Raw genomic sequence first — 72,089 nt, 5'->3', positions numbered from 1 at the left:
ATAATATTTAGTCCCCAGAGAGGGAAACATTATTTTATGTTTAGAAAGTGAAATCTGATCATTTCATCATTGTCCCAGTTTGAGACACTTTGAGGCTCCACCTCAGGGTGAGGCTGCCATCCTGATCCTTGGCGTATGGCTCAAGATTCTTTCTGATTGGTCCCTTCAGCCTTTTCAGAAATCATTCGTCGACATAGATCCGCAGATCTTTGCCTAGTCTTGATTAACCCCACCTAGCTTTCTGAATGGCCTGTGTTCCCATCTACCGGCCCCAGTAAGGCTTCACACACTTCCTTTCAAATACCTCTTCTTACCTTTTCTGATGTATTCCACTTACTGTTTAGGCCCTTACCTTCAGATTCCACTCCAGAAAAAATTATTCTTACTGGTTTCATATGCAGTAAGACACGCATTTGAATTTCCTGGTTCCTTGTCTGCCTTATCTAAACTCAAATTAGTGACAGTATCCTTTTCCTGGGTGGTACTTGGTGGAAACTGCTTTGTAGATACATGGTTGATTGAATGAGTGATCCACAGGGCAGCTTTCTCCTACACAAAGCCTTTTGCAGCTTGAAGACAATGGAAGCTTTTGTTTTAGTTTCTCCTGGAACAGAGTCTTCAGACCTACAGCCCCTCTTACAGGTTGGGGTCCAAATCACTGAGGCAGCAGTTTCCCAACAGTGACCCATTCAAACCTCTGACTTCCAATGATCAGAAGCACAAATCAGCTTGCCCTGTGAGAAGCCTGGAGGATCAACAAGTAGACCATGGGAAAAGCAGAAGGATAGTCATTAGATCTCTGCACTAAGCAAGGAAACTCGTACAGGTATGATTTTCATTGTCTCTCTGGGTAATCCTCCCTCACATTTTCTCATGATTGCCTACAATAAGATTCCTTAATTGGTCTCGGGGTTTAGACTATGATCTCCTGAATGTATAATTATCTCCATTATTCCAAACAAAGGAGACACGTGCCAGTTGGGAAAAAAAAATAAAAATAAAATCTAACCTCAAGCAGAAAAATGAGTTTAACACCCTTCTCCATTCCCAGATTTTTCTCCTTTCTGTTTGTCTAAAACCCTCCATCATATGTAATGGATCCATACTTGTGTCTGTACAAGACCACATAGTAAATGTCACAGTCCTCACAATCGGCTGCAATAGCAGCTGAAATAGCCACAGGAACTCGTGACTATTTCAATGACACTGTATTGATGGACATGGAAATGCAAAATTCTATAGAAGTGTTTCACGAAGTGTTCGACTCCTTTTTCCTTTCACATGTGTGAAATCTTTGTTAGTCCACATGAATGTTAGTTCCTGGCTATGCTTTTGCAATCCCTGGGCTTCACCAGGATTCTCAAACTGGAATCTACAAAAGTACAAGGGAGACGGGGAGCAGCAAAACCTAGGAATGCATTCTGCTCTACTGATCTGATCGGCCTTTTTGACACTAATCTGTAATTTGCTTTGAATTTCAAATGCAATTAAATGTGGGTATATGATTTCTTTTTATTTATGAAAGGAGTTTGAGAAGATTATGGGAGTCTTTTGAAATTGATTAACTTCAAGTTCTTCACATTTATGTTTTATGGAGCCCTGGAGCTTGCTGCAGGTGATCCTCAGTTTCCAGGGGACTCTGCACCATCACGGACCCAATAGCATTTATAAATTTCAAGTATTCATGGCCGTGACAGAGAGCTGAGGCGTGAATAATAAAAAAAGAGTGGATTAAAAAAATCATTTATACCATATTCAGCTTCAAAATACATCATGCCTATTATTTTCCTCTGAAGATTTACCTCCCTAATCCCTTTTACTGATATGAAAATGAGTTTGCATTACCTGAATTCACAGTGGATTATAACAGAATTGGGAGGCAGAAGAGAAATGTGTAAGAAATGTAATGCAAGTCACTGCCCAAGTTGAAACTTTCTTCTTGATGCCTCTTAACTTTTACAGCCACTGAGTTTTCCCTCATTCACCATTTCCATCTTTAAATATTCCCATGGTGCAATCATGTTGTGCTGCCGATTCTGAGCATTCATCCTGAGCTTGACCTTCCTGAGACTTCCTGAGTCTTGAGACTTCCTGGTGTTTCTTAAGTGGCCTTTAATCAGATGCTAGGAACAAAAAGGAATTCTTGTGACTTTTATTATCTCAGCTCACCTGGACTGAAGATATGTCAGGCTGGAATAATGAGTCACGTGATTTCACATGCTCAGATTCATAAGTAACAATGAAATTAACAGGTTTGTGCATCCATCTGCAGAGTCAGCTCAGTGTATCTCCACAGGATCCTATAATGGAAGCCCCAAACTGACTTAAACTTTGGCAGTATTCAGATTCTGGACTATAAATGCTTGTTAACTTTTCCTTCCTGGCAAGGAATCCAAGCTGACCTATTCTTTGGAAAGCTTAAGACTCTTAAATATTGGCTCATTTGTTCGTCACCTTCCAGCTTCCTGGAACCTTGAGCTGTTCTCCCCAGCATCTTGACCTCAAGATGACTTACTACCACACGCAGTCAAACCTTAAAAAGGAAGAAATATTCAACTTCTGAATTTACAAATAGACTTTTGGGAGACAGTGACAAAAATTAAAAACCTCAAAGGAATATTCTTTAGGACGTCTACAAGCCTCAGGTTTTTTGTTGTTGTTGGTGGTGGTGGTCCTGTTTTTGTTGTTGTTATTATTTGTTTGTTTTCAGTGTCAGCAGCCCAAATTCTCACATTAACTGATTTTGGCATAAGAGAAACAGACATAGTTTTTCATTGAAGAGTTGAAGAGTATTCATATTGACCATGACTTAGATAAAAGTATGGAGTTAAGGAAGAAGAGGGCATCAGATTGGGAGAAGCTGACCAAAACTAGTGAAAAAGTGAGTTCCCATTCAGTGTTAGCAAGACAAAAATAGTGACTAAGTATTAAACTTCCCCAGAATGATTGTAGAAATCTGGATGAGCTGGAACCAACTTCCTGAATGGATTCTGGCAGGGTCCTAGGACAGTGCACAAGGGCCGGGGCTGCATTGTGTCTGGGCAAAGGGCCAAAGTGTTGTCTAGGAAGACATTGCAGCTGTAGAGCAGCATGGGAGGTATCCAGGCAGTGTTCATGAAACTCCTTGAACAGCTTGTAGAACACAATCTTATGACCTTGAAGAAGTCTTATTGTCAGAAAAAACAGCAACGAAGCAGAAAGTGAAGCAGAACATGCAGAAAGCCGTGAGCAGGGTTTCAAGCAGTAAAAAAATATTAGTGTTATGTGCCAGAACACCATCTTAACCTCTTATAATACGGTGAGAGGAAAAAAAAAATAGTTACAAAATCTTGGCCCTCACAAAGTGGTTGGTTGCTGGAAAGGGAGAGAGGAATGAAAAATAAGCATAGTAAAGGATTGAAAGAGGAGTTGGTAAATGCTATGGAAGAAAAAAAAAAGGTTGAAAAAAATACTACTGAAAGAAGCAGCCAATTTTGAACATGATAATCAGCAATGGTCTTATTGAACAAAGATTAGTAAAACTAGAAAAACGTGCAGATTCCCAGAGCAATTTTTGTAAGGTCGTGAGGCAGGGGTATGACTTACAACAGAAGAAACAGGGATGCTGGCATAGCTACCATGTGCTGGATCAGGGTGACAATGAGGTCAGAGAGGTCATACGTGCCCATTTCCTTTAGAGTCATGTATGTCAGTGCCGTCATTGGCTCTTGTCACTGTGAGAGGGGAAAACTTTCTCTGTTTAATAGTAAGGGGGCGGGCGAGGTTTAAAAATGGTGGAATCACGATAGATGCTCTGAGTAAAACAGCCTGCAAGGATCAAAGGGGTAGCAGAAATGACAGTGGAGAAGCAATGGCAAGAATTCAGATAAAATATGAAAGTGGATTAGAACTATGTATTCCAGTGCAAATTAATATAAGGGGTTAGGCTATGGGTGTTTTGGAAGATAGAAGTGATATTATTTTGTGAGAATACATGTGTGTTGTTATAAGTGAAAGTCAAAGATAACCTGTCAATTTTTGCCTAGATCAGGTAGAACTGAGCTGTCACAGAATTGGAAACATTGATAAGGGAGAGGGTTTGGAGTTTTAAGACAGCCGGGATTTGTACATTAAAGGTAAGATGTGCAGGAGGTGCGGCTATTGTGAGGGTGGAAGGCAGTAGGTAGAGCACATGGATATTGATATTGGAAGGCAGAAAAACAAACAACTTGGCTATTACTAGCTTGTGTCAATACAGCTGAGGTCTACAGATACTTCCTGTGATGTAACATAATCCTCTTTGAGCTTAGCTGCATCCTTGTAAAGTCAGAAGGGAAATCATTAATTGGCAGTATTAAAATTTTAAGTGACCAGGCCTGGCAAGATGACCTGGTAGCTAAATCCTCATCTTGCCTACCCTGAGATCTCATATGGAAACAGGTTCATGTCTGCTGTTCGACTTTCCATCCAGCTCCTTGCTTTTGTACTGGAAAAAGCAGTAAAAGATGGTCCAAAGCCTTAGAACCCTGCAACCTCATGGGAGGCCAGTAAGAAGCTCCTGGCTCCTGGCTTTGGATCTGCTCAGCTCTAGCTGTTGATGTCACTTGGGGAGTGAACAAGTGGATGAAAATTTTTTCTGTATCTCCTTCTTTCTGTAAATCTACAGAGAAAGAAAGAAAGAAAAAGAGAGAGAGAGAGAGAGAAAGAAAAAGAAAGAAAGAAAGAAAAGAAAGAAAGAAAAAGAGAAGGAAGGAAGGAAGGAAGGAAGGAAGGAAAAGAAAGAAAGAAAGAAAGAAAGAAAGAAAGAAAGAAAGAAAGAAAGAAAGAAAGAAAGAAAGAAAGAAAGGAAGGAAGAAAAGGAAAGAAAGGAAGGAAACGAAAGAAGGAAAGGGAGGGAGTGAGGAAAGAAGGAAGCAAGGAAGGTAGGTTAAAATGAGCAAGGTCCTGAATTCTGAAAGTTAAATTTTGTATGTCAATAGACAGAATAGTGGCTTAAACAAAGATATCTAAATATGTAATCAGTTTCTTTGTGGTTCTCTTTTAAATAGTGAAGCACTGTTATTTGCTACACTTTTTTCTTGAGAGATATAGAGACAGAGAAGTATATTACAAGAAGAGTTGGCCAGAGATAGCTAGAGTTCCATGTACTTATTTGATCTGTGGACACCCACACTGATTCTAGGCCAAGCTGACTTTTAAAACTGGTAGACTGTAATTCACTCCAGGTCTCCCACGTGGGTTACAGGAACTCAATCCCTTGAGTCATTAGCACTGCCTCCCCGGGTAAGCACTGGCAGAAAGAGTCTGGAGTTGGAGAAAGGGAATGGGCTCAAGCATTGCAGGATAGGATGTGGGTTTCTTAGTCTTCAACAATCTGTGAGTTGAACGAACTCACACCCCAGGCCACCAGAAGATTTGAAAGAAAGTCAGTATAATGAGTGCATGAGCCTAAGGAAACAAAGTGAAAGGCACATTTGAAAGCAGAAAGCAAAATATGAGACCAAGGAAACAGACATGCTATCCCTGATAACTGATCTGAGTAATACATAATGATCTGATTCCTATTATGTTTTGCCAGAATACATCTGGATGACAGCTCTCATATCCAGGGACCAGACTTTTGAGTGACACTGACAATCACAAGAGACTTCAGAGGAGCACAGCTCCAATGACTTCTCATGGGAGAGCAGTTTGGAGAACTCTCATGGGATTATCTTTGCCATTTTCATATATCAAAAGGCTTAGCATGCAGATGAGATTTATTCACAGGCTATGAAACATAGACTCAGACTAGTAGTATGGAAGCTCAGAAGCAATGATTACCAAATGTGAAATAGCCAGCACTGTCCGAAGATGCAGTAAGAGGCGTCTCACAATGTGTCGGCCCTCTGCTATAGTAGATTTCAAGCAGGAATTCCATACTCATTTTCAGGGACTGTGTTATTGTGGGTGTCATCAGGCTGCTACCCAGACCTCGCACAGTGTTCTAGGGAGACAAATGCTATCTCTGAAGGATCAGCAGAAAGTAGGGGGAAAAACTGGATGAAAAACATGAGATTGCTTTATGTACATTTGCCAGAAAAGTCATAATTGGCCACATAATCTAGCATAGAATTTATCGGCCAACTGAATAGAAAGATTTTATGTTTATTTTAAACACAAGACTAAATGCCTAAATAACTGATAATTTGGCAGGTAGAGGCAGTTTCAAAAGAGAATTCTTGTCACACATGCACAAGAAAAGGGAAAGAATGGGGGGAAAAAAAGAATCCTAAAGGAGGTTTTAAAGGATCAGCAGTTGAGATTGAAAAAGAGTCCACAAAACCTTGGTTAACTGTGGGGTGTCATTTTTCAAACAGCTTCTAATCGCACTGCCTAGCCTGTCTGGAAAGGCCAGAATATTAGTGTTCTTAGCAGCAAAGCAGTTAAGTGATTATTGTCTTATGCAAATACATCTTGATTTCAGCTGAGATCAACACTGCCAAATTATAGTCTCTTGTCCTTGAGTTGGTCTCAGACACATTTTGACAAACAAAAAGGCTACTGTCATGCCACTAATGCCAATGTAGAACACGGAAGCAGGACCTTCACTCAGTTGCATATCATCTTCCTTTGAAATTTGAAATTTAGTATTTGGACAGTATGTTTTCTTACCATAAATTTAGCAACCCATACCAGTTTGTTCCGTAAACACGTTTTTAGTACATACCATTAGATACTATGTTAGTGACCGCGGAATTATAAGTGCATTAGGGCAACGCCCTGCCTTTTCTGGAGCTCTTGGTGGAAGGGACAATCTAGGGGAATGGCACATAGGATGTTAGATGTCACACCCAGAAACAGAAGTGTGAGAGGATTCAGTAGTTTTAGATTTTAGAGGGGTGATCAGCCCAAGTTTTGAGATAGCTAGGTGTTAGATGGAGAAAATATAAAGATGAAGAACAGTGTCTGGCACAAAGTAACAGTTGTGTTAAGGTCTGGGAACATGCAATAGAACAGAAGACTAGTATTTCAGACTGGTTGGGGGAAAAGACAGGTGAATGTAGATCAGGGGTGAGGCCATTGCAGCGAGGGTAGTGCCAGATTAATTGTAAAGGAACTTGACCGTCGATCAAGGAATTACAACTACATTCTCAAGGTCATGCAAGGCATTCAAAGACTGTAAGTCTGGCTTCAACGTTAAGAGTAGTGGGAAATGAGAATTAAAACAACACAGAAGTTGGTGTAACCAGGAAGAAAAAACACTGAAATGCAAGGTCAGATATAATCTAAACTGTATTTAAATTCCAATGTCTTACTCTCTCCCCTCTGGATTTAGTATTTTTTGTTTTGTTTTATTTTGTTTTGTTTGTTTAAGTTGACATGGTGGAGAAGCAATTAAAAGTTCTGAAAAATATGACTCATGACCACCACCTCAATCAAGATCCTCCCAAAAAGTTCTCTTGTGCTGCTTTGTAGATAATCCATAATATTTGCAGACCCAGATTTATGTTACAAAGCATTTTTTTCTTCTCTTCTAGGATTTCATAGCATATGTAGTCTTCTTGTTTGTTTGTTTGTTTTTCATTTGGTATATGTTTTTGAGAATTAGTCACATTACTGTGTACTCCAATTCTTTTTTATTTCCTTTATAGTAAAGTGGTGATCTATCATATAATTATATCAAAAATACTTGATTCATTGAACTACTGATGCAAGGTAATCTCTTTTTCATGCTACTCCCAATGAAAGTTTCAACTTCCAGAGTGCTATCAGTATTGGAAAGTCAGAGTGCTTATGGAAACTTTGCGAAAGATACAGTCAAGAATCGGTATTGATTTCCAGTGCTCATCATCTTACACATGAACCACCTATGTTCTCATATATTTCTGTTCCAACTACTTTGAATTTAGCTAGAATTGGGATCATTACTGTATTCTCCTGATCAAATTCTGCTTGTTCTTTAAGATGCAGATGAAATGGCATTAATTTCATAAAACCTTTCTTGAGAGCCACTGTCAGAATTATTTTTAATTGATTCATTAAGGGTATATATACATATTATATATATATATTATGTGTATATATATATATATATAGAGAGAGAGAGAGAGAGAACTTCCATGCACAAATTCATTCCCCAAATTTCAAGAACATAAGTGGAAATCCACCTTGTTGAGCCACCACTGCTGTCTCCCAGGGTCTGCATTAGCAGGAAGTTGGCGTCAGGAGTAGGAGCTGGGTGTTGGACCTGGCAATTCTGGAATGGACTCATGTGCGACATCCTGCATCTTCAATAATAAGTCCATTGCCCACACCCAGAATTAATTTGCTTTTTTTTTCTGCATTCCATCACCCTTAAGTATTACTTTTATCTGTGAACAAGTTGATTTTTTAAAATTAATTTTATTGCATTATGTGACACAGTGTTATGGGCACTGGGATTCCCACCAATCCCTCCCCGAACCTTCTCCCCATGGTGGATTTCTCCACCTTGCTGCATTACCACAGTTCAAATTCAGTTGAGGTTCTTTCATTGGAAGTATTTACCAAGTACAATGTCCAGCATCTTATTATCCTAGTGAGTTCAGCGATTTCTTGGTGAGACCATCTCTGGTCTGAAGCTAAAGCCGACAAAGTATCGTCTCAATCAATTAAAAGCCCCAACATAACATGAACAACAATTTATAGCATTATGGCAGTAATTGACATGGTATTGATTAACCAATATAAAAGCAACCGAAATGCCCATCAACAGAAGACTAGATAAGAAAGCTATGGTTCATATACTCCATGGAATACTACTCAGCTATTAAAAAAAATGAAATGCAGTTTTTTTGTGGCCAAATGGGCCCAACTGGAACCCATTATGCTAAGACAAATGAGTCAATCCCAAAAGGTTAAATACCACATGTTTGCCTTAATTTGAAATGAAAAGATGTCAATCTGGAAAATAGTACCTGTATATTGTAATATTATTGCAATCTCTGACCGCCTGTCAGCAAAATCATGCTTCAACACTATAAACAGCTAAATACTAAAACAAGTTGATTTTCAAAAACATTGTTATTTAGTTGGATTTGACTTCTTGTTTATTTATTCTCCCCACTACTTTTTAGAGGGTTAAGATTATTTTATTTTCAACTTTTGTACCTTAAAGTGGCTTGTGGTCATTGCCCTCTGAGTGACAGAACAAGTATTTTTGGTCATTGTCCAGAAATAGGGATACTATGACCTACCAGAGTGCTATTGGCTAAATGCTTCTGAGGAGGAGTAAGGAATAAAATAGGTAATTTTATTAAGCAATCATCAGTCTTCAGATAAAGTTTCTTGAATCCACCTTTCTCTTTCCTTCACACGAAAGAAGAGGCAAGCTGGACTGTGTAGTGCAAGTCAAACTGGGGTGCTGGAATCTAGTCAGAAATAATAGAGCTTAATCATTCCCTCTTTGGACTCCCCACAGTGCAGGGCCGTCCTCATAGCAAGTACAGAAGGATTTGTTCTCAACAGCAATTTTAGCCCACTGTATTAAAGGATATAACCTCCAAGATTCTTCCTAATTCTGAACTATCTGCCAAGGAGACTCAGAAAACCCAGCAGGTTGGAAAGCCACATTATTTTATGGATCCAAATACAGGGTTTGCCATTTCTCTGAATATTTGCACAGAATGTAAGAGAAGTTAATTGAATTGTTGAAGAGATTACAACTGCTTTTGGGGACTTTTAAAACCGGATTCCTCCAAATCATGTGTAGCTTAATGAAAGTTAACAAGTTTTGCTTTTTATTTTAGAATTCAACTCTTCTTTCATAACACAGATAACATCAGATGCCAGGTGAAATAGACTAATTTCTGAGTCAAGGGGTTAGGGCAATAAAAGAAGGCATCATTTCTGGTTTTTCTGGCACCTAAGACCTTGCTGGAACAGGCTATATCTCAGAGTATTAAATGAACTGCAAGCTACTCAGGAAGCTCTATTTTGTTTATTTCAAGGTGACAGACTGAGACTGGACTTCTTCTTCTTCTTTTTTTTTCTAAGCTGAGCGGTTGATTGGAGAGGGGTTCAGTAGTGTGGGGAGATGGAAGGTGGAAGCTGAGGGGGTGGTTATTTCAGGCCTTGATTCTAAGCCTTCAGAGTCTCAGCTCTGGACAGACCATCCTGTTGTGAAACACAGCAGCAGTTGTTGTGGTCTGAAGATAAACAACATTCCAGTAGTTCCCCTAAAGGCAACCTCTGGGCCTGCTGCTCATTCCCCTGGCTGTCCAGTGACCCAGGAGGCCAGCAGAAGTGCACAACCTACTGGGGCACACAAAGCAACAGCTTTGAAGTTTCTGTGCCCTTAGATTTGCTTATGAGACCAGGGAGAGATCTTGGTAGTTTTGCCTGGTTGCGAGACTGATGACACACCAGCATCTTTTGTGTAGCTTTGGAAGCCCAAGCTGTGCACATTGCAGGTTGGAAAGAACAAATCCTTTTTGCCTCTGCGTGAAAGCTTCTCTCTTTATTAAACTTTGAAATTGAAATAGGACTCACTGAGGTTATGTAAGGGCAAGTTTGGAAACAAGCTGAAATCACATAGTAAAATCAAAATGGGCTTACCATGAACAGGTTCTACTCAGCATTGCTGTATGCAAATGGTGCTAGCATTTTAAATGAATTTCTTGGTTCCTATGTATGGAGGTGCAGCCTTAAGCAGCGCAAAACCACAGCAAACAATAGCTTAGACTTGCCTTTTACATTATGACTCAGAGTATGAGTGATGATTCATAGACTGCAAATGCAAGTTCTAGTCCCAAACAGGGATCTACCTGCTAGCACCATCATAGCCAACAAATTCATGGAATAGGATCTCTCGTTGTGTATTACTTACTACTGTTAATCAGTTGTGCCCATATTCATTGTGTAATTATTCTTCACAATAAACTGCATGACATACAATGGGGATATTATTGACTTCATTTCCATTATAAGAAGATGTAAAACAGCCCTTAGTGATTGCTTCTTCCTTTACTGTCTACAACAAGAAAAAAGATATTTCTATTTTTGTTCTTGGTATGATTAGAACTTTACTTAGATTAAAAATGTTGCCACATGAAGTAGCTTGAAATATATTCAGAATAAATTATTGGATATGATCATTTCAATAAACCATTAAATTCATAAAAAGAGAAAGATGAAGCAGATTGCCTTTAATCACTAATAAGTAAATAAAGTTATAGCTTGTATAACTTGGACTTGCAGTGTTCAAGTTTTGATGCAGCACCCAAGAATAGCAGATTGCTTATGACAGAAAACAATGACAGAAAAGATGTATGTAGTTATCAAGCTCAGTAAGCTTAGAGTCCGTAATAAAAATCAATTTAAGAAAGCAAAATCTATAAAATTATGAGACTACTTTTGTTTAATTGAAAAGTCAGGTATACAGAGAGGAGGAGAGAGAGGAAGATCCTCCGTCCAACAATCCGCTCCCCAAGTGACTGCAATGGCTGGCGCTGTGTTGATCCAAAGCCACGAGCCAGGAACCTCCTCCAGGTCCAGGTTTCAGGGTCCCAAGGCCTCAGGCCATCCCCGACCACCCTCCCAGGCCACAGCAGGGAGCTGGATGGGAAATGGAGCTGCCAAGATCAGAACCGGTGCCTGTGTGGGTTCTTGGCGTGCTCAAACAGGGACTCAACCTGTAGACCACCACACCAGGCCCGAGACTACTTATATTATGCAGAATGAAGTTTGAGGAGAAGGTTAAAAAAATAAGCATAATTGTAGTAAAAAAGTCTTATATGTGCGATATCATGTTCTTTTGAAATCTATTTAATATAATTGATATAAACTTCCACAAATTCTGTAATGTGCTTAATTGGAGATGGAGGAAATGATTATAAGTTTGTTTATTTTATTGACATAGGCAAGGGAACAAAGGATTAATGCTGGAAAAAAGCTGGAAAAAGGAAAAAGCTTTACCCAAACTCATGCAAGCAGAAAAGGGACATTACTAATCATCTACTGCACTTTTAACTTCAGACTAGTTAAATTAGTTAAGTTAATGCTTTCACTGCTTATGCACTTAAATCTTAGTATTATATACTGATATGCAAATTAGCATGTGTTATATATACATAAACACATATAATACAGAGTTGTGCTGGCAAATAAATATGGGCATACTGATAAAAGTAAAAGCATAGAAAACAGAAATTTTAAAGCATGAGTTAGATAATTGTAAAATATTTTTTTTAAATTCAAGGAAGTAGCAGGTATTTATCCCAGGTGTAAAATGTGCATGACCATAACAGAGTACCCAGATTCTCTTTAACTCCAGTTTATTGCCAATGCTGATCCTCAGAAGCAGGAGTGACGGCCCAAGGAATTCAGTTTTTATTGCGCACATGGGAGTCCTGGATGTGTCCTGGTCCTAGCTTTGATTCCTGCCCAGTCCCAGTCCCAGTGTGGACATTTGTGGCATGAGCCAGTGGATGGAAACTCTCTCCATCTCTGCATCTCAAGTAAACAAGGAATAAAAAAAAAAATCAATGAACGTTTTCTAATGAAACTGACATTTGAATAGTTCAAGTCTTGTGTTGGCTTCTTTACATCTTTTTGACTTCTTTACCATTTTTAAAAAATTTAAAATGTCTTAAAAGAGTTATATAATATTTACAGAGTTAGGAATACTGTGTTATTTTTGAATGCATGTGTGCTCTACGAATGTCCATTCAGAATAGATACTTATCTCTTTAAAACTTCATAGCTCTTATGGTGAAGTCCCCAAAATTCTGTGTGCTTAGTGTTCGTAGAGAAAAATGCAGTATATTATCTGTAATCATCTTACTGGTCTACAGAAACCTAGACCTCCTTACTCCTATCCAGCTAAAGCATAGTACTCATTAACCAGTCTTTCCTCACTCCTTCCTCTCTTTCTCCCTCTCTAATCTCTGCCAACCACCATTAACCGTTATACTTTAGTTTTAGGAGATCACATTTTCCCCTCCCCGCTGGGAGGTCCACATGTAAGAGAGCTCATGAGCTCATGCTAAATTTGTCTCCTGTGCGTGGCTTATTTCACTTACCCAATGACCCCATGTTCCACTGATGTTGTGAATGACTGCTGAGTAGTATTCTGCTGTGTATATGTACCACATTGCCTTCCTACATTCATCAGTGGATGCCACTTAGATTATTTTTATTTCTTGGCCATTTTAAATAGTGCTGCAATAAGCATGGGAGTGCAGTTGTCTCTGAGTGACTGATTTCATTTTCTCTAGATATATTCCTAGTAAGGGATTTCAGGATCACATAATAGTTCTGTTTTCAGTGGTTTTTTAAAAAGAGTTATTTTATTTTTATTGCAAAGTCAGACATACAGAGAGGAGGAGAGACAGAGAGGAAGATCTTCTATCTGTTGATTCACACCCCAAGTGGTTGTAATGGCCAGGGCTGAGCCAATCCAAAGCCAAGAGCCAGGAGTTCTTCCAGGTCTCCCACACAGTATAGAGTTCCAAGACTTTTGACACATCCTCAACTGCTTTCCCAGGCCACAAGCAGGAGGCTGGATGGGAAGCGGGGCCACTGGTATTAGAACCGGCGCCCATATGGGATCCCAGGGCATGCAAGAGCAGGACTTTAGCCACTAGGCTACAGCGCCGTGCCCTGTTTTCAGTTTTTAAAAGAACTTTAACAACGCCTTCTATGAAAGATGTTTTGACTTACATTCTCACCAGCCTTCTGAAAAGCTTCCCTTTTCTCCACATACCTGCCAACTCTTGCTATCTTTTGTCTTTTTGATAATTGCTTTTCTTACTGGAAAGAGGTGATACTTCACTGTAATTTCGATTTGCATTTCCCTGTTGAGTGTTGTTGGGTATTTCCCCGTTTGGTGGTGATTTCTGTTTAAATGCTGTGTCTGTTCCTGTGCTTGGAGGTAAGAAACAGAATGACAGAGGGCCATTATTATTGCACAGCGTATGAAACCTCTGCATGCAACACTGTCATCAAACTTAGGAACTGGTGTGTCCTAGCTGTTCCATTTTCAATCCCGCTCCCCTGCCAATGGCTTAAAAAAGCAACAGGAGATGGCCCAAAATACTTTCACCCCTGCCACACAGATGGGAGATGTGGATGAAGCTCCTGGATCCTGCTTTCAGCTTGGCCCAGCTTTTGCCATAATGGATACCCTGGAAATAACTAGCAAAAGGAAGACCTCTCTCTCTCTCTCTTTTTCTCTCTCCTTATCCTATCTCTCTGTAACTCTGCCTTTCAAATAATGAAATGAATCTTAAGAAAAAGGAGGTACAACATCTGTAAAGTGTATTCATAAAAGATGAGATTTCTCTTTAAGGAAAAACCTAATGTCAATTAAGAATTAGATATTGTTTTTTATTGTACTTTGAAACATACTTTACAATATGAGTGGAATCAGTAGACCCATGGAGCACACTTGGTCTACAGAGTCTGCTGGAACCTCTTCTGGTGAAAATAGCTGAAAGGAGGATGTTGCACTTGACGGTGGAGAACAAGAAGGGAATTCAGGCAGGGCCGCTTGAACTGAGGGTTTCAGGCTAAAGGGAAAGCAGAGGATCCCTGGCTACTACCCCTTTAAAACTGCACATGCTGTTCCATTTACAGATGGCAAAGCAGGAATGCAAGGAAGTAAGGATGCCTGCCGGCTGCCGGGAAGAGCAGCTGCCTTCTTATTTTCAATGTTTGTGCTCCTCATCATCCCCAACCTTGTTGGCAAGAATAACTAGGGCCTTAACTACCTGTTGGATCCACAGGAGTTTCAGCATTCGGGCAGAAACCATGACCAATAAACTGCCATGATTCAAGAACTGTCCCTTTCCCATCTGTCCCAGGGCAAGCTGGCAACAGAGGGTGGGGGTGGAGGGGTCCATCCATAGCCTTATAGGAAACACTTGGAATTAGAGTCTTGTGACCCAGCTATGTGATCCCTCAGTTGGTAGCTGTGGTCTGTCCCTGTGTGTAACTCAAAACACAACGTGTGAGGACTCAGAAATTTAATTCCTGTATTTTCTACCTGTGTGATCCAAAACCAGTTTCTTAAGTCTCACCTGTTTTTTCACCTCTCACATGGGATTTGCAAAATTCCTACACTGAAATGCTCTCGTATTTTTATGAGGATTAAGTTGGAGGCTATTAACATTTAAAAACCCTGAAATGAAGGTTCTGTTATAATGGTTCTTATCTGTTTCAGTGGACTGTTTTGAAGCTTCAACTAGGCAGTGCTACAGTGGCTGCTGCACAGAAAGCAAGGGACACATTTTACTAACATTATTCATATTGATAAACTGACTGCAGTGACCACCAAAATCTGAAATAATAAAGTCTCTTTGGAAGTACATGCTGAAATTGGACTTGTGGGTCTATAGCTCTATTGAGCTAATCCCTAATTACCTGTGGAGATTTCATGATAACCAAGGTTTATTATGTAGTCGTTTATAGAGTGGGCAGTAGAAGTAAAAACAATCTAAAGACCTTTTTGGCTTCCCAATATTTCCTTCACTCTTTCCTCCAAATTTGGCTGGGTAAGATGAGCCTTTAGGGGGAAAATGTATCAGGAAAAGGAACAAAGAAAGGTGAAAAGATCACTTCAATGGGCATCTTGTCTCAGAACTGCTCCTATTACACAGTATGAACTGTATGTTCCTTTTCTAATAATCCTGGCTTCCCTTTGATGAAACAGGAAGGGTAAGCCTGGACTTCCTCAGCGAACTAGGATCAAATGAGAGTTTCAGTGAGCATCTGACATGTGTTCTGGCATAAAATTGCTACTAAATAAATAATCCTTATCACTTTCTTTTACATCAGTGCTTTCTAAAGAAGCAAAGTAACTGCATTGTATAATTTTGCAATTGTGTCCTTTGACCTGTTGGGACTCAACATAGACATGCTGAGATATTAACATGAGGGCAGAGGCTAGTGGGGAAAATCTCCAGCAATCCAAATGGCTTTCTGGACTTGGAAATTCTTTCCTAGTCTACCTCTAAAACAATTCTTACTGAACTAACTTTGAAGTCCCCTTCAGTTGCAGTCACAATGAACAGGTAGCTCCTTTACAAGGGCATTATCTGTTAAAACTGAAAAGGGATCTTAAAGAATTATCTCTAACCAAGCTCTTTATTACATCTATATGTATATACACACACATGTATATACACATATAAAAAAGCTTGATCTGAGACAGAATGATGATCAGGGACCAGTGGACAAAATCAGACTGGAAGCTAGACGTATTAACTCCTAACCCTTCTATCAGTAATGTCTAAAAATAATGTCAAAGGAAAGAGAGAATGAATTCGTCTTATTCTAAACCTTCCAGGAGTCCTTTTGCATGTTTGGGATCGAGAACTTTTGCTTTATGTGCAGGGTACTGAACTTGTAACAAGACAAATTTCCTAACTCTGTTCCAGACCCTGAGGTGCTCAATTCAGTAACTTGATGGTATTGAAAATGTTTTGCATATTTAAATGACAGGCTGTGCAAAGGCTCTATTAAATGGCCTTGAGAATGAAGTTGTTGTCCTGTTCTGGATCAGTCTTTGTTTGAGATGTGTTTTGTAGGTTCTAATGTCAATGTGTAGTTCTCAGGTTTTGTTGTATAGGTTTTACTGCTCAATTGCTTCAGCTATTGGAGATACAAACTATATAGTTCCCTTTTCTCTGTATGAAGTCTTATACTTGGTAACGTAGGAGCCTGGGTCCTGTAGAACCCTGATGGTCCACATTGTGAGGTTGATGGAGGCCTATTGACTAGGGTTGATTGCCATGGAACCATGGAGAATCCCGAGCAAGCTTAGCAGCATGCTGCATTTATACCAGAGGATCTCAATCCTGAAGATACATCGGACTCTCCCAGAATGTTAATTAAATCACAGAACGCAGGTGATAACTTCAAGTTTCTGGTTCAACAGATCCTAATAGGCAGAAAAATTACACTTCTATTAACTTCCCTATTGATGTGGCTTGTCTGGGGGATTGCGCAGCGTAATGTGTTGATGCACACAGCTGCTATCCAGCACTTGGAATGGACTATGAAGAAATCTGGAAGGACACTCTGTAAAGAACTTTCTGGAAAAGGACTTCAGCTTTTTCCCGTGGGTCAACTTGGGGCTTTATTGTTTAGGATGGCCTCTGACATTCTGGATTTAATGTAAACACTTCCCACCTGTCCCAAGTATGTGCCTCCCTTTCCAAGAGCTTTCGCATTTCTGACATAGGTGGAAGTCTAATGTTTCCACTCCTCTTTTTCTCCCTCTCTCCGTCTCTAGTGGCCAGCATCTGTTGGTTTCACAGCTGTGTCCGTTTCAATGTGTCTTCCCTTCTCTCTTCTTAACCCTCACCTCTCATCCCCCCATAAGATCAAAATACTTTGTTTTTATTTATTTATTCCACAGCTGTCAGTGTTGTGTCTGGGTCACTGTGGTGCAGCTTGCAGAGAAATGTGATCCACGGAGAGACCTTAAAACTCCAGATACTTGCAGTAACCAATGTACACACAGTCCATAACAGACCCTTTCCCAAGTCTCTGGGTCAATCTGCAAGTGGCTATGATGGGCTGAATGTCAGTGTGACCCCAGGAGGAATGAAGCCCACAGGAGCATGGAATTTACACCAGGACATTTAAAGGTGCTGAACAATTCTGAGCATTTAAAACTTTAGCACCAGAAAAGAAGACCAAATTGTTCACTGGAAAGAACTCTAAATTAGCAGCCAAGAAACTGAAGTTCTAATTCCAGCTCTGCACTAACGCAGTTAATGACCTTGAACACCAGCCCTCTCTTCCTCAGTTCTCTTGCTTTCTCATCTTCCCTTTTCTCATGAATTCTTACAGTGAAAACATTGAACTTGATGATGCCTCATGTCCTTTCTTCGGTGGATTCAAGTTTAAAAAAGTGTGAAGATTTCAATGAGTTATTAATTCTCACATGCTGCTTATATATAATGATTCTTACAAGATTTTATGAAAAAAATCACTTTATAACTACTTAACTCAGTCTGAGTCAAAGGCATTTTTTTTTTTTTTGCTTTAATTGTGGGTGACTGAAAAATTGAAAAGTGTAGGAGTTTTAGCCAGAGATTTAGGACAGTTAGAGCTAATGAAGCAGCCAATCAGGATTTATTTAGCAAATAGCATGTTAAATGGGGATTTGGTAGGGCAGCCTGATAAGCATTGATTCCACCACTGTTTTAAAGAAGTTCTAAATTAGAACAAATATAGGGAAGGGAATCAATATGAAACAAGGATTACACAGCAGTAGAGTGGACCTTTCCCTCATATCATGTTCTGAACGAAGCCAATTTAAGAATAAATAGCATCGAATCATGCATAAAGCAATGAGGAAAATGATATTATAATGTGTATAATCAATGAGCTTCTTGGTGAAATTTAAAATGTAATCACATAGATCTCTAATATTCCTGGGTAATCTCTCCTATAACCGGGCTGCTGTCACATTGTCTGTGTCCTTCCTATCTCATGACTCACCAGCTTCTATCACTCACTCTTTACACACTGTTTTTACATGTTAGTGGATTATACTCACCCAGTTTTGCTTTGTTTTTCACAGAAGATGTGACTAATGCAGGGGTTTTTATTTATTTTTCTGCATTATTATTTTTTAAGACTGACTACTTTTTAAACTAAATGTGTACTTTAAGTATTCTAAAAATTAATTCGGGTCATAAATCAATAAGCCTGGTTAATATATCTGCATTGATTTCTTCCAGTGAAGGACACACTCTAAACATAGGATGATGAAAGAGCCTTTCACTGGGCATATGTGTCAATTTCATTCAATACCTATTTATTGAACAATAATAGCTATGCTGAGAACGCTCATGTGCTTTTCAGACACCCTAAAGAAACTGTGTGATTCTATATCACAACATTTTTGGTGCGAGTCTCATTGTTCACTGATTTATGTACTTTGTACAATTGATTGGCTTTGTTTTAAATATTTCTATATTCTCGTTCATATATAAGAGTTTGGGGTCTTGTTTGGCAAACACTAGTTGTGTAAAAAAAACGACTGCAGAATTCTATTGACCCTAAATTACCTGTACATAGATTCTTTTTGTTTTTTTTTTAAGATTTATTTATTTTTATTGGAAAGGCAGGTAGATATACAGAGAGGAGAGACAGAGAGGAAGATCTTCCAGCTGTTGATTCACTCCCCAAGCGGCCGCAACACTGGAGCTGAGCCAATCCAAAGCCAGGAGCCAGAGCTCTTCCAGGTCTCCCACACGGATGCAGGATCCCAAGACTTTGGACTGTTCTCAACTGCTTTCCCAGGCCACAAGCAGGGAGCTGGATGGGAAGAGGGGCTGCTGGGATTAGAACCTGCACCCATATGGGATCCTGGCGTGGGCAAGGCAAGGACTTTAACCACTATGCTATCACGCCAGGCCCTGTACATAGATTCTTAAACACCTCCAAGTCTTTTTTTTTATGATTTTTAATAAAATTGAAACATTTTGGTTGGGCTGACCTTAGCTCAGAACAGTGTGACAAGAATTTGGTGTTCCAATCTAGGCTGAAGAGCAGACTGAAAATTGCACTGAAATGGCCTCAGGTTGGAATGGATTGCTTCGTGAATTCTTTCCGTCTCCAATTCTCATGATTCTGCAATAACTCTACTTCCTGAACATAAAAATAGGCTGCCGGTGTGGCAGTGGAATGGTAGATCCCTTCCACCCTAGGAAAGAACGTTCTATGTGAGCTAAATATTCAGTAAAACTGAATAGGGCCAAGTCTCAATTATTCATCTTTTTTTTCCTTCAACTCAAATTTTTGACTTTTTTTTTAACCACTTAACTTTTGAAGGGCTGATATGACTGTGAATACTGGGATAGAGTGGACACATTCTTGGAAGTGAAAGGTACTCTAAAAATATAGATACTGTTGACCTGGCACCAGTAAGATCTTGCTCCATCTTTTCCTTCCACCTCCCCCACACTGCAGTCTATCTTCATTGAAAGTCACAACCAAATATAAAATAGATGGGTCATGTCCCATTCCACAGGATCTTGAAATGACTTTACTTAGACTGGGATAAAGCACAAGCTGTGTTTTGAAGTGACCTAAACTAGGGCAGCAAGAGCAGCTGCTCTGATTTCCAGCTGGTTCCTTCAGCCTGGCAGTGAAGAAGGACAAGGCAAGCGTTACCCTGACAAAGTCTCATTTCCAGGCACTGGAAGATCAGTTTCACAGATTGCCTAAGGCGTGAAACTGACAGGTGCCAAGCAAAACAAAACAAAACAAAAAAGAAAGATGAAAACAATAACAAAAATTTAAATCTGTTATTTGTTATTTTTGTAACAATAAATTCATTTTATTTTTGATGATATTTGCATGGTTGAGAGGGATGCATACCCATGTTGACCAACAATCAGGATGGAGAGGGTATAACAAGGGGGAAAAGTGGATGAGACAACTGCCTCTAACATTCTTTTTCCTTCCTGTATTTGGGAAAGTGGAGCGAGAAGTGAGAGGGCTGCTCCTAGCAGCCCAACATCATTGGTGGATGAGGTTGGACGTGGATCAAGTTCCGAGAGTATTGCTTAAATGGTTTAGATAGTTCTGAGATGCTGCTGATTTCATTGCTCGAGGGGTGAGGAATCCTTTCAAGGTACATTCGGTGACATAGTCCAGCTTAGAGCCTCGGTTCACCTAGATACTGATTGTCAAAGCTTGACTGGGAGAGCTGTCTGATTTGTTCGGCCCTCCAAGGTACTAAATGTCCTCTGGTTTTGATGAACTGGTTGTCATACACCCCATGAACGTCTGGGCATGCTGTCCACTGCACAGGCTTTAGCAAGGAGACCCAGTTGTGACACATATACTCCATAGTTAGACCACAGATCCTGTAATTTTCACTGTGGCTGGAGTTCTGAGTACAGTGATCCAGTTGGAGAGTTCCCAAAGAAACTTTGCCAGAGGTGATCCCAGAACAGACTCTTTTGTGTGTCAGACACTATGGGGTCCAGCTCAGTCCTTCACCCACATCAGCCTACGTACACACACACACACACACCCCAGTGGTTGTAGTCACCTGGTCAGTTCTGTCTCCAACATTGTATCATGCTGCAGTTCAGCCCAAGACTGCCCACCACACACTAGGCTCTCACATAAACCAGCAGGAACTGCAGCCTAGTTGCAGCAACCTGCAGTAACCCCCACCAGGCTTGCCCCTGGCCTCAGATCCTGTGCATGCCAGTGTGTGTAGCAGACTGGTCAAATCTGTCCCGCACCCCATTTTACTCTCTTCTATATCAATGAGTTTTCGACCCTAGCTCAGCCTGAACAACACCATTATCTAGCCTACACTCGTAATGGCAGATTCCACTGCCTGTATAGCCAGGCTCATCCCCAGCCCTGATGGCCATGCTCACCAGTGGAAACTGTAGCATGTCAGAAGAGTGCCCACAGTTTCCCTACTATGCCCACCCTAACTCTGGATGTTATATTTTCCAGGTGGTTCTACGGTCTAGCCTGACAAAATTTGCCTCCACCCCTGTCCCAGGCTTTGCCAGCTGATGCTACAGCAAAGTCCAACTAGTCTGCACTTACCCTGTTTCATATATACACCAGGGGATATGGTTTCTTAGCCCAGGTTGGTTCTTCCCAATCCAATTCACATGCAGGCCAATAGGTGTTGTAGCCCTGCCCAGCTTGAGTCTGTCCTCAGTCTCAGCTCTCACACTCACTATCAGAAACAATGGCTTAGCAGGGGAGCCCCTACCTCCCCTGCTGGGCTGGCCTCCTATCCCAGGACTTATATGTGCTGGTGGGTGCTATGGCCTAGACTGGCATGGATTACCTTACCTCGGCATTCATCAGTGGGTACTACGACCTGGCTCAGCCCAGTCTCATCCAAGTTCTAGTTCATGCTGGTGGGTGCTACAGCCTTGCCCAACCTGGAATGCCCCATTCCTAAGCTGGCCTGTTCTGGATCCTATCCTGATTCTCACATTTTCCAGTAGGTACTATGTACTTGCCCAGCCTTGCCTGCCCCTAGACCTGATCACCATGTGTTCTGGTGGCAGGTATAGGACCTGGCCTGGTCTGGGCTGCTCCCAGCCCTGGTTGTTGCACTCACCTATAGGGACTGCATCCTGAAGGAGTAATTCCCAGAGCTCTATCTGGTTACCTCCCAGTCACAGATCTTGTATACACTGGTGGATTCTTGGCCCAGCCTGACACGGCCCACCTCCTGTCCTGGCCAGTACAGCAGCTTTGCCTGACCAGCTCATACCCATTCAGGCTTTGCTGATGGATTCTACAGCCCAGCCCTTCCTGGTCTACCCCAGATGCAGCTCTCACATGGTTCAGCAGGAGCAAAGACCTAGCCCAGCCTGTCCCACAACCACTCTGGCTCTTGTGAGCACCAGCAGGTGCTGCAGCCTAGCCCAGTTTGGCATACCCCAGACCCAGTCCAAACTGAAGTGAAGATGTACTATAGCTATGTCTAGCCCAGTTCACCATCCCCATTACAGCTCTTGCACTCACTAGTGGAAATTGTAGCCCAGCTGAGGCATCATCTTCGAACTCCAACCAGATCTGTTCCGAGTCAGAGATTTTGCATGTGTCAGTGGTTGCTCTGATCCAACCTGGAATAACCCATCATCCAGCTTGGCTTTTGCCATCAGATGTTGCAGCTTGGCCTGGCCGGGCCTGGCCTGGCCAGCCTCCAGTCCTAACTCGCACTGGCAGGTGCTACAGCTTAGTCATTCCCAGCCTGCCTCAATCCCTGGCTTTCAGGCACACCAGTAGATAAAATAGCTTAGTGTATCCTGACATGACCTGTACCCTGTCCTAGCTTCCATGCATGCCAGTGTGCTATGGCTTGGCATAGCCCTGTCCAGTCCATCACTCCCCTGCCACCCAGAGGCAGCCCACACACCTGCTGATGTGAGGAGCTGCTTTGCCCAGCCTGACCAACACCAAGTCAACTCACATGCTCACCAATGGGAGCAATCACCATCAGGGGAGTTCTCCAAGTTCTCCCACCAGGCCCATTCCAAGACCCAAATCTTATCCATGCCAGCGGATGTTATGCCTTAACCCAGCATAGTCTTCCCCCTAGCCTCAGCCTTTGTGTGTGCTGATGGATATTGTGGTGACCACCCTGCAGCAACCTGAGCCTTGGTTACACTTGCGAGTGCTTTAGCCTGGATCAACCCAGTCTATTCCCAACCCCAGTACCCACTGAGTGTTGATGAGGTCAATGGTCATGCCTAGCTTGGCCTGTCACGACTCCCAGCCCTCAAGCAAACCAGATGGTATAATCTGATTTATTTTAAAGGAAATCTTCTGCTTACAAATGTGATTATTATACAAATGTATAGTACACTCTCTATTCAGTGACATAAATTTTGTTTTTTATAGCTTGTGTTTAACAAAGCTGCTACTTAATTTATCAAATATTCAATATTCAGAATGATAAAACAGTTATTCATAACTTTCAGGTGGAGCTTTGATTCCATATTCCTGAAGAAATCCCTGAATAGATTCATGTTGAGGTTTGATCTTCAATTACAGGTTTAAAGTAACAGCAAATGACTTAGCAGTTAGAGATAAACTCACCAGTATTATCATCCACAGTTCATCAGAATTCTATCTTGTATGAGACCTCATGTTAAAATCTGTTCCTATCACTTCATCAACTTTTTACAACATGAAACAGTGATAAGGTATTATTAGTATTATTTCGTAAGTGTAGGAAGTCAACGTCAGAGAAGTTATCTTAGCCAAATGTACACAACTAGGTAGTTGTAGGTCAAAGACTCAAACTCTACTTTCCCACAGCAGAAATTTGTTCTGCAAAATTATGTATCACAAAGTAGGAAAGAAGTTTGAAGTTGTAATTGATATTTCTCTTCTCCAAACCCAGTACTTCCCTTAACTATATGATCTACCTAGCCAAAGTAATTAAATATAAACCCATCAAGAAGAATATCAACAGAGCAGAACAATTTAAAAAATAAATCTTTTGGCATACATTTGGCATAGGTGGGGGACAGACCAGGCTGAACCCATTCACATTACCCGCTGGTGGAACCAAGCACCAGAAGAGAGTGTGAGTCAGGCTGGGTTCGGTCATGACACAAACCAGTGCACATTACGGAATGCCAAAGTAGGGTGAGCCATACCAGATGTGGTGGCAGCGCCCGAACAGCACATGTGAGAACTGGGGGCGGGTGGAAGGCAGAGCCAGAAGGGGGAAAGTGGGCTCCCATGCTGGACAACCACTCCCACTGGAAAGCATGAGTTGGGATGGGGGCAGACCAGACCAGGCAGGGCCAAAACACCTGTGGGTTTCAGGTGAGCTAGATCAGCGAAGGATCAGGTTGGACTGACTGTTTTGACTGATACAAGCAATAATTAGAGTGGGTGAGGGTTGGTTGGGCTTTGCCGCAGCATCAGCTGGCAGAGGCTGGCCCTGCGAGCTTAATCTGTCAAATTAAACTCCAGAACCACGTGGAGAGTGCATAATCCAGAAGTAGGAGTGGCCTAATAGGCAGATAGTGAGCACCTCCCTCTTGGGTTACCACTCCCACTGGAGAGCACGAAAACCAGGACAGGGATTGGGGTGGCTAGACAGAAAGGCACCTGCGGGTATGTATGTGGGCTGGATAGTAGGTTGGTTGGGTTGAACTAGGCTTCAATACCCATTGACATGTACAAGAGCTAAATGGGATGTAGGAAGAGATTGAACAAGTCTGCAGTACATACTGGCATGCATGGGAACCAGGGTAATGGGCAGGCCTGGTAGGGGTTATGGGGAGTCGTCCCAACTAGACTGCAGCTCCCGCTGATTTGCTTGAGGGCCAAGTATGAAGTGCACAGGATCGGGCTGGACTACAACACCCATCGGTTCACGGGGAAAATAGGGCTGGAAACAGAACTGACCCAGCAATAGCACCAACCAGCATGTGCATAAGCTGATTGGGGTGACGGACTGTGCTGCACCCTGTACTGGCAAGCACACACAAGAATCAGGTCTGGGATCACTTTAGACGAAGTTCCTTTGGAGATTCCTCCAACTGAACTGCTGATGTCAGAACTCCAACCATGAAGGGACTATGACAGCCAGTAGATTCTGTATAGATTTGATTGTGATTGGAATGGTGAGATTGGCAGCAATTCAGAACTGTTGAACTATCAAAACTGCGTAAGGAGGACCCTCAGAGCGTGCCTCACATAGGGGACCTGGGATGGGAGGGAGGCTGGGTGGGGCTTTTCCCTTTATTTCTCCCCTAACCCCAGATACAGGAAAAAAAAAATGTTATTAGTGTTAAAACAATGGTATTACCCACTTTCCTGTAGCCCTTGACCCTTTGTTCCCTAAGTAATTAAGTAAGATTATCAATAAAATAAGGTAAAATGAAAAAAAAAGATGTTAAAAAAGTGAATCATCTTTTAACTTTTGAGTTTTAAACATGTAGTCTTTGGAGAAGGTCAGACTGGCACTTTTTTTTTTAAGCATTATTTTTTCCTTCTCCTGGCATGCAACTAGACTTTAGTTTCTAGCCTATTTTGTCATTTGCCATGGCTGATAAACATGAATGGAAGTGACGTGCTCCATTGGTAGGGCTGGTATATCAGATCAGAGACACCCACCACTTGAGTTAATCCATCCCCATTCCTCTCTGTCCTGGTTAGCTTGGCACACTCAGAAGGTACCTGGGAAGTATAGAGGAGGTCACAACAGTGAAGTTCATAGGTTCCTGAACAATGGGGCAGAGGAAAGCCATTTTTTGTTGGATCATTCACACCTGCTTTAAACTTTTCCATCACACAACACTTCTGTCGTGCTAAACCAGTCAGATTTCAGGTTTAAGTCTAATGCCATGTACCAATATAGGTGGTAGGAAAACAACTCAACATTAGATTGGTGTGATACGGAAGTTCATGTGGGACTTCACAATCCAGATAAAGCATTTTCTAGAAATCTACAGATAAATGACCTGATTTTCTTTTTCAGAAGAATGTCTTGGGTGGTGATGGTAAAAGTATAAAAATTAGTAAAGATGCTACATGAACATGGAAGCTGACTTACAAGATGTATCGATCAATAGCAACAAGTCATTTATATTTGCTTCCAAATTCTAGCAAATGAATTGTTTAAAAAACAAAACATTCATTAGGCACATAAGTGTGAAATATGTGAATTCTAAGTACATACTTGATTATGTTAAGGGGTTATTCTTGGTTTTCTATAATAATGACATTTTTCAAAGAATTCTAGTTATTTAAGAAATTACTTAAATTTATTTTTAAGGGAGATGATCAAATGTGTGGGATTTTGTGGGAAATGGCTGGACATACTGAAAAAAAAATTAGTTATAGCCAATTGATTGTTGCAGTTGGGAAAAGGGTGCATGAGGTTCTTGCATTTTCATTGCTTTGTATATATCTCTGATTTTCTTATTTAATAAGAAAAATATGAAAATATAATCTTTATAATTAATAAAACAAAAGACAAATGAAGGTATTTCCTAAGTTGAGGAGAGCACTGAATCGTAGACCACTTTCAACACAGCATTTTAAAACTCTAGAAAGTACAATAGAATCCGCACAAAGATGTGTAGAATTAGAAAGGTGGGAAGATTGTTCCTGGCATTCTAGGAAATCCCGGGCAAGAAGAAAATCTCATTTATGTAAACAAGACCTTGGCTTCACATTCTGCCATAATCCAATGAAGAAAAGCAGAGGGGAATAACAAACACTGACCATGGGAAAAGGATGATTCCCTGGATGCACCTGGATGACTTGTGTGGATGAGCAGGTGTGAACCAAATGCTTATGGAATATTTCAGTGGGTGACTCAATGGCAACAGAGCACTAGATTCTTCCTGGTGCCTTGACATAAAGTAAATCTCACTAAACTTACATACAAATCTAGAAAAAGAATAGGAACACTAAGGAAGCAAAGATTATGATTTCACAAAGGACAGGTGGGCCTGCATCCCATGTTAGAGCGCCACAATTTGAGTCCTTAAATTCTTCTCTGGTTTCCAGCTTCCCACTAATGAAGCCTCTGGGAAGCAGCAAGTCATGGGCTCCAGCCACCCATCTGAGACACCTTTATTAAATTTTCTGTTCCTGCCTTCAGTCTAGCACAGTCATAGTCACCACCAACATTTAGGGAGTAAATGTTACCACCAAAATACTATAAAAAATGGAGGCTCAACATTTAGAAGAAGTTGAATTTATATGAAAATAAGGAAACTGAAAACATTTTGCCACCATTCTCTTTGAACTAGCCTTCATTTACCCTATAATCATTATGCCTATCATAAATTTTGTGATTAATGCATCCATATTCAAATTAGCAAAATGAACCTCTAAATACATCCTTATTCCCTTCATACTTCTGCTCTATTATCTTCACTTCACCCATATGTATACATACATACATTATTTATTTATTGTCTTGGAGGCTGAGCTATATAGAGAGGACCAATCAGTTAGGGTCTTCCATTTGCTGGTTCGTTCCTCAGATGGCCACAATGGCTAAAGATGAGCTGGGTCAAAGCCAGGAGCCAAGAAATCCTTCTGAGTCTCCCACGTGGAACCTAAGCACTTGTGCCATCTTCTGCTGTTTTCCCAGGAACATTAGCAGAAAACTAGATTGGAAGTGGAACAGCTGGGATAAAAATCAGTGCCTACATGGGATGCTGGTGCACTGGCAGAGGTTTCGTCCACAATGCCACCTCACATACCACCTCATCTCAGCCTTTTAAGCTCAGTTAAATATGTAAAAGTTTAGTTCCATTACAGAAAGCTCTTTCTAGGAGATAAAAACCCTGGGTTCTAACTGGAGTTCTGCTAGTATTAGTTTGATTTGAGGAAAAAAAAAAAAACAATTTACCATTTTGGATTTCAGTTTATTCCTCAGGAAATGAAGTTAGGATTCTAATTCTAGGTGAAATTCTTTTTTTGAGTGGGTTTGTGTGGTCTCCCACACAACCAGTACTACCTTATATGCCAGTGTCAAGGCGTGTATGATTCTCCTGGGCAGATCCCCTAGCTGATTAAGCGTGGTGAGTCTTCATGAGTCTTCTTCTGAAACAGAATTTCTCTGGTTTAAATAATCTGTATTTTGTGTGCATGAGGTTACTGGGGGCAATCACAGAACACAAATTCTATGTATCTAAAGGAAACTTAAACGAATATGCAGTGCATTATCCTCTGAAAGAGGAACAGCATGATCTTTCTGACGTTAGGGTGGATGCTGTTGTGTGATAAGTATGCAGGAAGTTCAAGTTTAGTTGGGCTGGATTTCTTGCACTCTTGTGGTGTGATGCTATCTTTAACTGTTGAGTTGATACCCCTGCCTTCCCAGGATACACTCCTCATATCCAGCACTAGGGCTTCCGCTAAAGCCCCACTTCATTTGCATAGCCAATTGAGGGACCACCCCCTTCCTAATATAAAGAGGTGGAAGGTCAAAGAACCTTTCTTCTGCCTTGAGCTCTGCTCGGACGGGCCTCTCTCCTTCACTCCTTCTGCCGCAGTCCTCACTTAATAGTTCCTCTGTAGGCTTAGTTTCCAAGCTCAACCTCGGCTCTCACCCGCACTCCACCGCTCAGGAGCTCAGAAAGATCTTTCTCATCACAGGTACCATTTTCGCTTTGTTCTTTCTCTCTACGTTATAGGCAATTCCTTGGCTGGCTCATGTTGGGTGCTTCTTGGTGGGGGACAGCCCACACATGGGCACGTGAAAGTGGTTTAGTCCCTCACTGCCAGATGAACTCTATTCCTGGTTCGAAACAATGTTGGTCTCTATAGAGTGTTTATGTTTCTGCAGCAGACAAGAACCTACTGTATCCATGTCAGAGGTAGAGCGAGGCTTTGGACATGACTATTTTATGGTTCAGTTACCCTTATTTTTTCCAGTTCTAAATATAATGCTGTAGATGCCAACACACCTAATTGCCATTCTTCAGCACCAATTTTCATCAATAGAGCATCAGCTGTATGCAGTGCTCTATGACTGAAAGCTTACGAATGAGCTGCTTGAATCATCAAGGGTGGAGGGCTCACGGCTGTGGGGAGGGGCACCTGAGCATTTTATTTGCACTAGATAATGCCGTACTGAAAGGGGTTTGGTGAGATCCTCTTAGAGGCTTTTGGAAAGTCTTTTAAATGTAAAGCTGAGAAAGAGTGCCTTTCTTGAAAGCAGGATGTTTGAGCTGGGTAAAATTGGGAACTGTCAATGTTGGGATTGGGGTAATGAGGAACTATATTTAAACAAAGAAGAGTATCAATAAGAATGAGAGAGTGTGTGTGGAGTACATGGGTGGGGAATCTCCAATGAACCCATGAATCCAGAATCCTGAAAATGTTGGAAATTTAGATGCGGATTTCAGATTTTCTCAAGCAAGAGAGGGTTGTCTACTTGCTTTATCAATTGGCTAAAGGACACAGGTGAGCACTGTGGACTTAGAATCTCTTTTAATCAATTTTACAATTTGAAAGAGGCGTTAGTTTGGCATTGTTATCCAGATTCTTGTCTGCAGGGACATTTTTAAAAAAAATTTTATTACATTTGATTTTATGACACAGTTTCATAGGCTCTGGGATTCCCCCAACCCCTCCCCATACACTTGCCCCATGGTGGATTCCTCCACCTTATTGCAGTATTACAGTTCAGATCCAGTCATGATTCTTTCATTGCAAGCATGTACTTTGCATAGTGTCCAGCATCTTATTGTCCAGATAAATTCAACAGTTTCTTGGGGAGACCATCTCTGGTCTGAAGGCAGAGCTGGCAGAATATTGCCCTGACCCATTAAAAACCACAACATAGCATCAACAACGGTTTACAACCTTATGGAGTTAATTGACATGGTGTTGAGTGACTGATATGATTAGAAAATGCAAGTTCTTATGCACATCCTATGATTACTTCATTGACATTTCAGTTTTAGTATATACACAACTGGATGCTATATACCTTAAAATGGCTATGGGATGCTATTCAGCTGTCTTGTGTCTATTTTCATTTTTGTATTTAGTAACATTTTTGCATATTTCACACAGCAATGGCACGCGAAGGAAGCCATAGGGAGGAGCTTTGTGTAAATTCCTCAGGAGGAATTGACTTCATCAACAGAGTACAGTTTAAAGTTTGAATTCAACTAGGGACAAAATTATGAAAGGGAAGATTTAGGCTTCATGCCAAAACACAGAAACACCATGTTAAATTTACTTAAAGTGGTTTAAATATTTTAAAATAAAACCATTGGCAATAGAAGCTTTAAGACTGTATAAAGGACTGAACTTCTCACAAGTTTTCATCTCTACAGTTGCGGACAGACATTGGCAACTATGCTCTTTCTCTGGAGGGCTGATTTTAACGTGATCTTACTTTTACAGCATATAAGGCTCAGATTTCCAGAATGAAAGCTAGTGATCAATTCTAAATATGACAGTAGAGTCACTGAATTTTAGGTTTCTTTTTCCCCCTCAGATCCTACCTGTATCACATCTGCCTGTGTATCCATGTGATACTTACAAATAACTCTTTCCTCAGAATTATTTCTCTCAATGAAATAGAAAACAAATTAAAATTGTATGATTTCTGATGGTAACAGCTGATCTTGAAAAATATCTTCCACATGTGCTTAGTTGAATTTTTGTATGAATCTTTGAGGGCTTTGGTTCAAACATCAACTACCTAGATTTCAATTCACTTCTATTGTTTCTGAGGACTTGGTAAACTGAGGTAGAGATAAGAATAGCAGGTATTTAATAGAGATGTTTAATGACTTAGATGCTCTATCACATAAAGAAAGAATGTTGCCAAGAAGACAGGAAGCATTGTGAAAGAGTTAGCTATAATCATAATCGTAACAACTATTATTAGTCAGCTATTTAATTGTATCAACCATCATTCTTGCCTTGCCGCTCATGCTGTACTTATATTGAATATCTTGTCGCTCCTTCAACTAAGCCAGGCTTCACTTCTGGTCACATAATTCTCTGCTGGAGCAACCTGTCCTTCCCTTAAACTCTTGTTGAAATTGTCTCATCCTCTGCTGTTGGATATGGTCTTCACTCATCAACTTGCTTTCTGAAAACACCCAGAAATGAAAATCAGAAATGAAATCAAAAGCTAATTCTTTGACAAAAATTAATATAATTCATTTGACTATATCCAAATAAATCCAGAACATAAAAGACAATAAACAAATGAAATATTCAATAATAGACATTAACTGTTTGATAATTCTATTATGTGCAAAATACTGAATTTATATAAATATTAGATAAAGTATTGGGTACTAAACACTCATCAGTAAGAAGCCTAAACAGAAATTATTTTTGTAAAGATTTATTTATCTTTACTTGAAAGGAAGATTTACAGAGAGGAAGAAAGATTGGGGAGGGATTTTCTATCTACTGATCCATGCCTCAGATGTCTACAATGGCTGCAGCTGAGCTGATCTAAAACCAGGATCCAGGAGTTTTCTCCGCATCTCAAATATGAGTGCAAAAGCCCAAGACCTGAGCCATTCTCTACTGCTTTTCCGGGGGTGGGGGGAGCTGGGTAGGAAATGGAGCAACCAGGATATGAATTGGTGCCTATATAGGATGTCAGTGCTGCAGACAGAAATTAACTTGTTATGCCACTGTACTGGCCCCAGAAACTTTTTGAAACAAATGAAAGTACATAATTTGATGCAAGAAATGATAAAAAAAAATTAATTGAATAAAATTTACTAAAATAGACCTGATAATAAAATGTTCTACCTAGAATACACAGACTTCACCCATCTTTATGACTTCTTTTACCAAAAGGATTATATTAAAATTATGTTATTCAGTACAGGTAGAGAAAACTATTCAATTCATTTTATGAAATAGGTCTTAGCACAATGTCATTAACATTCCAGTATATGTCACTCCCTTTTAATATTTATTGGTAAAATTAGAGTTTATGAAGATTCTTTTGAAAGGCTGTCAGAAAAATAAAATGACGCAGTTATGTTATGGACATCAAGAAAAGCTAGAGATCTACGTAATCTTGCACCTGTCGTTGTTTTCCCCCTACAAGTGATACTCTTGTATTTGTACCCTGAGAGACATGCTCTGGAATGTTTATTACAACAGTGTTAGGAAAAAGAAATAATCTGCATCAAAGGATTGTGACGTCAAACCTATAAACCGAGTATGCATTTATCAATATAGAGAAACTTCACAATACTGCATGGGTGTAAACAGACTGCACAGAATTCTTCACACAAAATCAAAAAGTATTCCTGGCCCAGCTTGACAGCCTGCTGGCTAAATCCTCACCTTCCATGCACCCTGATCCCATATGGGTGTCGGTTGGTATCCCTATTGCTTCACTTCTTATCTAACTCTCTGCTTGTGGCCTGGGAAAACAGGAGAGGATGGACCAAAGCCTTGGGATCCGATACCAATGTAGGAGACCCAGAGGAAGCTCCTAACTCCTGGAGCTCAGCTCCAGCTGTTATTTCTTGACAACAAAATCTAACCAACAGAAGGATGAATCACGATTCAGGAGTGAAGACAAGTATGATTAAAATAAGAAAACCACTGACAAGCAGTGATTTCATTTAAAATAAATACCAAATACTTCTACTTATTATGATGATGGAATGTATGTTCTATAAATCTAGCCAATGTGAACTGATGGAAACAAGTTGTGTGGAGTTTTGAAGTATTTTACACTTCTTATAACCTCATATTTTAGTTAACTGATCCACAGTCTCATCTACATTGAGAATATATAGGTAAAGCATTGCTTCCTGTTTTAAATTAATGAGCTTGCTAAAGAGCAATTTAAGTTCACAGCAAAATTGAGCAGAGAATATGGAGTATTTGCAAGTATGCTCACTTTGAAACCTGTCAACGTTCCCCACCATCAACAACTGATGCCAACATTTCTGGTCACAGGAAATGAACTCAACACCCAATCTCTAAAATATGTTCACAAAAAGTCTGTAATTTTCCTTGGAGTCTCCTCCTTGTGTTTCACATTCTTTGGTTTTGGCCAGTGTGTAATAGCATCTGTTCATTGTTCTAGCGGCATGCAGAGGGTTCTGCTGTCCGAAAAACTCCTTTACTGCTTCCTTTCTTCCACTTAATATGTGGTAGTCTCTGCATTTTTTTTTAATTTTAAAATTTCTAATACTTTACTTTTTCTAAAATGTCCTATACTTGTGATCATTGAATGTGAAACCTTTTTGATTGGCTTTTTTCTTAGTAATATAATTCTCTGTCTTTTTATATGTGTATGGGAGGCAGAACTTGACCTCTACATTCTTTAGATCTAAGTTGGGTATGAAATTTAAATTAGCCAACACAAATAACAAGGAAAAAGCGCAAAGATTTATTTAACACACGTTTTACATCACATAGGAGTCCAGCTAAGGAAGCATAGACTTAATGTAGCTGAATCAGATGCTTAAATATTGAATTGGACAAAGTGTAGCAAGCTAAGAAAGAATCAAAAGGACTGGGCTGTTAACTATGTAAAGTTGCTAGAAAAGTTTGTATAGAATTCCTTCAGCCTCAACTTTTGTGTATTTATCAACAGAACCTTTTTTTTCCCTATAATGTAGACAAGGTGTCATTTACATGAGAATTTTTAAAAAATATTAATTTTATGAGCCGTTCCGTGGGCTCAGGGATTTTCCCTCTTCCACTCTCTACACCTCCTCCACCCCCCCACACACTGATTTCCCCTAGATTATTGCAATAGTATAGTCTTTCAAAAACAGACATATATCCATCATTCTTCTTTTTAAGTGTGTCATGACACTACAGGCATAGTTAGTGATAGAAAGTTCAGCATCCTATTGTCAAGATATATTTGACAGTGTCATTGGGAGTCCATCTTTGATTAAGGAGTAAAGACGCATACTGCAAAGTATCTTCAGTTCTCAATATAATAGTCATAGAGAACATCTGACATTTGTCCTTTGGAATTCCCTTATTCCACTGAGCATAATGATCTCTAGTTGGGACCATTTTGTTGCAAATGGTAAAATTTCACTCTTTTTAAAATGGCTTAGTAGTATTATATATGAATTTAATCTTTTGGTTTTAACAGACAAGAGTGCTTTACCTGCACTTGCTGATTTTCAAGTGTCTTTAGGTTCAGTAATCTGTGATAGAGAGATGCATTTATTTATTAATTTTTATTGGAAAGGTGGAGTTATAGAAAGGAGAGGAGATAGAAAGATTTTCTGTAAGTTTATTCACTCTCCAAGTGATCATGACAGCCGGATCTAAGCAGATCCATAGCCAGGAGCTTCTTCCAGGTCTTCCATCTGAGTGCAGGGTCCCAAGGCTTTGGACCATCCTCTGTTACATTCTCAGGCCACAGGCATGGAGCTGGATGGGAAGTGGGGACACCGGGATATGAACAGGCACCTGTATGGAATCCGGACACATGTAAGGTGAAGATTTAGCCACTTGCTTACTGTGCCAGATCTGAGGGTTATATTTTTAATTTCTTTATGCTGTTTATTATCTCATTTTTCCTGAATTCTATTTCTCTGTTTGGATATCCCTTAGTTTAACTACCCACTCAACTTCATGCACCTGTATTCTGAAAATTGTGAATAAAATTTTTATAAACATCTTTGAATCTGTTTTTATGTGGAAATGAATTTTCAGTTCTTTTAGATAAATGCTGAGGGGCATAATTGTTGTATTAAATGGGAAAATCATATGAAATATGGGAAGAAATTGCCAGACCATCTTCCAAAGTTGTCCTGAAATTATATAATCCCTCCTGCGTGAACTAGGGTTTTTATTGCTGCACACATTGTCAGCATTTGATATATCTTGAATTTTAGCCCTTCAGAAAGTGGCAGTAGTTTTTTAATGCCGTGGCAATTCCCTAATGATATATGACATTGAAAGTCATTTTGTATGCTTATTTGCCATAGGCTTGTTTTCTTTGGTAAGATGTGTTCAGCTCTTTTACCTATGCTTTGAATGGTGTGCTCATTTTCATATTGTTGAGAGTAAAAGTTCTCTGCATATTTTGGATAAATCTCCATCAATATGTCTTCCAGAAGTACTTCTCTCTCTTAAGTAGAGATGAAGAGATCTTCCATTTTGCTAGTTCATTCCCCACGTGGCTGCAACAACTGCAGCTAAGCCAAGCTGCAGCCAAGAGCCAGGACCTTCTTCTGGGTCTCTCATGTGGGTACAGGGTCCTAAGCTTTGGGCCATCTTCTTCTGCTTTCCCAGGCCACAGGCTGGGATCTGGAAGGAAAATGGAGCAGCTGGAACACAACTGGCACCAATATGGGATGTGGGCAATGCAAGGTGAGGGTTTTGCCACGAGGATCTTGTGCCAGGCCCCAAAATATTTCTTATATCTGTGATTTGAGTTCTCATATCTTGACATTGTCTTTTAGAGATCAGAGGTTTTTGATTTTAGTAGCATTCGTTTGCCAGTTTTTTCATTCTGTGGATAATGCCTTGGATGTCATACTTTAAAGTCATAAATGTTCCCAAGGTTATCTATGTTTTCTAGTGTTGACATTTTAATTACTTATACATTTTGGATCACTTTTTGTGAATTTTGTGAGCTCTGTGTCCAGGCACTTTCTTCCTTTTGTCATACACATGTCCAGTTGTTTGAGCACCATTTGTTGGAAAGGCTACATGGCTCTACTGTGTTTTTTTTTTGTTTTGCTCTTTTGTCTCTTTGTCAAGCTTCATCAGTTGAACCATAGAAGACTACAACAAATTCACAAAAATATGGTTCAAAGACTAAAATAAGAATAGAAACTTTATTTTGTAGCATAAGTTCCATTAAGTTACAGTTACTTAATCTGTTCTTAAAGAACATCAATGTAGTCATTTTTAACATTAGTAACTGAAAAGAGAGAATTCAGAAGCAGCTAAAGTGGATCTGTACGTTGGATGCATAATGAAATTTTTTCAAGATTGCCCTTGCTCGGTGAGAGGAATTACTACAAGCATTGCAGTAGTGAAGTTACTCTGGTGAGGCTTTCCTGACTTTCATATATATATATAGAAAGTCAGATACACAGAGAGCATGAGAGACAGAGTGAAACAGAGAGGAACATCCTCTGTCTGTTGTTTCACTCTCCAAGTGGCCGCAATGGTTGGAGCTGAGATTATCTGAAGTCAGGAGCCAGGATCCTCCTCCGGGTCTCCCTCATGGGTACAGGGTCTCAGAGGTTTCAGCTGTCCTTGACTGTTTTCCCAGGCCACAAGCTGGGAGCTGGAGGGGAATCAGGGGCTGCTGGGGTTGTAACCGGCACCCATATGGAATCCCAGTGCATGCAAGGCGAGGACTTTAGCCACTAGGATATTGTGCCAGGCCCAAAACTGGTACAATTTTGCTTTGACTGGATCACATCCTTATCTTAGCAGTCTTTACTGTGAACATGCTTTGTCTTCAGCAACTCATTGGGAAGGTGATGTTTTATCTTCTGTTCTTCTGTCAAAGAAATGCTCATTAGGAAGGTGATGTTTCATCTTCTGTTCTGTCAAAGAAATGCTCTGGGACTGTGATTTCATTTGTGTAAAATTTCCATTGAAAGCTCTGCTCTTGTGTGCCATTGACCTGTGTGCAATAGCTTCAGTATCCATCGTGCAAAAGCAGCCTGTTTCACTTTCATTTTTTTCTGCCAATCATATAGGATAGCAAAATAGGAATGTTTAAACTGTTCTCCGGAGTTTTTTATATTCACCATTGGTCTTCTTCGATTAGGGCACAAAGAAGATAATTTTTTAAAGCAGGACTGCATACTTTGGATACATTCTATTTGGTCATAGTGTAGCACTCTTAAATATATGCTTTTGGATTTTATTCAATAATATTTTGGTCAATGATTTCATATTTGTCTTAGTGAGATTGTTCTTTGTGTTTTGTTTTCTTACGATTTATCTGATTTTCATAGTGGAGAGATGTTTGCCTCCTGTGTGATTTAGAAAGTGTTCCCTTTCATTTTAATTTCCTTAAGTGATTCTAGAGTCAGCATTTAATTTATTCTTTAAATGTTTGGCATAATTATCCAGATAACCCATTTGGTCTTAGTTTTTCTGTTTTCAAAGTTTATCCACTGTTTATTCAGTGTTTAAAACAAATGTCAATCTATTAATATTATCTATGAGGGGTTAAAAAATTTCTGAAGAGGAATTAGAAGTTTGAGTTCATTTTGCTAAATCTGAAATTCATGCCTATTTTTTCATAATATACATTTTTAATATATTATGAAAAACAGATTTGAACTCAAATAGTTTTAACAAAATAACTTCATGTATCTAATTCCATTTGTAAGAATGTTTAGAAGTATTATTCTATTTCTTCTTATGTGAACTTTGGCAGCTAATATTTAAAATTGGTTCTTTTTTTATATAGCTTTTCAAATTTGTAGTCCTGGAATTCCTCACAGAATTCCTTCTTTGACTTTTAACACCCATGTAATCCATAATGATGATCCTTCTTTTATTTTTGATGATAATTTGTGCCTGCTGACTCTCTCTTTCAAAAATTCAGTGATTTTAATTGGATGGCAAAGTGATTGAAAGAGAGGGGGAAGGAGGAGTGGGAAGCCTGGAGAAGTGGAGAGTGGGAGACATGGAACTTGAATTTATTGGTTCATTCCCTTACAGTTGCAGTGACTGTAATGGTGGGGATTGGCCAAGCAGAAGCCAGGGGCCCATGAAATCCATTATTATTCCCTACTTGGGTGACAGCAGCCCAAATATTTGGGTCTTTTAAGGTTCTTTAATAGCAAGTTGACTCCGAAGTTGAGCTGTTAGGGCTCAAATTAAAGCTCCAATCTAGGATACTAGTGTTACAAGTGGTGGTTCAACCCATGAGCCTTACTGTGGCCTTTCTTTCCTTTCTTTCTCTCTCTCTTCCTCCCTACTTTCATGTTTGTTTGTTTGTTTTGTTTGTTTATTTATCCTGACTAGTATATTTTCAAGAACAAGTTTTTGTTTTTTATGTTTATTATATAGAAGATACTGATTTCTGTTCTTCTATTATTCATTTTTTTTTCTGCCTAAACTGGGTTTAATTTTCTTAGTTTTGTGATATTCTGAGTATGAAGTTTGAATTGCTGACTTTGTTTTTTCTTCTAATAATTATAGTCATTGCTAAAATTTTTCTTCATAGCATTACTGTCACTGAATCCAGAAAGTTTTCATAATTTTGTTTATTTGTAGAAATGTATTTTATTCATTTTAGAGACACAGAATTACAGGGAAGGGGAAGTTAGATAGAGAGATAGACAGAACTGTCATTTGCTTTTTCACTTTTCAAATGGCTGCAAGAGCCAGAACTTGCCCAGGCTGAATTCAGGAGCCTGAAACTTTGTCTGGTTACCTACACTGTATGCAGGGACCCAGTGGTTCATCTTACGCGGCTTTCCTGGACACATTAGCACAAAGCTGGATCATAAGTGGAGCAGCTGTTGCTTGAACCATCATTGCAGGCTTCAGCATAATTCACTGTGCTGTAGCATCCATCCTGCTAAATATATTTTGTATTTTTCTTCTTTAAAAATATTATTTTTATTGGAAAGTCAGATTTACAGAGAAAAGAAGAGACAGAATAATCTTCTATCTGCTGATTCACTCCCTATGTGCTTGCAGTGGCCAGAGCCTGGAGCTTCCTCCAGGTCTCCCACATGGGTGCAGGGTCCCACGTCAGGCCCTGAATTTTTTTAAGTTCTAGATTTTGCATATATATATGAAATTGACAGCCTGGGATTTAGTTATTGTATACAGGCTTTGTACTTCTGAGGAGTAGTAGGGTTTTTCTTTATTTTCTTTTCATTGCTTTATTACTTTTATATTCCTCTTTCTTTCTTTCTTTCTTTCTTTCTTTCTTTCTTTCTTTCTTTCTTTCTCTCTTTCTTTCTCTCTTTCTTTCTTTCTTTCTTTCTTTCTCTCTTTCTTTCTTTCTTTCTTTCTTTCTTTCTTTCAACTACTTTGTCTAATAGTGGAGTGTTAAACCTGTGATTTCAAAGAGAAGCAAAAAATGTAAAAAGGAGGAAAAAAAAGAAGTAAGGAGAGGGTGAGTGGGGAGTTTGGGCATTAGGGAATTTAGGGAGGGAAGTATTGTTGGGCTACTAAATCTGAATCATGAAATACATGACATTCGTTCACTTCATATATATGTATATCTGTGTGTATCTGTGGCTGCTTTGGTAAATGTTCCATGTGAGATGAAGAGTGTGCATCCTACCAATGTTGCATGGACTGCTTTGTGTTCACGTGCTCCATGATACTGTTGAACTCAGCTCTGTCCTTGGTAATTTTCTGCCTGCTTCAACAAAAGTGTATTCATCTCTTATCCCTTGAACTTCTGTCAGTTTTGTCTCTTACTCCATGGGAGCGGATTAAGGAATATGTATGTTTACAATATTCACCTTTTTAACACTAGAGGATGTTCTTGTGTATTTTGATAACTTTAACTGATAAATGGTATTCTGTATGAAACATTACTTTCTGTGTGGATATATTTGTGCAGCCACTTATTCTCCTACTAAGCTAACATACCCTCTTTTAACAGCATTTTTTCATGGAAAAATATCTACTTACTCTCAATAGGGGGGTCTTTAAAGTGGGTTTATTGTACCATACATGTAGTTGTTTTGTTTTTTATTTTTAGGTTTTTCTTTTTAATTTATGGTGAAAATATTTGCCTTTTGATATATTTAGAGCACTAAATTTAAGACTGATGAATGATATCTTTGGATTATTGCCTGTTCTATTTCTTACTGTATTCTGTGTGTTGCCTTGTTTATGTCTTCTGTCATTTTTATACCTTTTATTATCGTAATTGATCAGTTTATGGCATTTAATTTTGTTTCTGCCCTTAGGAATCAATTATATTCTTTTTAAAGAGTTTCTTAGAGATTTCAAAATTTTTAAATGAAACATTTATTTGATACACAGAATGAAATAGAGAGGTAAAGAGAGAGGAAAAGGGAGTTTGAAGAGGGAGGGAGAGAGAGAGAAGGAAAGAAAGAGAAACTCCCATTAACTTGGTCGGCTTCTTACAAGCACACCACTGACCAGGACTGTTATGCAGAAATTAGACTGGAGACTCCTTCTGTGTGTCTCACATCATTGGCGAGAACTCAATTACTTCAGCCAGCATACAGCACCTCCAAGAGAGCAAAAGAGTAGGAAGGCAGAATCTGCAGCACCCCTGAGAGACTGTAAACCAGGCACTCTGGCACGGGATGTGGGAACTGTCAGGCAAACCACAAGCCCTGGTTTTCTCTTTCACAGTTCTGTTATCAGTGGTCAAAATCATTTTGTCTTTGCTCCTTCCAAGCACAGCTAAATTTTCATGAAACTAGTGACACCAGGAACTCTAGGAATGAAAAAGAAAAAAATATATATACATAGTGGTTTAATTATTTTATATGAGTTTTCTGTTATTTATAAAGAAAAACATCCTTAAAAATGATTTTTTTTTTTACAAATTACTGAACAAAGCACAGATTCCCCTTTCATTTAAGGAGATTGAAAGTTGATTTATTTTAAACAGCAGTCTAATTGTATTCATAAATATTCATGTTATCATTGCACAATAGTGGTGATTTGGGACACCAATATCCAAATCAGAGTGTCTTGTTCTGAGTCCTGGCTGTACTTTCCATCATCTTCTGCTAATGGTCCCCCCGGGAGGCAGCAGGTTGCAGTTCACTACTTGGACATCTGTGATCCACAAAGAAGATGGGGATTCCTGGAGGTCCTGGATTTGACCTGATATTGCTGCTATATGCATTTGAACTGAACCAACACCTAGGAGGTCTTTTTTTTATCTCCCATAGACATACCCTTTCAATTAAATAAATACATAAAATTTTAAAGCTGATTTTGTTGCAATACTGAGTCCAGTTTCAAAACAGAGCTAAATGTAAACCTTCAGAAAACAGCCTGACTCAGCTCAGCATGGTGGTTGTGCACATCTCATTTTGAAATGAACTACAGCATAAAGCACTGACAATTTATTTTGAGGCTAACGATGACTTGCTACCAAACATTTTATGTGGATCCAAGAAAATAAAACTGGTGTGACTTTGAGTGTTTAATCTGTTTTATATACTTGTGCCAAAATGAATCTGCTCAGGCAATGGGGAATAAACTCCTTCCATACAGGCAGGAAAAAGTAGTCAGGTTCTGTGCTAACACGAGGTGAGCATGAGTTCACTAAATTAAGTCAAATTTAACAAAGCTTTATGCAATCAAGTATAAAGTGAGAATAGCAGTAACAAAAAATATAAAGTAAGGACATTACAGTATGTTGAGGTTTTTAAAATTTTTATTTTTAACTTTGAATTTTATGATACAATTCCGTAGTGTCTGGGATTTCCCCCGCCCTCCCCAAATTCCCACTCTCCTGATTTTCCCCATATTATTACAATAGTTTGGTCCTTCCTAAGGAGTTAAGAGTATGCATCTATTAAGTCTTTCTTCATTTATCTTCATTTTGTAGAGGAGCATACAGAAATGTTTACAGTTTAGTCTGTATTATAAATTGTACAATTTTAAAAACAAAACTAGATTGAAATTGCAAATGTAACTGGAAACTTGTAAAAGGTGAGGCTTTATGAATACATTTTGAAAACCAAGCTTTCAGTGGTGGTGTTTATAGCAACCACCTTAATTATATAACATGTAATCACCTAACAGTCTGACATCCAGAGACTGCTGTTTCCATAGAAGCAAATAGACATTTAAATATACCAGTATTACTTGGACTGGTCACTGCTGTGTTTCTCTGCAAGATGCAATGTACCATAAGAAGCATTGTTGGGAATTGAACAAAGTAACATAAGGCTTACTTGGACTGGAATCAGAAAACACAGGTTTGTGCTATCATGTATTACATTTGAGATGTTGGGCTTCAGTTTCTCATTAATAAAGTGACTGATATTGAATGATAACAATGATAACAGTAAGAACTAACAGAATTTTTTCACCAAAGGATCAAAAAAATATGCATCAGCGTGTGGAAGGGCGTTTTTAATAAACTCATGGAAATAGAAAGTTTCTTGTGGTATGATCCGAAGTTAAGAACAAAACAAAAGGCCATGACTACTGAACCATAGCTTCACCTATTTGGCAGATAGGGTATTCATCATTCCTATTTCACTGTCTATGTGTGCTGGCAAAGGAGAACTCCATTTTAAAGTGATCTGCATCATTATGTTATAGACCACATAAAATATGCTTTATTTAAAGAAATGAAAGCAGATGAATCATTTAACTTTCATTCTGAGATTTCTGTTTATAGCTTTGGCATTCACGGGGGTGAGAGGGTAGTTTCTTTCACACATTGGAACTTCCCAAAAAAGAAATTTTCTGCAGTGGTCACTTATTTTTAAATTGTCAACTTGCTGCATGGGTCAGATGTTTTTTGGGGGAAACTCCACATGGCCATCTTTATAGTTTTACAAGTGTTGCAATTGAAATGTCACAAATACAAAGCAATTTATAGCCATTGTGGTAACTGTGTCTTTAGGCAAATCATTTTAACCAATCTCTTCTAGGGACAAACCCAGAATTTTGTGAATAATGAATAGAGAGTTCTCTGTGTACCCTCAAGTTCAGTGGCAGCCTGTTTGAGGTCAAGCCAGGTGGGAATTCCAGTTCTTAATGTGACTCTGGCTCTCTCTGTTAACCTGAACATATTTAGATCTTCATGTATGCCCCAGTTACCACCCCAGGAAAAGAAAATCAGACCAGGTCACCCCTGAGATCCTTTCTGTTTTTGTACTGAACTAGTTCAGACTTCACATCTAAAGAACTGCATTGTCATTTTACATGTTGTAAGATTTGTGGAAAATACTAAAACACAAGACACATGTTTGTTATTGTTAATACAAGAATCTAACTTGCTGAAGGAACTGTAATATCAGGGTCTGTCATTCTTTTTTATGTTGTCTCTGTCCTATGTTTTATCTGTCTCAGAACAGGCAGGATGTGGTGACAAAATATACAGGGAAGTACCAGCCAACTGATTTTCCTTCACTGTGTGTTTTTGTATTGGGTAAGTTAAAGCATAAAGATGAGAAAAAGCCAACCAAGAACCTTTACAAAGGTCACTAAACAGACTGGCCCAAGATCCTCAAAGACTCCCTGGCCTATCTATGATAAAGGTAGATTTAATCACATGCTTATGATTCTCTCCAGAGGATCCACAGGCAGAAAAATACAAAATGTACGTGCTATATGATCCTGCAAGCCCATCATTGAGTATATACACAAAAGACATGGACTCATTGTATCAGAGATACCTGTTCTACAGGTTTAGACAGCACTGTTGACAATAGCCAAAATATGGAATTAAGAAGGCTATCCATCATCAGATGATTCAATAAAGAGAATATGATATACACACACATATTGGAATGGTATACAACTATTAAAAATAAACTTTATTATCTGTAGCAAAAATGTTTCTTATGGCATGGTTCAAAGTGAACAGCAAGATGAAATGATGTGACAAGAGAGCCAGAGCTTCCCCCATTTGCAGAACGCGCACTTCATTCCTAATTCATGGTCCAAGTGCGCTGGGAGAAGGAGTTGGGACTGGAAGATATCACGCTGAGGGAAACAAGCACAGAAAGATACACATCACTGAGGTCTTTTTAATGCTTAATTTTTCATACTTGTCTGGGCCTTAACAAAACTTCCAAATTTCAAGGTGTTTATTTCAGAGGGAGAACGAGGACTCTTTGTGGCATCAAGTAGGTGAGAAACGTGACTTGGAACTCAGGTCGCACATTGGACAGTATTCACAAGGGAAAGAATGAGTGGGATCACAGTGAGAAACACAGGGTTGGGAGTAGTTTCAGGTGATTGGATGTGGAAAAGATATTCTGGCCTAAGCATTCCAGATCCTCCAGAAACATTGACACTCCCTGTGCCCCTGGGCCTCTCACTCAGTGAAGATCTCTGAGTCCTATTTCTTACTATAGGAAGGTGAGTGAGAGATTTTTCAAGGATTCCTTATTGAAGACAATTTACTGACACACTGTGGTTATTTTTTGACAGTTTCTTACTATAATCATCTTTGGTGAAGCACTATAGGGGATTTGTGGACTAAATAGTGCTCCCTGCTCTCTGCCCTCCACCCCCATCCCCCGCATTGAACACATTAAGTTGTGGTCTCCATGAGAAAACAGAACATCTCTGGGCCCTGTGCAATAGCCTCGCCTTACACGTACTGGCATCCTGTATAGGTGCTGTTTGTGTCCCTGCTGCTTCACTTCCCATCCAGCTCTCTGCTTGTGACCTGGGAAGGAAGTAGAAAATGACTGAAAGCCTTGGGACCCTACACCCATGTTGGAGGTTCAGAAGAAGCTCCTGGCTCCTTACTTCAGATTGGTTCAGCTGTGGCCACTGAGGCCACTTGGGGTGTCAATCAACAGATCTTTCCGTCTCTCCTTCTGTCTGTACATCTTCCTTTCTGGCAAAAATAAGTAAATCTTAAAAAAAGGACATTTCCATCTTTAAAGAAGTCTTGAAGATAATTTTATGTATGACCTTTGAGATACAAACTAAATATGGATGAATGGTTTAATATTCCTGAGCTACAGAGAGAAGGATTTTCCATCTGTTGTTTCACTCCCCAAGTGGCCACTAAGGCTAGAGCTGAGCTGAGCTTGAGCTGCAGTCAGAAGGCAGGAGGTTTTTCTTGGTCTCCCACACGGGTGCTGGATCCCAAGGCTTTGCGCCATCCTCTTGCTTTCCAATGCCACAAGCAGGGATACCAGCACCCATATGGGATTCTTTACTTGTAAGGTGAGGATTGAGCCATTGAGCCATTGAGCCATTGCACTGGACCCACATTTTTTAGTTATTTGAAACATTTACAATAAGAGAGAGGGAGAGAAAGGAGAGGGGGTGGTAGTTGGTGCTGAATTCATTGATTCATTCCTCAGATGGCCACAGTGGCTAGGGCTGAACCAAGAGGAAACCAGGCTTCAACTGGGTTTTCACTTGAAAAAAAAGAGGCACAAATATGAGGGCCATCCTCCTCTGATCAACTCAGGCCATGAGCTTCCAGATGGATTGTAAGTGTAGCAACCACTGCCACCCATAAAGGCCAGTGTGGCAGACAGCAACTTTGACCTTCTGACACAGCACTAAACAGCCAATAATCCTTCCCTTTAATTCTATGAATTCCTGAATTACTCACACTCCAACAGCTGTAACTTTCCACACATTTCCCATTTTATTTCTTCATCTTTAAAGCTTTGGGACAAGTCCCTTTCTTATGAAATACCTTTCTGAAATTCTCTCTCTCTCTCACACACACACACACAAATACACAATACCCTGTGTTTTCCATAGTGCCTTGTGTTTACCCCTGTTACAACATGAATGTGACTGTATACAAATACAGCTGTTTATTTGCCACCTATCACATTTTACTGTAGGATTTCTGAGAGTAAGGGACCTATTTGAACATTTGCATAATAAACCTCTTTAGTACAAGTTAATGAGGGCATGGGTAAAGACAAAAGATTTTCCCTGAAAAACAGAGTTTGTTTTCACTCTTGGCTATTCTCAGTCCCCTTCACTTTACTGCATTATCTATCTAGGGTGGGGGGGTCAATATTCTGGGTGGGGCAAGTAATTAAAAAAAAAAGAAGAAAAGCAAAAGCTGGTGCATGTCTCAGAACTTGTTACCAAGAGGCCTGCAGGGTGAGACTCAGCTGCTTCTTCCTTACTTACCTAGTCACTCTGACAACTTGTAAGCTATGGGGAAGCACCCAGGGCCTACACCCTTCTATTGGACTATCCCTTCACCCCTTAGGCACAAAGTGTTCTAAAGTCTGAGTCAACCCTCGCTGCCTATTCACAAGCCTGGCAGTTGTCCAAAATTCAGATAAGAAACCACCCAAGTTCTTGGCTTGAGAAACCCAACAACAAGGTGGTCTTGGCCAGCAGAGACCAAGTTAACCCAGTGCAGAATAAAGGAGGAAACAAGCCTCGCAGGGTGTTAGGAGCTCTGACCTGATTTCTGTGCTGATTAGCTATAACCTTTGGCAAGGGGTTGTTTCTATCATGTGGCAATTGCTGGGTCGAAACAAATGATCTTAGGGTCATGTCCAATTTTCAAGTTGTAGGATCAAAACAAGGGCAGCCTAAGCATTCCCCACCACCTGAAGTGAAGCTCACAATTTTGTCGCAAAGGGAGGCCAGAAGGGATGACTTAAACTTGTTGTCCACGATACTTTAATATGCACACAAATATTATCTTACTGACACACAGATTCCAAGAAATTTTGAAGCATTTTTGTCACCAAGGCTTATTTATCAGCAGTAGCACTATTGGATTTGTAACAAGCGAAGTTGTACCAAAATTAGCAACAAAACATTATAGCATGTGATGCCATCATTTGCTCTGCATTCTCAACATGCAGAATCTCAAGTTCAGTGCATTTGTATCTCCATGTAGGCCAATGCCATACAGTAACTTTGGGATGGATCAGTAAGAACGTATTAATAATAGGAATTTCACCACAGGTACACCTCATATTCAGCATAATATGTTCCTTTACTCTTTTTTTTTTTAGTTTGTTAAAAAATTAATAATATTAAGAGAACAGATTTCATGTATTTCAAAGATGATTCCAAGAACATAACCATACTTCCCTCCTCACCCTTAAATTCCCCTCCTTCTTTTCTGTTTTCTCTTTAATTTTTGCAATAACATACTTTTAATATACTTTATAATCCCAGGCTTAATATGCCACCGAATATAATGTACCAGAAAAACAGAAAACTCAAAGTTCCTCAGGAATACTGACAAGGACTATATACAATAATCAATGTTTTTGTTTTCTATATGAATTGCCACATATCGGAGAAAATGTTTATCATTTTGGTTCTGGCTTATTTCACTAAACATAGTGATCTCCTGTTCCATCTATTTGGTTTGCAATGACAAGATTTCATTATTTATGGCTGAGTAATAATCCTAGTATATGCATGGAAATACCACATTTTCTTTTTCTAGTTATCATCCGATCAACCTCTGTACTGAGTGTATATTTTAGCAATTGTCGCTTGAGTTGAATAGAGGGATTCAAATAATCTTGTCGTATGCTAATTTCATTTATTTTGTGTAAAATCCCAAGCATTGAATGGCTGAGTCATATGGTGGGTCTATTTTCAGATTTCTGAGGGATTTCCACTGTCTTCTGTAATGATTGTACTAATTTACATTCCCCCAACTCTGCATGAGGGTACCTTTTCCTCTGCACACTTGTCAACATTCATTATTTTTAGATATTGGTTGATGGTCATTATAAATAGAGTGAGGTGACACCTCATTGTGGTTTTTATGGTATTTCCCTGATGGATAGTGCCTTTGAGCATGTCTTAATGTCTCTGCTAGCCATTGGTATTTCAGCCTCTGAAAAATAACGTTTGTATCCTTTGCCTATTGCTTATGTGGATTTTTGTTTTGTTGATGTGTTTCTTAAGCTTTTCATAATTTAATACAGTATTTTTATTTGTTTACTGCAAAAAAAAAAGAAACTGAGTTTAATCTTCATGTATTTGAGAAAGTACATAAACCAGCTTAGAAGTGCTAAATAATACTCCTATTGCATTTTAATGGCAGATAATTATAATGCTAGGTAACATTTGTATAGCATTTTAAGTTTGCAAAGAACATTTGGAAACCTCATGTCATTTAGTTTTCACTCTAATATCATAGTTGAAAAATGACTGTTTGCACTTCAAGAAATGAGTGGGCAATGACCTAAGGTGAGAGGAAGTGGTGGTGGTTAACGTGTCTTGATCCTCAGTTCTGGGACTTCCCATAAACCCATGATCTTTGCCTGGTTTCTTCAAATGTAAAGTGTGGCCCAGGGTTACGGAGATTCCTGAGAAACAACATTCTATGTCAAACACGGAGTGCGAGGCTGAATCTCTGGAGGTCAGTTGAGATGAAGTTGGAGATTGTCAGGGTGTGAACAGTGTGGAGATGGATGTCAGGCAAGTAAGGAAAGATTGCTTTTATAATAGCATCCTAGACTTGTATACAAGTAATTCCAACAGTGCTCTGTCATATCTGTGTTTAGCTCATTTTCAGCATTGCAGAGTGGTGCTCACTCAGGGTGGAGATGCTTCTGTTACTGTAGGGGTTTTTGTGAGCATTCAATTTAAAACTTCTAAAACAACACATTGTATAGAATAGCAGGTGTTCACAATTCAACGTATTTGCTTGACCTCACCTTCATCTGTGCCATGGCAACTTCTTTTTTACCTAATGTCAGCCTATTAAAGCGAATGATTCACCATGTTTAGAAGGGAATTATATGTCTGAATCATTATGACAAAAGTTACTATCTCAGACTCAGTAAAACTAGAATTCTCAAACTTGGCAGTGCTCACGTTGTCATTTGGTAAACATCAAAATTCAGAAAATTTGGGGTTGCCTTTATTTTTTGAAAGCTTAATTCATAAAAGAATCTTGGATAAGACTCTCATTAAAAAACCACAAGTTCATCTTTCACATGCTTGGGCCTGTCTAGAAGGTCAAGAATAATCAAAATCATCCATTAGCAATGCTTCTGTTCATTCAGCCACCTTGTACCACAAGACCCTGAATGAATTTTCATCTTTATTCATCAGCCCTTGCACATTCAAATGCATGCCAATTTCTGTGGATTCTTCCCCATAGTTATTCTTAAATTCACTTCTCAATCTCATGTCTAGGTCCTTAAATTTGTTCCACATTGTATTTTCTGTGAATTATTGCCAAAACAATAATCCTGACTATGATGTGTACCATATTACCAAAGCATTGCCAATGAAGCAGTCCAGAGCGTAAGCATGCCATGGTCCTAAAATCTTAGGCCCCTTTCCAATTCTGTACATTGTGCCTCCCGAGTCTTGTTGCCAATCTGTGTGTTACACATTTCTGTAGTCATGCTAAATTACTCGATTCCTTGAGCATGCTATCCTCTTTTAAACCACCACGTCTCGGATTTTGCTCATCCTTGACCTAGAATGTGTTTTGTTTTCTTTCCCTGCTATTGATTTTCACCTTTCCTTCATAACTTTCTTCTACTCTCATACATCTGTGACTATTACTTTACCCAAGTATGTACATTGCATTTACCTCTTAGCAATTTACCCCGTGTTCTCAGTTCTGTGTTCTTCATAAATTTCAATTATTTGCATACATGTGTACTATATATGCATAGGTATATATTTATACATGTGTTAAATGTTGTATACAATATATATATAAGCATGTTACTTGCATATATTGCATATTGTATATATCTTAAATAAATTAAATTATTCAAATACAACAGTCAACTATGGTGTGTTTATATTTATCTCTCCTGGGCTGACTCAACAAGATCAGTATAAATTAATATTTAACAGTAAATTTCAAAGTTTTCCCCTAGAGGTGTTTTTTTTTTTCTTACTGAATTTTCTAGGAAAAGCTTTCCTAAACTAACTCTATAATTTTGTTGTTTAATCCTTGAATAGTAGTAAGAGTTGACTCTTTTAAATTCCTTTAAGTCAGAGCTCCACAGTGATATACTTTACTATGAGTCTCAAAAAGTCCATGTGTATTCTCATTACTGCATCGCTGCTGATAATAATTACTTGGAATTCAACCGCGGCCTAGGATTTCTCAATGCTCTTTTTATTTTCCATTTGTTATTTCATCTGTACATCAAAATGTTTGACACACCTTTTGAAGGGGACTGGAAGTAAATGCTTTCACTTTAGATCCTGAAGAACAAGGTGTCATTTTACCAAAGATCAATTCTTATTTACTGTCTTTATTGATGACACATGGGGGAGAAGAATATGTTGCAGCTTGTTCGTGTTTGTCATGTTTTAAAATTAAGATTTATGTTATTGGAAAGGCAGATTTATACAGAAAAGGAGGTACAGAGAGAAAGATCTTCTGTCCACTGGTTCATTCCTCAAGTGGCTGCAATGGTTGGAGATGAGCCAATCCAAAGCCAGGACCCAAAGCCAGAGCTTGTCTGGGTCTCCTGTGCAGGTGCAGGGTCCCAAGGCCCTGGGCTGTCCTCTACTGCTTTCCCAGGTCACAAGCAGGGAGTTGGAAGGGACGTGGAGCAGCTGGGACACCATCCAGTGTCCGTATGGGATTCCGGTGTATGCTAGGTGAAGACCTCAGCCACTATGCTACAATGCTGGTCCTGTATTTGTCATTTTAGTTTGTCTGTTTATAATTTTGGAGTCGCAAAGACTTCGATTATATTATGGTTATCTGGTTCACTTTGTATTTTAGCCTCAAATGTTTTAGCTCAGTCTCCTCATCTGTGAAGTGGGAGACTTAATTCTGTCTCATAGGGTCATTGCAGGGATGAAGAGATCCTGGAGAATTCTATTTTTTTACAATAGAATTTGCAGAGATCATTGATGAAATAGTTATTTCTGATACATAAACAATAAAACAATAAAAGCAGGAACATTTTGTAAAGTCAAAAGTAAGGAGAGTGTGTCAAAAAAGAACAGAAAACCCAGCTTTGTTAGGACAAATTGGGAGCAACTGAAGCAACTAAAAAATAAGAGAAGTTTATAGCCATAAAAAGGTCTGTGAATCTGTAGAGACATCAGTAGATGGAACGTTTATTTAGACACAGCAAGTGTAAGTTCTACAGTCATGCACACTAAAAAAAAGTATAAAATGCAAGTGCAAATCAAATGCCCTGGAGGATTAGTAGCACAGGATTCAGGCAGAGGCCTTTTGACAATGCAGAGTGAGACCAGACTATTGAAATTTCTCCAAAAGAGGAGGTCTGCCATCTGCCAGAACTTGTTGGATTTTCTTCATGTCCATTTCCTGTGCACTTGTTTTCTGTGCAGTGGCCTTGGCTGCTGTGTACTGCTGCTCCTGAACTCAAGCTCTTTGTCATGTGCTTTGGAAACTTCATCTGCTTATTTTACAGACTTTCCCCAGTGAAATTCTGTCAGTGCTTAAACCCTATTATCTGCCTTTCTGAGTCAGGATGCATGCTGAATGATAAGGCATACCTTTGTTTCATTGTTCTGATTCTGTCCATTTCATTTTTTAATAGCAATAATAAAGGAGAGGAAAAATGGTAACTGTGATGGCTTGCAAAGGCCTCATAGAAACACATCATTTACAGAAGTTACTTCTGCATTAGTAGGTACATTTTTGCCTCCGTGTGTGTGTGTGTGTTACATTTACATTAGATTATAATCTTAACCATTGGTTTCTCAACAATACAAAAGAATCTCAGAAAAATATTTGCAGTACTACTGATGCACACAGGCATCTCCTTTTACTTTGCCTTCTCTTGTGCATGCGCTCCCTGTTAATTTTTGCTCTCAGCTGTGACAGAGAATATCTGGAATTTCTTTTTCTCTATCCAGCTTATTTCATTCAATATTATTTCTTCCACTTGCATGCACTGCACTGCCGCTTTTCATTATGCTTCTTTTTTTACATGAAAAATATTTTCTGTGTGAACACCATGTCTTCTTTATCCATTCACCTGATGATCACACTTCAATTCAAAATTTGATTATTGTGAACAGCATTGCTATAAAAATGGTGATGTAGATATCTGATACAATGCATTCTTGCCTTTCTGTGTGTATACCCAGTAGAGTGATTACTGGAATATATGACAAGTCTATTTATATATTTCTAAGCAATCTCCATACTGTTTCCCACAGACCCTACATTAATTCACATTGCCAATAACAATTCATAAAATGTTCCCTTTTCTCTGTGTCCTTACAGGCATTTGCCACTTCCTGCTTTTTGCATACTAGATGCTGTAAAATGGATGAGGTGATGTCTCATTAGGATTTCAATTTTCATTTTCCTAAGGGCTAGTGATGTTCAGCATTTTCTTAGGTGTTTGTTGGCCATTCATATTTATTTTTTCAAGAACTCTATTGAAGTCCTTTGCTAATAGCTCTGGAACTGACATTCGAGAAATTGCACAGTTGCAGAATACAAATCTGTCCTTTGCTCCACATATTCCCTGAATCTGATTCTAACGCTGGTGGAGCAAATAAAGGTCCATTTCATATTTATTTTTTGTTGCTTAAAGTAGTGATTTTCTGGAGTGGCTTCCCTCCCGCAACCCCAGGAGTTACTCAGACTCTGGGCAGTTCCTTCAACTGAAGTAAAAGTCAGTGGATGAGAATGAAACTCACTCTCAGCTGAAACTGTAAGCAGCAGTTTGTGTGGCAGTGTCTCCTTACGTTGAGGTAGTAAGATGGTTGCTGGCCACTGGCCGCGTGGATGCATGGCTGGCAGCTGGCCGTTGGCTGCGTGGATGCATGGCTGGCTGCTGCTGGCTGCGTGGCAGCTGCAGCAGTGTCTCTTCCTTCTCCACATTTGTCCTGTGAAGCCTGTTATTTTTTCACTTCTTCACCAAATAATCCTACAGTCTGACCCCTGAAAACATGGTACTTCCTTTATTTTTTTCATATCCCAGAGCAGCTGAAGTTAGTATGGCTACACCCCGTTTAGCCATCTTGCATTTTGGTATTATAATTTTTATAAGGAGCACTAAATATAATATTTTAATATAGTGAAACTCAAGTATAATATATTTAAAATGTAATGGGGAGACTTATATATATATTCCTTACCACAGGCTTTATTAGTGTATGTTTTCCATTAAACTATCTCCAGTAGTAGTATTCCATTCGTTTTCTGCTAAGACTCAGCTGATAAACTGTATGGTGAGACCCACCTGTGAAAATCACACCTCCTCTGAATACTGTCTCACAAATTTATATATTTTACTTTTCCTATTACTATGTTAGATATCTTTATAATTCCAGTTGTGAGATTATAAATTGTTCATTTGCTTTGGGTGTTCATTGAGTTCCCAATAGAAAAGATGAATTATTTAAGCATCAGCACAGGTTCTGAGGGAAGGAATTTGTCAACTGAAGAGAATACACTATGTACATTTACCAATATTAATAGAAAATATTATAATAAAGCTACTTTCAGTCTTGGCCGTTTAATCAGTGTGTTGCTTCATTCATCCAGAATCTTATCTTCACGATGTATACACATTCATGGCATTAAGAAAAGCACTTGAATTTTGTCTTTTAAAACACACCAAAGTAGTATTCTCCATAAACATGGAGAATATACATTCAAAAACAAAGTAATCAGTAAATGAAAGTAAATCCTAAAATAAACCATTCAGCTAACTATGGCTCATCTTTCAGCTGGCCTTCTTATGAAGAGATAAAGAACTAGAGACTCCTTTTATAATGGGGTAATCTGAACAGCTACGTGTAGGAACAGATTGTCTTGGATCCTAGCAGACCACCGTCAGTGTATGCCAGGCTTTAGCTCTGGCTCCTTTGAACTGCTAGAATTTTGTTGTTGTATGTGCTCAGTGAGTTAGGGCACTGTTGAGTGGAGACATATCTCCTGTCTGATCTCCCGGCACACACTTCATCAACACAACTGCTGGCAATGCCACCTTCCCAGGCTATCAGCTGATACAGCTGCGGCTGTTCCTGATTCTTCTTTCATTCTGTATTTCCTTTAAAATTTACATCAGATCCCAAGTGATGTTTTGATACTGATAGGCTCATAAGCTTAGTGATAACACACAATTCACTCAGAAAATTATATAGTGCAAAAAAAAATAGAAGATACAAAAAGGAAAACACTTGTCCACACAGATTCATCTTGTTTGGGGAAATTCTATTCCATAGTATCATATCAAATTTGATCTGAGGTTTGTGCTTCCTGCTGGTGAGCATACTTTTTTACTTATCAAAACATCTCTCTTATTAATGATGGCACACAAACTCTTACGATTTGTGGTGTGTGAGCTTGTTCATGAATTTCTCTCTTGGCATTTTCAATTATATTTTTACTGTGCCTTTTATTGTGCCTTTATCAGGATCCTGATGCTGAGGCTTCTGTGTTTTATCTCTGTGTATTTACCTGGATTATAAATGAGTGAGGCTGAATTAAAGAAGAGTTTTTATAGAAATACTCTTTACCATCAGTTTACATTAGTTATTGTTAAGTCAAACATGACTGGCTTGAGAAAATATTTCCTTTGTGTCCATGATAATGGCACTCACTGTCCCTCACATGGTCATTCATGTTTAACTAGTTTCTCTGTGCCTTTGTGATTTGGATTGGTTAGATAAAATTCCTTTGTTATCCTTGGATCACCCATGCATTTATTTTTTATTCTTTTAATCGTTTTAATAAAAGGAGGCCATTACAAAATGTCTTTCCCATTTGTTTTAGTAATAGATGGATAATCTAGTAAAGCAACTTCTTTCTTAAATTTAATTGAGGATTTAGAAAAATGCAAATAAAGTGCCAGGAAGTAGAAATATGGGATTTCAATACAGCAAAAATACAAGTTTCAAAAATGCTTAAAAATATTGTTAAATAGATACTTTTAGAAAGTATTGGCGATACGAGGAGTAGCTTGTAGAATCTGTCAATAATAATTTTGGGGAAGTCATGTCTGTCTCTTTCTGTCTATCTTTGTTAATATAAAGTGGAAATCACAAGTTACATGAGCAATTCATACCCCTGATGGTTGCTGTAAGGTATAGTATGGAGGGGGAAGTCTGACTTACTTCAAAATTTGAGATTTATGTGTTCCAGTTTTTATGTTCCAGATGAAGCACAGAGGTTAACATGACTCAGTCTAGATAGCTGAGTGTGGGAATTTCAAGCCCAGTGTGTAAAGGATTAACTCTGCCACCTTGGGCAATTAATTTTCCTCAGTAGAGCATAGAGCTGTTTTTGTGTATCTGTGTGACAAAATCATATTAGGCATTTAATCTTTCTTATTCTGTTCCTTCCCAACAGATGTATGTTGATTAGTTGTAAACCGTTCTCACTAAAAGACTCCAAAATTCCTGTTTGTAAATATCCCAATGCTACTGACACACTTTTTTTTATGGTCAAGAGTGATGAATTGGAGTCCAAAACTACCTTATTTTAGCCGTGCTTATTAAGTGGCATCCTGGCATTTAAAATATCATACTATTAAATACACATGTATTTGAGCATTTAAGTAGAATCTTTCATCCTTAGATTCCTAAGCTCATTTAAAACAACCTGTATGATACAGAGATACAATATAGGTTATACTACAAACTATAGATACTAATTAGGGAGCTTCTGCTGGATGTTATACTATTTAGATACTTCATGTTTAATTTTGTTAAGACAAATTTTCAAATGGAATATTATTCGTACTTTCAGATAAACTTTAGAATGTTTTAACCATTGTCTACGGTTAAAAGCTAGAAGACAACAATTTATTTTCAAACTCTAATTTTAAAAATATACTTTTCATACAGGTTTTCAGATAAGGGTTTCACTGACATGAAATCTCTTTATCTCCTATAAACTGAACTAAGATATTATCTATGGGTCTAGAATTCCATTCTTTTCTTACACTGGCCCAGTGAACAAGGTGTTTCCTAGTGGTGGGTGTTGGATACATTTGCATTATTACAATGGAGTGATTGAAAATATGAAGTGCACAGAACTTGTAGCAGCCACCGGATGCTGGGAGCACCCAGGCTGGGTCAGACTCCATGCTTGGGGCCATGGCTATAGTCACCACAACTACGCAGGGAGCTGGATCCGAGCAGCCACTGTACCATTTGGCACCAGGCTCTGCCTGCTGGCTGCCTGGTGGCGAGCTCTAGGGTCTTGTGGGTGTGGAATTTCTGCCTAGCTGTGTTCATGTTAAGGCCACTGTGCGTATGGGTGAGGAATCCATTCTGAGGGGACTCCAAACAACAGGCTAATTTTTCCTTGAAGGTAAGCGAAGGTACTAAGACCTGGTGGTTTGGAGGAGAGAGACCAGACCATCTGTTTGGGTCAGATTGATACAGCAGCCCACTAGTGAATCCTGTGTAGAACTTGCTATCACCGAACAATGCTGACCACAACACAGCAGTCTATGTGAAAGCTAAGTCTGAGGGCTTGTCTAGCACGGCTAGGTCCTAGTACCTGACAGAATGCTGGATTCACTCCCCAAGTAGCTACAATGGCTAGAGCTGAGCTGATCCAAAACCAGAAGCTTCTGTCAGGTCTCCCATGTGGGTGCAGGGTCCAAAAGCTTTGGGCTATCCTCAAATGCTTTCGCAGGCAACAAGCATGGAGCAGGAAGGGAAGTGGAGCAGTCAGGATACAAACTGTACCCAAAAGGGATCCTACAACATGCAAGGTGAAAACTAGTCACTAGGCTACCATGCTGGGCCCCCTCTTGTGTATTTCTTCCTCACCTGCCTTCTGTTATTAATGTTCATAACAATGTGCAATAAATAGGACATTAAGCTCATCCTCAGTTTCCCATAATTCATTCTATCACAGAAGGGCAAGAGGCTGGTGTTACATAAACTCTTTCAGCTCTATGTTCTACTGAGGAAAATGAATCAGTCCCCAATTTTTGAGTTTTGATAGCCTGTATTTCAAGAACCTGATTAGTGTTCATGTGCCTAAAAAAAAAAAAAAAGCACAGATTTGAGAGACTATAGGAATTGGGTGGGAACAGAAACTGTTCTGGAAACTGGAAAGCATCCCTTTAATGGGAGAGAGAGAGAGGGAGAGAGATTGCGAGCAAGTGAGATGGCGCTAACAAGGTGATTGGGAAGGTCAGTCAATTGATTTTAGGGTGACAAAGAGGAACAACATTTGCAGCTGAAGATGTACCACTCACTTGTTTCCACTCTCAGGTTGGAGTTTGTTGCTGGCATGGGCATAGGAGCTATATATCAGCAGAATTAAACTCCCATTCACTTCTTCGATGGAATGAGGGATATATACCACCTTTTTGGCAGATAGCCAGCTAGAGAACAGTCAGGAAATTGCCTCATTGGCTGTCCAGCGAAAGTGTTAGTCATCCTATCCTGACACTTTACTAAGTGCATCTGACCTGCCCTGTGAGGCAGCACTCACCCCACCATCCCAGAATATTGACGACATTCTAAATGAAGAGGTGAATCAGGGCAACAAAGTGATGGAGTTAGTGTGTAAGACAAAGATCCTCCTGTCCCTCACCAAATATCCAACTTTGTATATGAGTTGAAGTATCCAACTATCAATATGCTTTACAAACAGGTTCAGTGACGAAACGTACCTTGGAAATAATAAATCTATATATTTAACTAAAATACAGCAAAATTCTCAAATAGGGGAAACTTTCTTTAATAATGTAGCATGATGGGACTTGGTGTGATGGCTCAGTGGCTAAATCTTCACCTTGCAGCCACCAAGAGCCCAGATATGTGCTGGTTTACATCCTGGCTGCTCCACTTATTTATTTATAAATTAATTAATCTTTAAAATAATTGTATTTATACATAATATGCTTAAAATATCATGCTTTCATTCTTTTTTAAAAAATATTGATTTATTTTTATCAGGAAGATTTGCAGAGTGAAGGAAGGACATAGAGAAAGATGTTCCAACCAGTGGTTCATTCCCCAAATGGCTGCAACAGCCAGAGCTGAGTGAATCAGAAGAGAGGAGCCAGGAGCCACGTCCATGCCTCCCATGCAGGTGCCAGATCCCAAGGCTTTGGGCAACCCTCTACTGCTTTCCCAGGCCATAAACAGGTAGCTGCATGGGAAATGGAGTAACCAGGATACTAACTGGCACCTATGTGGGATCCTGGCACATGGAAGGTGAGGATTTAGCCACCAGGCTACCCTGCTGGGCCCATAAAAATAATTTTTAATTACAAGAATATGCCCAGGGTTCAGTTTATTGTATTTGGTCATCAACCCTAATATTAAAATATTTTAATAGTTTTATTAAACTTTTAAATATTTTGTATTAAACATTGTGAGATTTCAAAGTGCTAGAATTTACTTACCTTAAAGGTTCACTCATCTCTAATCCTCACAAGGTAATGTTTGTGTCAAAGGTAAGGTTCATTCATTTCTATTTCCCAACAACATGGGACTTGGATAGAAATAAGGGACTTGCCCTTGTTATTCAACTTTGACATTCAAGAATGAAATACTAATTTTTCTTATGATGGTATAGTATTGCTGAATGCTTTGTTCCTGGTATTTTTTCTTTTCTTAATAAAAAATGTCCATAACTACCACAATCAAACTCAGTCTTGGGATAATTATACACCTATAGACTAAGTAAGAGATTTTTTTTTTCCCTATTGATTCAGTAAAAGTAATCCAGTCAGAGGTTGACATGATGCAATTGATTGGTATAGTGAATTATATTGATAAGATTGACTACTGACTTTTTCTTGGGCACAATAATGGTGTTCACATACTCAGGTTCCTGCTACTTATGTGGGAGTCCCGAATTGCATTCCTGGTGCCCAGGTTTGCCCTGGCCCTGATAACTCTCTGGAACTTTTAGAGTAAATTGATGGATGAAAGTGCAATCTATTTACCACCTTCTCTCACTGCATTTTAAAAAGAAAAGAAACATTTAAAAGGTGGGAAAACAGAAAACATGATTTTTTGAGTTCCTTTCTTCAGTGCTAAGTGTAACGCATGCATAGCACAATTTGTTTTATCCAGAGAGACTAATGATGATAAACTACTATTTGAATTACCAAATATTTAATGTTGTTTTTATTTCTTTTTCAACTGATATGTTCTTGCCCATGAGCCACAGGAGATTTTGAGCTATGGGAAAGCTTTGATCACTAGAGGGAGATGTAATCACAAACTCCCATTAGCAACTTACTATCCATGGGATAGATGGAAAGGCACACAAGCCAGGAAATGACATGGCTCCATAGTTGCAGAAAATGAAAGCTCCAATGGGTGTCTGATGTTGAGCTCACTCTTTGATATTCTGATGGCTACATACCAGGAAACAGCTCATCCTTCCAACCCTCCAAGGACATCTCTACTAAGTAATTAATTGGCCATCCAAAGGGACCACAATTTCCATCTGCATGTACTTGTGAGTGTTAGATGTCATAGATTGTTAAAAGATTGAAGTATTTAATGGAATTATGAAATTAAAATATTTTAAATAATATTTATGGACATCATTAAACACTTTGGTTTAAAACAAGAATCAAAACTGGAATGTCAGGGTAGACAGGAAATTTGTAGATCAACGCATCCTCACACTTCAGTTTGTAGGTAGATACAGAATCTTAGAAGAAATGTTTCCAAAGGCACAACTAGTGACTTGCTGGGATATTCACTGTGAACACTTTGGTGGAGTAGTTGATTAATTTGTTCTATCTTCTGTCCTCGGTTATGGTACCGAGTGTCTTCTTCAGGCTTTAATGTGCTGGCATGTCCTCCATGTGCACTAAGCCACTGAGGAGGCCCAGCTCTGACACATGCATTCCATGGTCAGACCATGGAACCTGAAATTCTCTCCATAGTTGTGCTTCTGAGTCCCACAATTCAGTTGGTAGGATCCCCAAAGAAACTTCATCCCAGACAGTATTCTTGTGTGTACATGCCAATACAACACAATGTATCAAAGATACTGTTAGTTGCAATTGCTGGGTCAGTTATGTCTCCAGCCCTGTCTTTTGCACAAACCAATAGGGGTTGGAGTCCAGTCCAATCCTGCCTACCACACACTTGGCCATGTAAACCAGTAGAGGCTGTGGTCTAGTTGGGGCGGTTCCCAATAACCCTCACTAGATCCGCCTCCTGTCTTGGTTTCTATGCTTACCAATGTGTATAACAGACTGGTCCAGTCTGTCACACATCCCATTCAGCACACATACATGTCAATAAGCATTCAAGACTAGTTCGACCCAACCAGCCCCACTATCCAGCCCACACATGTGCCAGTGGGTGCCATTCTGTCTATCCATGCCTGTTGCAGTCTGGTTCTCATGCTTACCAGATGTAGTGGCAACCACAAGGGAAGTGCTCAATATTTTCCTACTGGGCTCATTCATTTTCCCAGATCTTGCACTCTTCAGGTAGTCCTGCAGTTTAACATTCCTCCTCTGCCAGCTGATGATGTGGCCCCAACCAACCCACACTCACTTTGGCTTATGCATGTACCAGTAGGAACCCAACTTGGCTTCCCCCTTATCCAACTCACATGAGGCCACCAAGTGTTATAACCCTGCCCAACCTGGTCTGCTACCTTGCCAGCCCTCACGCTTACCAGTGCGAGTGGTAGTTTAACAGAAGAACCCCTTACAGCCCTCCTATCTCGTTTACCCCCTCCACACCACTGAATCTCACATGTGCTGTTTAGGTGCTGTGGCCCAGGCAAATGTGGGCCCAGGTAAATGCCTCACCTCAGCATTTGCTGGTGGGTGCTGTAGCCTGGCTGGGCCTGGCCCAACCCCAATTCCAGCTCATATCAATTGGGGCTACAGCTTAGCCCAACTTAGCCAGCCCCCAGTCCTGGCTGTCATGTGAACTAGCTTGTGTTGCAGCCTGGCCCCGCCTGAGCAACCCTCCATTCTGGTGCTCAACTTTACCAGTGAATGATGTGAACTGGCCCAGCCTGGTTTACCCCAAAATTAAGGCAAATGTATGCCACTGAGTGTCATTAGCTGGCCTGGTCTGAACTGCTTCCTATCATGGTTCTTGCACTCACCTGCATGGACTGCGTCCCAACAGAGAAGCTCCTCCATCAGAACCTCTCCTACTACCAGATCTTGTACCCACTGGTGGGTCTATGGACCAACCCTACTTTGTCCAGCTGCTGTTCTAGCAGGAATAGTGGCCTTTCTTGATCAGCCCTCACCCATTTCAGTTCTTAGAGTTGGCTGTTAAAGCCCTGCCAAACCTGTCCACACCCAGACACAGCTCACACATGGCTTAGCAGGAGCAGAGACCTAACTCAGCCTGTCTTACACTTACCCTGGTTATCATGAAAACCAATGGGTGCTGGAGTCTAGCCCAGTCTGGCACACCCAAGAATCAGTCCACTTTTGTGTTGAGGGACACTGCAGCTATGTCCAAACCAGATATCAGCACCCACTCTGGTCCTCACACTCTCCAGCGGGAACCACAACCCAGCCAGGGCATCTCCTTAGATCCCCAACCAGTCCTGTCCCAAGCCTCAGATCTCATATGTACCAGTGTTTTTTCTGAACCAGCTTTTCATAATCCCTAACATGTCTTGACCTTTGCCTTTGGGTGCTGTAGCCTGGCCCAACCCAGCCATCCCCTAGTCTCAACTCTCACTGTTGGGTGCTGGAACATGGCCCTGCTCAGACTCCTTCCATCCCTGGCTCATGTAAACCAGTAGGTGTGACAGCATAGCCTGGCATGACCTGTGCTCCAGACTGGTTTCTGCACTTGACAGCGTGCTAAGGTTTGCTCTGCCCTGCTCAGTCTGCCCTCTTCCAAATCCAACCCACACATGTGCCCATGGATGGATCTATCTTCACCAGCTTGTCCAGCCTCCAGGTCTGAAACGCGTGTTCACCGGTAGTAGCTATGACCCACTAGGGGAGTTTCCCAAGTTCTCCAACTCGGCCAACTCCCAGGCACAGATCTCATGTATGATGCCAGGTGTTAGGTCCTTGCCCAACATAGCCTGCCCCTACATCTTGGCCTTTGTATGGGCTGGTAAATGTTGCAGCCCAGCTTGCCACACACTCTGTTTTAGGATGCACATGAAGGTGCTGCATCATGGACTACCAAGCCTATTCTTGGCCCCAGTAACTGAGTTTTGGCAAGTTTTATGGTTGCACCTAGCTCAGCCCATCACCACCCTAACTCTTAAGCTAATCAACGGAACTTGTATTTCAACAGGATTTGGCCCACTTATCCTCCACAGAATCTACTCCTGGATCTGATTCTCTTGCATGTTTGTCAATGTCATGGCCCTGACTAATGTGTCCCATCTCCTGTTCTCACATTCAGTCAAATACTGGGATTTAACCCTGCTAAGCAGGCCCCCAGACCTAGCTTTTGTGTGGGCTGGTGTGTGGTCATCAGCATTGTTCTGTGCTAACAAGCCCATCTCAGAACTCCCATGTGGACTGGTGCATTGGTCTGACCCATACAGATCTTCTGGTCTCTCCCCTCCAAACCACCAGGTCTCAGTTCCCTCACTTACCTACAAGTACCAGTGGCCCTGTTGTTGGGAGTCCCTCAAGGTTCATTCCTCACCTACACATATGGAGACCTTCTCCATGGAATATTCCTAGGAAGTAGTTTCACATCCCCAAGTTTCCAGAGCTCATTGCCAGGCTCTCAAAAGCCTGGCACTTTTGGAACCCTGCCTAAGTGAGCCAAGATGACCCCAGATGGTTTTAAGCAGTCAGCCTGGGTACATTCCCCCTACACCAACCAAAAGCAGCTGGTGAAGTGGAGGTTCCCATTTCCATGCTAGCTCTAGATTTTTAAATATTCTTTTAGTGGTTGATAAATGAATAAGCTGTATAAATCTAATATAAAATGATTTTAAGCCAATCATGACTATATTGTAATGATCATTCCTGGGTATATGTTATAGGTTATTTTAAATTATTTTTTAGCTAGTTGTGGGTGGAGGTAGAGAAATATAAAGAAGGGACAGACTGAAAGAGAGACCTTGCATCTGCTAGTTCATTCCCTAAATGTCTAGGAACTCGGTGGCAATGAGCTGATATTTGAGCACATTAGCTGGAAGCTGATATCTAAGGTAGAGCTGAAATATGAATTGAGACACTGTAACAAGATTATTTGTGTATAATACTACCACCCCCAAAAAACCCTCATGTAATACTTTCTAATGAAAATCAGTGGTGCTCTGGCCTGTTCTTCCACATTGTCTAGGATCTTTACTGTTTATGGTTTAGTTGCTCTATTGGCTATTTTCAAAATCCTTACTAATATACAAATAATTCTATTTTTCAAAGAGTCACAGTGTCACACAGCATGTATCCACTTCAGATTTCTACATGGTTGCAATGTTTACTCCTTTTCTTCCCATATTTAAGTAGTTTTAGTATTAGTTTCAGTTCTTCTGTTCATTGTATTTTTAACTTTAAATGTAAAGATACTGCTTAAGATCATATAAATAGAATCTCTATACCTCCTTGTTTTGTTTCACAAATTTAGAAAAGATCTGTTCGATTCCTTATTTTGTGAAATGAGGAAATCAGTATCGACATTCTTATTTTTCACACCACAACCCCTTTATAACTCATAACTGTCATCAGCCATACTTTTACACTTGTATTTTCAAGGTTAACATCTGCACTCTTCTGAAACTAAGTAGAATACCATATTCATTTGCATGTAAGTTGATTGTGAAAGTTGAATAGCAATAAGCAGACATTATTACAATTCTACAAATCTTCATTTTAGTGCAAGTACACTGAACTGTGTTAAGAAAATGTCTTTTGTAAAGCTTTAATGATTTGAAGTTCTGTGTTCACTTAAAAAAAAATGTTTTCTTACTTATTTATTGAAAGGTGATTTGCAGAGAGGGAGGGTGATGATGAAAGGGAAAGAGAACGAGGTATTTTCAATCTGCTGCTTCATTCCCCAATAGCTACAATAGCTGAAAGTGGGCCAGCCCAAATCCAGGAGCTTGGAGTTTTTTTTTTCAGGTCTCCTGCATGGATGAAAAGACCCAAGAATTTTGGTGACCTTTTACTGCTTTCCCAGGCATACCAGCAGGAAGCTGGATCAGAAGTACAGCAACTGGGTTCAAACCAGCACCCATATTGGCTGCTGGCACTGAAGGCAGAGTCTTTAACTACTAGACCATGGTACCAGTCCTTGTGTTCATCTTTTTATTATCCATTAGTTGAACAAAATCATCCTCCATTTTGGTTGATTTTTGTGTTTATATTCTGACTTTCCTTTGAAATTCCTGTTTTAAAAATTAATACCCTTTCATTCTCAGTAAATAAATCATATCACTTTAACACGTCTCCTTCTCAAACTCTCAGTCACAGTTGCATGGACATGCAGTGTTCTTTCTTTCATTTCTTGAAATAGTCTGTCTGCCTGTGACATCCGTCACACCCAGGACTCCCTGCCCTCTAGACTATTCCCCAAAATATCATCTGGTGCTTTCCTGCGCTCCCAGATCAGAACTTCACATTTCTGGATTGCATATTTCCTTTCTTCATTACTTCATTTTTCTGGTCTATGTTATCAGCTGATGTGTTAATTTAAGGCAGATAACAAATCAAAATTTGGGGTCTGTTTTCTTGTCCAAAAATCTATTTTACAACACAGGACTTTTATTTGGCCGGATTGGGGTGGGGGGGTCAGACATAAGCCTCACACAAATAGTTTCCAAGTATAATGGACAAAATATCTTTCTGTTGTTCTGTTTTATTTGTTTTTTTAGAGACAATAATGCCATTTATATTTTAGATTTCTTTGGCCAGTGACCTTTTGCTTACCAAATGTAATAAACCAAGGGGCCTATCTTGTAGAGGAAGAGCTAAAATGTATCCCCTGCATTTTAAATATTAACTCTCTGAGCAGTTTCCGCCTCATAGTAAACACACACAAACTATGAAAATTGCACCATGTCGGTGAGAGTGGAAAGAGTCTGAGTCTGCCTCACCATCTGAAACAAGAAGGTCTTTCCTTAAGATTTATTTTATTTAATTGAACAGCAAAGTGACACAGAGAAAGAGACAGAAAAAGACCCTCCACCTTTTGTTCACTTTCTAGATGTTTGCAAAGCCCAGTCAAAGCCAGGAACCTGGAGTTACATTTAGATCTCCCAAGGGGTGGTCGAGACCTAAGTGCTTGTGTCATCAGTCAGGGAATAGGCTGAGAAACAGAGCAATTCAGCCTAAAACCAGTGCTCTGATATGGAAAGCTGCTGTCAGAGGTGGTGGATTAACCCCTCATGACACCATGCCAGTCTTTGAAGATGCTTAGTGAAAGCATGACTTAATTTTTAATTTTGTACAATATGCCTTTGATGTTCTGAACATAGTTCTTTATGTGTCAAACATTAAAGAGAAGAGGTAATCCAACCAAGGTAAAAGCTGAAGTGCTGATGGCCCCAGAGTGAGTCAAGTTAGATATGAATTTGGTTCTTTTGTGTGGGAAGGCAGCATCAGATGGTTCAAGTTCTGCTTGGCCTAATTTCACTATTGTGGCTATTTGAGGAGTGAACCAGTGGATGGAAGATCTCTGTCTCTCATGCTCTATCTGTAACTCTGCCTTTCATAAATAAATAAATTAATTAATTAAAAAGTTGTATTTTTTTAAAAGCTGGCTTTGCTACTTGCTATATACATTTCCATTCAGTCTTGCATAGAAAAGACTTTTTAAAAATATTCATTTTTATTGGAAAAACAGGATCTACAGAAAAAGACAGATTTTCCATATACTGGTTCACTCCCCAAATAGCCACAACTGTTGGAGTTGAACCAATCAAAAGCTAGGATCCAGGAGCTCCTTCTGGGTCTCCCTTATGGGTACAGGGTCCGAATGCTTTGGCCTGTCCTCCTCTGCTGTTTTTCCAGGCCACAAGCAACAACCTGGATGGGAAGTTGTACAGCTGGGACACAATGTGGCCCCCAGTTGGATCCCAGTGTTTGAAGCGGGAGGATTCGCTGATTGGGTTGAGGTAGGCCCACAGACTGGACTTTTTTTACTTGTATTCAAATAAAATGAGATATCCAAAAGCACTTTGGAAACAAGAAAATGTTAGTAACCTGAACCATTTTAATAAGTACAGACATACATCCAAACTTTAAAAAAAAAACCTGAAAATTTCTCTGCATTTTTCCTTTTTGAAATTTTTTTTCAGAAAAAAGCATTAAGAAACATTCTTAGAACATATTTTAAAATATTTCTAATTAGCCTGAGAGTAAGTTTTCAATTTTTTTGCAACACTGTCTACAATCGAGTCTAAAATTCCAATTTTATATTTTCTGAAATGTGTTGACAAATAATGACTTATTTCGAAGTAAAAGCAGCTTCTGTTTATTTTACTTGCTATCAAATCTGTCGTGCATTGTTCATAGCTGCTCCTTTGTATGGCTCTGAGTGTGCTTTACAGTGCCACATGGCCCCAACGTCTGGTGGCCTCTCCCAGTTCCCTTCCAGCGAGGAGTTGGAAAGCAAATGGATCAACAGCTTATTGTGGCTCAGAGGGCTCAAGGTTGAAAAATTCCCACCCACATGTTTTAGTGAAGCCAGACTCTTGGGTGGCCTGAGTACCTTACTTTTTGACTGTGAGAGATCACTTCCCTGTTTTAAAGCTATTACATTTGCCTTGCGTATTGATTAGGATCCTTGACTGTAATAAAGTAAAGGCAAGTTCAAATCAGTCCACAGATGTTTGTTGGCACCTTGTCTTCTATGGGGGCCCAAGCCTACATGTGTGTTTCTAATGTTTCCTAAAGCAATTTAGTAAGCATTACGTCAGAGGATCCTCAGCAAGATCCTGATAGGTAGGCATCATTAACATTTCATAGCAATGGAAATGCATGCTCAGAATCTCATTAATTTTAAATAATAAAACCAGAATTTTAATTCACAGCACTTGAGGGTAATTCCCAATATTCACAAATGTGTCACTACTGACCTCCCATTTAGTTGCTGTGTATGAAGTGAGAAAGGTGAGGCCAGGCCTTGCAGCCAAGGAGATGCGTCTTCATTTAAGCTATACTCATAGAAGAAATGGAAGGTTGTCTTGAACCAAATAAATCTTTTAAGATTAATTTTTGTTTGAAAGGGCAGAATTAAAGAGAGGAGAAACGAAGAGAGATCTTCTATCTCTTCTATCTCTTCCCAAACGGCAGCAAGAGCTGCCACTAAACCAATTCAGAGCAAAGATCCAGGAACTTCTTTCAGGTTTCCCACGAGGACCCGAAAACTTAAGCCATGCTCCCCTGCCTTCCCAGTCCATAAGTACGGAGTTGGATGGGAAGTAGAAAAGCTGGGACATGAACTGGCAACTATGTGGAAAGCTGGTATCCCAGTCAGAGGCTTAGCCTATTACATCACGATCCCAGCCGTAAGATAAATAAACCTTTAAAATATAGCAAGAGCAACCAGTAGAGCAAAAGAAAATATCTGTGAGGTCAGCAAAGATTCCATGTTGCAAGAACTGTTTTGATTTGGACTTTGAACAAATCAGTGATCTTCTGTTATATTTTCCATTCTGTGCATATTATTATATTTACTTTCCTGAAATGTTCTGCAGGTAAATGCCGTATGTCATATTATATTAATATGACTTGAAGATGAATAGTACTATTATCATCCTATATCCATCCCATTCCCAATATCTTTGAAGTTTTCAATCCCCCTTTTATATTTTGTCATTCCCTCACTACCAAGTGTAGCCACTATCTTGAGTGTTAATTTACTTTTTTCCTTGTAATTTATCATATATATGTAGATATATATTCCTAATCAATTGGTGTAGCTTCATTTTGTCTCTTTTGTCTTTTTGGCCTTTATATAAATACAGTTTTTTAAATTTATTTTTTATGCCCTGTTAGTGCCCTTGTTTTAGACACTGTATTTTGTGACTTGTTTTGTAGTCAGCACATTTTGAAATTCATTGAAAATGATCCATGCAGCTATAGTTCATTTCTGTGTAATTTGAATTATTTCTGATTCATTCATTTCTAATATGATGCTACTATCAACATGCTTGTATGTAACTTCTGGCTGAGTATATTCAATATTTGCCTATGTTCCAGCATTTTATCTAGGTATGGAAATGCGGGATTCTGAAATATGCCATGTCAACTTTAAGCATAAAAACTAATCAAGTCTTATTTCCCCAAAGTTGATGCCAATTTATTTTTGCAAGAGAAATGTGTGACAATTTCCATCATGTCATATCTTTGCAAGATGAAGTTGTCTTACTTATTTATCTGCCCTATTTCCATAACACATAGAACTTGGCACATGAATGCTGTAATGTAATGTTTGTCGGTAGATGAATGAAATGTGTTGCTTAAGCAAAGCCAGAGGGAAAAATGATGTAGAGTCTTTTAGGATTGTTTTTTAGAACAAGCACATTTTTTTTTCAAGTGGAAAAGACGAATGACTCCATGGGGTTGAGATTGTGCTGATCAGAAATTGAGTATTTCATATCCCATATATTAAATACTGGGGCAATTTCTACCTTGTGCTGTTTCTTTTTTTTGTTTTGTTTGCTTGTTTTTTTATATTTTTACTGTTTTTAAAAGATTTATTTATTTACTTGAAAGGCAGAATTACAAGGAGAAAGCAATATATATGTATATATATATGAGAGAGAATTGCAAAGGTAAAGATGAGGCCCGGCTGATACCAGGAGCCTGGAATTCTACCCTGTTCTCCCATGTGTGGGCCACCTTTGGCTGCTGATTAAAGCACATTGGCAGGGAGCTAGATCAGAGGTGGAGCACCTGGGATTCAAACCAGCATCCATTTGGGATTTCAGCTTTGAAAGCAGTGGCATCACACTTTGCACGACAATGCAAGTCCCTGATTTTTGTTTTTTTACTTTTATCAATTGAATGGCACAATAGAAGTCATAAGGGACAGAGAGCTAACATCTATTGGTTCATTCTTTAAATTCATGTATACCTGGGCTAGGCTAGGCTGAAAGTAGGAACCTAAACTCCATCTGTCTCTCTGTATGTGAGTGGCAGAAACCAAGCATTTGGGCTTTGATCTGCTGTCTCCTAAGCATATTAGCTGGAAGCTGGATCTGAAGTTTATAGGAGCTGGTACTAGAATCAAGCCACTTACACAAGAGAGGGAGGTGTGACAAGAAACACTTCATCCCACTAACTCTCACTGCCTACGTAATGCTCTGAATCTTAACAAAAATCATTCCTTCCTGGGGCCAAGTTTGTGGCTACCAGGTTATACCTGTGCCTGTGATATCAGCATCACAAATAGGCACATGTTTATTTTTTTCATATGTTTGTTTGTCATTTGGACTTGTTCCTTTGTGAAATGTTTGCCCATTTCCCGTGTCCATTTCTTGCGTGGTTTGTTTGTTGTGGTTTTTTGGTTGTTTTGAAGTTCTTTGTATATCCCAGATGTTTTGAAGAATTGAACTTGCATTATTTTTAACATATTGTTTACTCAATACTATGTCAATTAATTCCATAATGTTGTATATTGATGCTGAGGTTTTGTTGGAGCTTTTAACTGACCGGAACTTTACTCTGTTAGCTCTACCTTCAGACCAGAGAAGGTCTCCCCAAGAGGCCACTGAACTTATCTGGACAATAAGACGCTGGACTTTATTCTAGGTATATGCTTGCAATGAAGGAATCTCAACTGAATTTGAACTATGGTTATGCAGCATGGTGGAGGAATCCACTAAAGGGGGAGGGGTATGAAAGGGGTGGGGGAATCCCCAGTGCCTATAAAATTGTATCACATAATACAATGTTAATAACAATAAAAAAAGGAAGAAAGAAAGAAAAAAAAAGCAAATAGGCACACGTTTATGCTCCGCTTCTGATCCAACTCTCTATTAATGTGCTTGGGAAAACAGCAGAGGGTGGACTTGATTGGTCCCCTGCACTGTGTGGCAGGCTGAAAGGAGCTCCTGGTTCCAGGCTTTGGTCCAGCTTGAACTGTTACAGCCATTTGGGGAGTGACCCAGTGGATAGAAGATCCCCCACTCCAACTCTGCCTTCCAATTAAATGAAAAAAATATTTTTTTTAATGGAAAACAGAGAAAAATTTCCTTTTCTCCTGATTTGGACAATACTTTGTTTTCTTTACTTTGTTACATAAGGAATACATAAGCAACTTGAGTCAGGGATGTTTTAGATATTATCTGAGATTACACTATCAATCTCAGTGACTTCTCTTTTTTTAAATTTTTGTTTTGAATTTTTTATTTATGTGGTACAATTTTAGACTGGGATTCTCCCTTCAGACTCCCACCCCCTGACAGATTTTCCCCCATGTTACTACAATAGTATAGTTCTTCATGAGGAATCACAATTCCAAAAGTCTCTTATTTAAGTGTACCCCGACATTGCTGGTACAGACAATGTCAGACAGTCCAGCATCCCATTGTTGACACATTTCCAACAGTTTCATTGGGAATCCATTTTCATCTGGAAGCAGGGATGCATGTTACATTATACCCCCACATCTGGATATGGTAGACCCAGTGCTCCATCACTATATACATTTCCATAATTGAGAAGCCATGAAACAAGGTCAACAACTGGTATGAGTTAGAACAACTGCAACAGCAACAACATCAACAATGACAACAATAGATTACGGCACTATGAAAAAATGCACCACTGAGTAACCAACACATGGGTGACAGAAAGGAAACACAAAGGTCTCTTGGGAAAAATGAACCAGCAATGAATTGGACAAGAGAAAAGAAAGTATTTGAAATAAATAAAACTGAAATAAAAATATTAAAATACATGGGATGACTTCTTAGTTACTATTAGCATTGTGTGCATATGTCATAATCTGATTGTTACTGTGGTCATTTTGAGTTCCATGACATTAAGGCTACAGACGATGGCCTTTGAAATTGTATACAGTGGCAAAAAAACAAATGCATAGACTGAGCAAATTTTGATGTTTTAGTGTAATTAGACTCTCAAGAAAGTGTGTGATCTCATATCAGAAAAAGGAGTAAATAAACAGAACATCTCTATAATGCTCTCATTTTCTATAAGAAGAAACAAAGCCACAAATATTAATTACCACTCTGGTGCTTACATTGCTTTGCTCAGATACGGCAGATTATTCCAGAGAGTTGAAAGATGGAAGTCCTTGGCCTCAAGCTTCAAAAATGACTTAGTCTTTAATGAAAAATCTTTGCCACACAGGTTGGCCTAGTGATAAGAATGGGATAGGTGTTTAATTGCTTCCACCAATTACCACTTCATTTTACAATGAGTAAAGTGAGACTGAATTTTACTGATTATTTTGTTTGGTTTCTCAGAGCAAATTGTCACAGCAGTTTGATCAGCCAAGCAACCTTGTTGTCTGGCTGCTGCTTTGAGATGCTTCTGTTCATCATGTGACATCTATAATGCCACCTGGCAATATTCTTACCTATCAGCTGCATTTTGTCTCATGGATGACTTTGATATCTTGCTTTCAGATTGTCTCTTGTCTCTGCCATGCGAATTACAAGGAAAATCAAGCTGGAGACAGAGTGTATAGGCATCTTAGGGAGGGTTAACAGCCTGAAGAGCACAGGGGAGAGTGTTGTTTTGGCTCTGTGACTATTGTCTTGTTGAGATCCAAGATGCTGTCCCTCTCTTGTTGCTGTGTACTCTTTGCTTTGTAACTCAGAAGTGTTTATCATGACAAGCTGTGAGCAGATGGACTGCAGAGAGAGGAGAGAAATTTGACCCAAGAAGATGTCACTTAAACAGCTGAGGCTAGAATTTCACCAGATGTCCAAGCATTTAACCCATTAAGGGCTATATGAAACTTGGTTGTAACATTTTCATTAGCTGAAATCTGAACTTTTTTCCCCAAATAGTTAACCTACTAAGTATTTGCAACTTGTAAAGCATATTTTATATTTAAAGGCATGTATATTTAGTATCTTTTTTGCATTCACAGATCCAGAGAGAGAATTAGGACAGTATAGTTCTTGCATTACTGATTAGGAAACTGCAGTTTATGAGTAGGAAAAAAGTTAAGATCACCAAAGAAACCGAGATGCAGGGAAAGCCAGTAGCAGTTACCTATTTGAGCAGGTGGGAACACTGGTGCCTGAAGAGACAGGTGCTTTACTGAGGATTCCTGGGGACTTGTGAATTCTTTTAGGACTTGAACCCAGGTCCTTTTCTTGCAGCCCCTGGGGTTTTCTCTACCAGACCCTACAGTTCCTGCCAAGTAGTGTCCCAACATGCCTGCCTCACTAGCTGGCAAAGGAGCAGTCCAATGTGCTGGCTGAAGATGAAGGTGGAAAAGTGACTGCCACATTCTATCCAGTCATCCTGGACAATTGTGTCAGGCTTCAAAAGCCTTCATGACTTAATAAGTAAATGGGTTACCTGAAAGATCGAAATCAACCATTCCCGGTAATTTTAAGAATTGCTTAACTTTCTGGTTTAACAAATAATGCTCATCTCTTTGAATCATTCTGCCAACTTTAAAAGTAATAGAGAAAAAAAAAATTCTCATTTTAATTTCTCCTGAAAGGGAAATGGAAGAGTGGGTCACCACTAAGACACTTAATCCCAGGATTCCCAGTA

Source organism: Ochotona curzoniae, unplaced genomic scaffold (assembly GCF_017591425.1).
Source record: "Ochotona curzoniae isolate NIBS_2020 unplaced genomic scaffold, NIBS_Ocur_1.0 scaffold_2587, whole genome shotgun sequence".
Lineage (NCBI taxonomy): Eukaryota > Metazoa > Chordata > Mammalia > Lagomorpha > Ochotonidae > Ochotona > Ochotona curzoniae.
This window is presented reverse-complemented; position numbering follows the sequence as displayed.